The sequence below is a fragment of the Thalassophryne amazonica genome, chromosome 17 (genome assembly GCF_902500255.1).
Source record: "Thalassophryne amazonica chromosome 17, fThaAma1.1, whole genome shotgun sequence".
NCBI classification, from domain to species: Eukaryota; Metazoa; Chordata; class Actinopteri; order Batrachoidiformes; family Batrachoididae; genus Thalassophryne; species Thalassophryne amazonica.
Genome location: NC_047119.1, coordinates 41,382,377 through 41,454,465, shown reverse-complemented (window position 1 = coordinate 41,454,465; position 72,089 = coordinate 41,382,377). Strand labels below are relative to the sequence as shown.

The window sequence follows — 72,089 nt, the reverse complement described above, 5'->3', positions numbered from 1 at the left end:
TCTGGTTAGACACCATGTTTCTAAGATTTGTGGGGCCAAGTACAATAACTTCAGTTTTATCTGAGTTTAAAAGCAGGAAATTAGAGGTCATCCATGTCTTTATGTCTGTAAGACAATCCTGCAGTTTAGCTAATTGGTGTGTGTCCTCTGGCTTCATGGATAGATAAAGCTGGGTATCATCTGCGTAACAATGAAAATTTAAGCAATACCGTCTAATAATACTGCCTAAGGGAAGCATGTATAAAGTGAATAAAATTGGTCCTAGCACAGAACCTTGTGGAACTCCATAATTAACTTTAGTCTTGTTGTGTGGGCCGCTGAAGAGGAGGTACTGCTGGCCCACCACCACCAGAGGGCGCCCTGTCTGGAGTGCGGGCTCCAGGCACCAGAGGGCGCTGCCGCCTCACAGGAGCAGCCAGGGTGACAGCTGTCACCCACCACCTGAGACGAGACAGCTGATATCCATCAACAGGGAGGTATATCAGCAGGACGGCATCTCTACCTCATTGCCGAGATATCGCTCTACCAAGGAGGTAACGAACTCAGCCAGTTACTCTATTCTAAGAGTTAACACTTTTTGCTTGTGCTTAAGGTCAGCTGAAGACAGTGTTGGACGTGACTAGATAAGTACTCACCTTCCAATCCTTCAGTGTTGTTTTTGAGAAGAGGTAGAGGTGGTGTTTCCACCCTGTGTGTTGCTGGGTGCAGCCGCACCCACACCTGACTGTTTCTGTTCCTTGCCAGCAGTACCGGATCCGACGAGCGGAGGCAGTGGCCACCTGGGGTTCGGGACTTGGCGGCTCCAGTATTCCCGGGGTTCGGTGGCAGAGGAAATCGGGTGGTTCCGGTTCGACTCGGACAGACGTCTCCTATCGTCGAGCCTGCCCACACGACACCTTTGGAATTTGGTTACTGCTGTATTTGTAATCTGTTGTTTGTTGTGTGAGTTCACAACAGTAAAACTTTGTGATTTGACTTTCTCCATTGTCCGTTCATTTGCGCCCCCTGTTGTGGGTCCGTGTTCCTACACTTTCCCAACAAGTCTGTGAAGAAGATTCCCCATTTACATGAACAAATTGTAATCTATTAGACAAATATGATTCAAACCACCGCAGCGCAGTGCCTTTAATACCTATGGCATGCTCTAATCTCTGTAATAAAATTTTATGGTCAACAGTATCAAAAGCAGCACTGAGGTCTAACAGAACAAGCACAGAGATGAGTCCACTGTCCGAGGCCATAAGAAGATCATTTGTAACCTTCACTAATGCTGTTTCTGTACTATGATGAATTCAAAAACCTGACTGAAACGGTCAAATGGTCAAATAGATCATTCCTCTGCAGATGATCAGTTAGCTGTTTTATAACTACCCTTTCAAGAATTTTTGAGAGAAAAGGAAGGTTGGAGATTGGCCTATAATTAGCTAAGATAGCTGGGTCAAGTGATGGCTTTTTAAGTAATGGTTTAATTACTGCCACCTTAAAAGCCTGTGGTACATAGCCAACTAAAAAAGATAGATTGATCATGGTATGGTGGTTAGCACTGTTGCCTCACAGCAAGAAAGTCAAGGGATTGATTCCCGGCCTTTCTGAGTGGAGTTTGTATGTTCTCCCTGTGTATTTGTGGGTTTCCCCCGGGTGCTTCAGCGTCCTCCCACATCCAAAGACATGCAGGTTAGGTGAATTGGAAAGCTGAAAACTGATCGTGTGTTTTTCTGTCTATATGTGGCCCTGCGACAGACTGGCATCCTGTCCAGAGTGTACCTCACCTGATGACTGCTGGATGGGCTCCAGCCCCCCATGACCCATAAGTGGGTATGGAAAATGATAAGTTAATCATTTTTAATGACATTTGTTTAAAAGCAATTTATTACCTAATGAATTTGCTGGGATAAAGACACTTCTGTAGGCCGTGAGTGATTTTGAAGCAGTAATTTATCCCCAGTGTTCCCAGTCAAATAATCACTTTTTATATTTCTCCCACATCATCTTAAGATGATGAATCATGATCATCTTAAGAGAGAATCGTAAAAAAAGAAGACATTTCTTCCTTTTGTTTCAACTCTCTCTTTCTTTTGGATCATTTATGCCCAAATACACACAGTCGTGTATTTTTGTGTTTTCAGTTGAAGGTCTGGTTTGATTTCTGCAGGATGATCCATAAAGCACATTTACATATGTGATGGAGTGATTTGGTGCAGAGTGTGAGGTCTGTGTGTGAGCTCGTCTCTGTGTGTGATCCTCTTACAGTAATACCATTGTCTAATCTCAGAGGCGTATCGCAGCGAGCTTGCGGCACTCATCACTAATAGGTTCACATAAATGGGATCTGGTCAAAAGCCTGCGATCCTGGTAAATATGCTGCGCATTATCTGGATCCGCCTGCAGGCCTCTGATGTGGAACTGATGCAGATTAGACAGACAGCCAGATAGCAGCCAAGAAAAAAAAAAAAAGATTTAACATGTTAGAGGCCTGACAGCAAGACTTTTTACTGCCAACACAAGAATAAACTTTGACACCTGCAGTGATTCGTGAAGACTGTTTCAAGAATCACTGAAGGTTTTGAACACAAGCACATCCTCAGATGGATATGGTAAATACATATATATATATATATATGACAAGATATTTAATGTTCAAACTGATAGACTTTATTGTTTTGTGCAAATATTTGCTCATTTAGAATGGATGCCTGCAACGTGTTTCAAAAAAGCTGGGACAGGGGCAACAAAAGACTGGGAAAGTTGATGAATGCTCACAGAACACCTGTTTGGAACATTCCACAGCTGAACAGGTTAATTGGAAACAGGTGAGTGTCATGACTGGGTATAAAAGGAGCATCCCCAAAATGCTCAGCTGTTCACAAGCAAAGATGGGGCAAGGATCACCACTTTGTGAACAACTATTTGAAAAAATAGTCCAACAGTTTAAGAACAATGTTTCTCAACATTTAATTGCAAGGAATTTAGGGATTCCATCATCTACAGTCCATAATATAATCAGAAGATTCAGAGAATCCGGAGAACTTTCTACACATAAGCGGCAAGGCCGAAAACCAACATTGAATGCCCGTGACCTTCGATCCCCCAGGCAGCACTGCATTGTGTAAAGGATCTTACCGCATGGGCTGAGGAACACTTCAGAAAACCAATGTCAGTTAACACAGTTCGTCACTACATCTACAAGTGCAAGTTAAAACTCTACCATGCAAAGCGAAATCCATACATCAACAACATCCAGAAACACCGCCGCCTTCTCTGGGCCTGAGCTCATTTGAAATGATCAGACACAAAGTGGGAAAAGTGTGCTATGGTTTGATGAGTCCACATTTCAAATTGTTTTTGGAAATCATGGACGTTGTCTCCTCTGGACAAAAGAGGAAAAAGACCATTGAGATTGTTACCAGCACAAAGTTCAAAAGCCAGCATCTGTGATGGTATGGGGGTGTGTTAGTTAAACTGAAAACAAAATACGACAACGGAGACCCCGGCCTGTTGAACAACTGAAGTAGTACATCAAGCAAAAATGGGAAAGAATTCCACCTACAAAGCTTCAACAATTAGGTTCCTCAGTTCCCAGAAGCTTATTGAGTGTTGTTAGAAGGAAAGGTGATGTAACACAGTGGTAAACATACCACTGTCCCAGCATTTTTGAAACATGTTGCAGGCATCCATTTCAAAATGAGCAAATATTTGCACAAAAACAATAAAGTTTATCAGTTTGAACATTAAATATCTTGTCTTTGTGGTGTATTCAATTGAATATAGGTTGAAGAGGATTTGCAAATCATTGTATTCTGTTTTTATTTACATTTTACACAACGTCCCAACTTCATTGGAATTGGGGTTGTATACACACACACACACACACACACACACACACACACACACATATATATATATATATATATATATATATATATATATATATATATATATATATATATATATATATATATATATATATATATATATATAATGGATTACATTCAAAGATCAGAGAGTAAAATAACAGGTTTGATATTTAAGGAAATATTATGTGGCTTAAAATAAAAGCTTCAAATTCTTTTTGACTTGTCTTTGGTAAAATGTCACCCCGGACTGTGGCTGCACACTGCTCCTAGTGGTTGGATTGTGTCTAACTGTGATTAGGATGGGTTAAATGCAGAGGACAAATTTCATTGTATGTACAATGACAAATGGCTATTATTAGTATTATTATTATGTTTGGATGTTACAGCCGCACGTACTCTCGCGTCATGTGTATGATTCATTTATACAAGTGTGAAACTGCCTAAAACTTTTTGAAAACAAAATATTCCTCTTATCACAGTGATTCAGAAAAAGTACAAATTGCTCTAGCTGTAACATGTCATTCATGGATTATAAATTAAAATGTCAAAGGTCACCCTGGATGTAAAACTCTAAAAGTTGCTCCAATTCTCTGATTGTTTTTCTTGCAAATTCAGATTGAGAAGGACAGGCATTATTCAAGATACTGTGTTACATGTGAAACATGTCAAAATAAGCCTTGGTCAGTTTGGGGCAGTGGGTGTTGACCTCCTTCATCCTGTCGCCTGGGTAACAACAAGACATTCCAGGTGGGGCAAACCATTCTCACTGCTCATTGTCTCATTTTGTTACACAAGCTTAAACTTCACCATAAATCCATCACTTATGGACCTGATTCGCACAGACCAGGAAGTATCTGGTAATCGATAAATTTGAACCCCATGTGGGCGGGGCCAGTTTAACTTAAAGCGTAGTAATGATCACTGTGGTCAGTTTGTGACACAATGTTATTACAGTGCAAAAAGTGATGCAAAATAAGATGAGGCCAGAAAAAGTTGATTAAATGTCGTCATGTAAAACTGAAAATATTTGCTTTTTATTTTTTCTGTATCATTCTTGCTTTATGACATCATAAAGGTGTGTTAGGGGAAAAAAAAAGTCTCTTCTGAGGCTTCCATAGTGACAGAATGCCTTAACTGTTACTCTGTGTACCAGTAGACTTTGATGTCTCAAAGTTTTTTTACATCACACCCACAACCCTCTGCTAAATGGGCGGTACTCTTCTTGATTTATTACATCACAGATTCAACAGGCCAGTCACAGCGGTGGTGGGCGGGGCTATGTGCCGCAGATTTTTTCAGCATCTTAATGAGTAAATAAAGACAAAAAATAAATAAATAAGACAAAACATGAGTATAAATCTGTTTGTACATGGCTAAAATCTCACTGCAGAGTTTCAAAATTAATCTTTATGAGGCCAGACCGTTCATTAAAAGTGATGAGAACGCATTTTTAAACCTTTGAAGGGGAGAAAGGTTTATTGTCCTTAAACCAGGAGACTGTGACTTCATGAGGAACGTGACGCCAGCTCGTGTTTACACGTCATTTTGAAACAAACAAACAAACAAACAAACAAACAAAAAACAACCAGCACAAGCAGCAGTTAATAACATTTTAACTTTTTTTAAACAGTGAAAAGCTCAGATCCACCAACATATCATCAGCAGAGCCGTGGAAGAGCCAAGAACCCTCCACATCCACATCCAAATCCAGCTCAAGATCCAAATCATATCTAGATCAAAATCCAAATCATATCTAAATCCAGATCAAGAGCCAAATCCTAATCCATATCCAAATTTACATCAACATCCAAATCCAGATCAAGATCCAGGTCCATATCCACACCCACATCTAGATATATATCCAGATTGATGCTCATCCATGTGCAGATTATTAAGAGGCGACCCTAAAACTCCCCACCCCCTGCAAAAAATAAAAATAATGAAATGCATTAATTTTGAAGTGAATGAAAGCAATAATAAACATGTTCTGTGTGAGAGTGGAAAAAGAAGTGATGTATCATTAAATGGTAAATGGACTGCATTTATATCGCGCTTTTTCCATCTGCATCAGACGCTCTTTACAATTATGCCTCACATTCACCCATTCACACACACACACACACACACACACACACACACACACACACACACACACACACACAACACACACACACACACACACACACACACACACACACACACACACACACACACAGATGTCAGGATGCCGCCATGCAAGGGGCTCATTACACGTCACACCGGGAGCAACTGGGGGTAGGGTTAGGGTTAGGGTTAGGGTTAGGGGGCCCTTCCCCAAGGGCCCCGAGTGATTTTCCGGTATGGCTGGAGTTTGAACCGAGGATCCTCTGGTCTTAAGCCCAACGCTTAACCACCAGACCATCACCTCCCCCTTCATTAAGAGTCCTTTCACCTAAACTTCATTAAAAAACTTTCAAATCTTTGTCCGGGAGGTCATTAATTAACAAGTGAATAAAAATCCATGATTTAAACATAACAACTGTCTCATTACAAATAATTATAATGTGATCGGTGTCAAGCTGTCAATCATTTACCGTGTGAGCTGCTGCGGGAGGCGCGTCACAAAGTCAAGCGTAGTCCTGCCCTGACACCCAGCGGCCGCAGCCGGTACTGCATTATGATTAAACCACTGAACTCTGAATTCATTTGAAATTATTCTTGATCCATGTGAATGAAGATTTTCTTGGACTGCGATTAATTTATGTGGAATATTATCTGGACAGAAGTCATTAATTCATTTCAAGTCTTCATATTTTGAAGTTTCAGATCCATAAATGCAGACCTCTGAAAGTAAACTCATTTATGTTGTTGTTGTCCATTTGGATGGACCCGTTTTTTTTTTTTTCCGGGGCCGCCACAGCGGATACAGCCCAGATCCGCACTGGTATTTGGCACAAGTTTATGCCGGATGCCCTTCCTGACGCAACTCCAGTTTTACCTGGAGAAACACACACAGCCGCTGGTGTTCCAAAGAGGTCTCCCATCCAAGTACTAACCAGGCCCCGCACTGCTTAACACGATCAGGCTTACACAGAGCAGACCGGGTGCAAAAGTAAACTCAATTATATTCATCTGAAACATGAAAGTGTGCTTTGAAATACTGAAGATTCACAATACCTTACAATACAGTTTATTTAAATACATATTTCTATCCTTAAGATTTTCTGTCAGGATGTCATAAAATAGGATGAATTATAAATATTGAATTCTTCTTCATTGTGAAATTAAGACTATGCAGGAAATATTTTGATGAAATAAACTTTCTCTCCATCTGTTTAACATTCATCATGTTACACAGCTTTTGGGGTTTAGTGTCTTGATCAAGGACTCTTCCATCTTTGACAGCAGTTAGGGATTGAACACAGACCCTTTGTATGTTAGTTAATGAACAACCCGCAGTACACTAGTAAGTCCCTTCAGCTGGTCCCTTGTTTTCATTTGGGTCACCACAGCAGATCTAAGAGGATCTGCATGTTCATTTGCCACAAGTTTTATGCCGGATTCCCTTCCTGATGCAACTCCACATTACGTGAATAAATGTGGCAGGGATGGAGTTTGAACGGGAACCTTCCACCCAGAAACCAACAGCAATAACTACTTGGCCACCGCACCTACAACAACCTGCACTACACTATTATAGTAGTGTTCAGAATAATAGCAGTGCTGTGACTAAAAAGATTATCCAGGTTTTGAGTATATTTCTTATTGTTACATGGGAAACAAGGTACCAGTAGATTCTCACAAATCCAACAAGACCAAGCATTCATGATATGCACACTCTTAAGGCTATGAAATTGGGCTATTAGTAAAAAAAAAAAAAGTAGAAAATGGGGTGTTCACAGTAATAGTAGTGTGGCATTCAGTCAGTGAGTTTGTCAATTTTGTGGAACAAACAGGTGTGAATCAGGTGTCCCCTATTAAGGATGAAGCCAGCACCTGTTGAACATGCTTTTCCTCTTTGAAAACCTGAGGAAAATGGGACGTTCAAGACATTGTTCAGAAGAACAGCGTAGTTGATTAAAAATTTGATTGGTGAGGGTAGGGTTAGGGTTAGGGTTAAACTTATACGCAGATGCAAAAATTATAGGCTGTTCACTACAATGACCTCCAATGCTTTAAAATGGGAAAAAAAAAAACAGAGACATGTGGAAGAAAATGGAAAACAACCATCAAAATGGATAAAAGAATAACCAGAATGGCAAAGGCTTACCCATTGATCAGCTCCAGGATGAGTTTCCCTGTAAGTGCTGTGACAGTTAGAAGGCGCCTGTGTGAAGCTAATTTATTTGCAAGAATCCCCCGCAAAGTCCCTCTATTAAATAAAAGATGTGCAGAAGAGGTTACAATTAGCCAAAGACACAACTGGCCTAAGAGAAATGGAGGAATATTTTGTGGACTGATGAGAGTAAAAATTGGTTCTTTTTGGGTCCAAGGCTGCAGACAGTTTTGAGACAACCCCCAAACTCTGAATTCAAGCCACAGTTCAGAGTGAAGACAGTGAAGCATGGTGGTGCAAGCATCATGATATGGGCATGTTTCTCCTACTATGGTGTTGGGCCTATATATCGCATATCAGTATCATGGATCAGTTTGGATATATCAAAAATACTTGAAGAGGTTCATGTTGCCATTATGCTGAAGAGGACATGCCCTTGAAATGGGTGTTTCAACGAGACAATGACCCCAAGCACACTAGTAAATGAGCAAAATCTTGCTTCCAAACCAACCAAAATTAATGCCTCGCAAAACTGTGGTTATACACTAAATACTAGTTTAGTGATTCACAGGATTGCTAAAAAAGCAGTTTGAACATAATAGTTTTGAGTTTTATAACGTCAACAGCAAGATGCTACTATTATTGTGAAACACCCCCCTTTTCTACTTTTGTTTTTTTACCAACAGCCCAATTTCATAGCCTTAAGAGTGTGCGTATCATGAATGCTTGGAATCCTTGTTTCCCATGTAACAATAAGAATATACTCAAAACCTGGATTAATCTTTTTAGTCACATAGCACTACTATTATTCTAACACTACTGTGTCAATTGATTCATGACTTTTTAAATAGTTAAGATATCCTGCTGACAATTGAACCCAATCAGTGATCACACAAATCAGTTCCAACTGTACTTTATGATGTCACACTGTTTACTGTTGAGGTGTACAGTATAAATATATAAGCTCCGCCTGGCTGGCAGGCCACACCAATTAAGGGACCAATCACTTAAGATTACGAAATGAGCCCTTTGCTTTTATTATAACCACAAAATAAAACAAGTACAGCAGAAATCAGCAGCGATTCAGAACACCACCACATCATCTGCATACAGTAACAGTCGGAATGGGACGTTGTCACTTTGGCTTTGCAGCTTGCCTGGTAACAAAACTGAGTAGACAACCAAGAAAAGCAAACGAGGCCTCTTTGAATTGGGCGTAAACCACTACAGAAATGCATTCCAAAAATAAAAAAAAATTCTCATATTTAGACAACAAACATTGAAACGGAAATAAAATTATAACATAAATCAAGCACTCCCTGTTCCATTCATTAGGAAGCACTCATTTGTGTTCTGGAAAGGTTATGGAAAGACAACAGAAAAAAAAAAACAAACAAAAAAAACCTTTCAGATGTAAGCTTGGTTTAAGAAACATAAAACAAGTCAAAAAAAAAAAAAGTGAAGTAACAAAGATCAGGATCCAGCATGTAGAAGATCTTAAGGCTGAAATAAAAGTGACGTCCCCTTAAATTCTATGAATATTACACCCACCCTGTAAGCACGATTTAAGGAAAAATATTCTATTTTTATATAAAGAAAAATGCTATAACAGGTGACTCCCATACAACACATTGTAACATTATGCATATTACAAGGATAAAAGCATGCAACGCGACATGTTTACATTTAGCCTGAAAGGGAAAATGTTCAGACATAAAAACTTAAGATAACAGGCAGATTAAGCTAACCTGGCAAATATACTGAATGTCTTTAGTTTAATAAAATGGCAGCAAGTGCTAAACAAACATTGGGCTTAAAAGTTTGAAAGTCAAAAAGTGTGGCATTAAATAGTGTTACTGCTCCACCTACAGGCGGTGAGGTTAAATAAAGCTTCCCTTTAAAAATCCTGAGTTTAATTCATACAGTGTGACATTAAACCACAGAAGAACGGTCATGGTGAGCTTTTTCGTTTTCAGTTTAACTGTCTGTACATAGGGGACACTATGGAGGCCAGAGATGGCTCCACCAGCACTTCATTTGACTTTCTGCACAGATGGCATGCATATCTTCAGGCACATGGATTCCCCAGAAAACAGGGTTCAGTTTTTGTGCCATCGCTTTCTGCAGCTGCTCCATCAACCAAACCTCTTGCATTGTCTCCATCGCCATCAGATGTTTTCCGCTCATTTGGCTGGATTCTCTCAGCTGGTGTCCTGTACTCCACTACGGTTAGCCGGGCGTCGCCGGAGTACTCCGCCCAGACGCGATGAGATTGGCGTAGCCAGGTGAGTGAGAGAAAGCGTAGGCAGAGCGGCGGGAACGACGGCCACGTTCGAAGACTGGCTGCTTTTTCTTCTCCTCTTCCTCCTGCAGTTCCCGCTCATACTTCTTCCGGTTTCTCCTGCACCTGAGGGGATGATGGGAAACACGCAGTTAAAGGTCGGTGGGTGACTGAGGTTCAGGTGGTGCAGCAAGTTCTTTTTAAAACGACCTCACAAGAAGCTAGGTCAAGTCTGGGACCACCCCTGCGGGTCCTAAATGGCAAACGCCCAGGCAGACAACCAATCCATGGAGGAGGCGGAGCTAAAGAAGTTCCATTACAGGTGATGAAATTTAACTAATTTTCATAGTAGTGTAATTGTTCTTTTATAGAAATTCTCTGATCACACAGAGGGAATTTTACAGCACCGAGGGAATGTATCAAACCCGCCCGGCAATTTTTACATCATGTTTTGGTTTAATTAGTGGCGCGGACAAGCAGTTAGTGCGCACATTTCCACAGCAGAAAGGTTCCTGGTTCAAAACCACCCCTGCCTACTCTGTAATGTGAGTTGTGTCAGGAGGGCATAGGGTGTAAAATTTGTGCCAATCAACATACAGATCCATAACGAATCTGCAGCGTAGACCCAGAGTGGAAAAGGAAAAACCAATAAAACTATTTTTGTTTAATTTTAGTGTGTCTCGACTAAAATGTGATTTTGTTTTCGTCAACTGAAGTAATTCAGATGATTAAAATTAAACCAAAAATGTTGTCTAAATTAAAATGCCCTCATCCCCCAACTATCCACAAACAATCAATCAATCAATTTTTTATATAGCGCCAAATCACAACAGTTCCCCACTCACTGAATAAACTTAATAGAAAATAAAAAAAAACTTGTGTAGTTCATGCAGTTTCTCTTTATAAATACATCTGCTGAAGATCTAAGGATTTAACGCTCTGGGGCCGATGTTGTCGTATATGATGGCTGAGACCAAGCTTTACTAAATTAAAATAACTTTTTAATGATATGAGATACAAAGTTACTTTTTTGCTGAAATGTTAACTCCGCTGACTTTCAAGCCACCATCCACCATCTTTGTACTCCTCATATAAGCTGTGTGATGATATGAGCAATGTGAGTGTCCAATCGGAATTGGTTCACCGTCACGTGGTTTTCCAAAATCCAATTGTAGGGCAGATTCACCTCACATGACACACCAAAGATTGTTTTTAGGAGTGATGTGTTACTAGTTTATTATAGTTTGCTGCGTGTTTTGAATAAATGTGCATGGAAAATTATTTTTCGCTTTACTTTTTCCTTTCTTTTCTGATTGTAAACCTGTCTTACACTTATAAACAACACGATAGCATATATTTTGAAAGTACATGTTGTCCTGAAAAAAAGAGACATAAAACTTGATTGTGGGATGCAGGGAGAGCTGTTAACAGCAATAAAAACATTTATGCCAGGTGATTGAACTATCCAAAAAATGCCCTTGGACCCCAGAGGGTTAACCACTGAATCTGACATGACGGTAGATGCATGAAACGACGTGGATTAAGTCTCTTTGCCAAAGGGTATTCCATATGTCAGTGACCCTATGGCCTTGGCGGAGGTTTGCGCTCTCCGAGTGCTTCTAGTTTCTGTATGAAAACGTTGCTTTTCATCCCACACATGGACGAGTCATGCTCAGCTTGTCAGATCTTTAGTTAGATCCGTTCAGATATCGTGAATGTTCGTGCAAGACGTCAGATTTGGGAGGTTGGACGAAGTTGGACAACAATCAAACGGAACGCTGACAATACAGGAATTATGCAAATGATGAGGAACCGTCAAGAAGACAGAAAGCAAAACAATACAGACGAATTGAGGTTGTCATCAGGATTCGTTCACATTTTTCAAGTTTGAAAATTTTGACAAAGCGCCAGCTACAGAAACGAAGCCGGACAACGGATAAACGATGTCTCCGAAAGTCAACGTAAGTCCAGATTTCTTGTTTCGTTTTGGCTTTGGTGTCCTTCATTAGTGCCATGTGACCAGGGCTTTAGAATGATGCCTTCTGAATGATGATGTCATACAAATAATCTGACAAAGTTTAACATTTTTTTCTCCTTGCCGTTTGGTTTGGTGTGTTGGTGTGTATTCCATTGGTATGATGCTTTTTCTTGTTTTCCTTTACTGCTGCTCTTGTTTTTTCTATGGTAACCTTGACTAAAGTCCAAACAGCCAGTAGGTCCCTCTGAGCACTACATAGCAAAGATGAAAGATTTTCACCCGGCAGCTTCCAGGCAGCATACAAACATGATTTTTAAAGCTTACACTGTGCTGCACAAGCATGAACATCACCCCGTTCATGTGATTTGATCTGAAACCAGCTACAGCTGTTTACCATGTGACGGCTTCCATATCAATCCAAAATCCAAACAGTGACCATATTTAAATGAGAGCTTGTTGAAGTGTCATGTAATGGGCTCCAGTTGTCCAGAGATCATCACTGGTAATCTCATACAAGTCTGAAAGCAGAGGTTTGTTTGAGCTTGTTTTTAATAAAGTTACTACAGCCGCAAATTTTTCTAATTTCAAATGGAAACAAATGTTTTGATATGAGTATGCAGAGGGCTTTCCTGGTAAGATAGTTTTATGTTTTTTAAAAAAGTTTGTATTTCTCAAACTAAAGCATAATTGCTCAATAACGTCAGACACTTGAACTGCCTAAAGTACCAGCAACACTTTGTAGTATACCAGTGCATGTTGTCATACCTGTGTGTGTAAAACACAGTCATGTATTCAGGTCTGTGCACATGTGCTGGCGCTGTGCACCACCACATTCATCAGACTTCAGAACTGCCCTGGCCTTTAACCAACAAGCTGGAGACTGCAGAACCATGACCTGTTGACGTGGAGGCTGCAGCCTCGAAGGCCAGCGAGGTGGAGGCTGTGGCCTCGTGGGCCAACAAGCTGGAGGCTATGGCCTTGTGGGCCAATGAGGTGGAGGCTGTGGCCTAGTGTGCCAACAAGCTGAAGGCTGCTGCCTCTAGGACCAACAAGCTGGCGTTTATGGCCTTGTGAGCCAACAAGGTGGAAGCTGCAGCCTCGAAGGTCAATGAACTCCAGACTGCAGCAATGAGGGCGCCCAAGCTAGAGACTGCAGCAGTGAGGGCCAACAAGCTGGAGGCTGCGGCACAGCAGACTGATGACCTGGAGGCTGCGGCCTTAAGGACCTCCAAGCTGGAGGATGAAGCAGCAAAGGGCAGAAAGCTGGACACTGTGGCCTCAAGGCCAATGAGCTGGAGGCAGCAGCCTCGAGGACCAAAGAGGTGGAGGCTGCAACTTTGATGGCCAAAGAGGTCCAGGAGGGAGGGCCCCCAAGCTAGAAGCTGCAGCAGCAGCAGTCAGGGTCAGCAAGATGGAGGCTATGACAGGATGATCTGTGAGCTGGAGGCTGCAGCAGACTCTGAGAGGGGGGTGCAGCTGCAGTGGATTCTGGATGAGGTCCCTTGAGCAGTTGCATCTACTCCTGGATCTGGTGACCAGGGCAGGGCCTGCAGCATTGGACCCTATGACCGCACTGGGGTCCGAGGCTGCAGACAACAGAACTGTCTAGAGTGATGCAATGACAGACTGCAGTGAAGCGTGGACAGTCTGAGCTGAGGTGACAGAGAAACTGTAGTGGGAGTGGACATGGGAAAAGTATGAAAGTTCAGCGTTTTGGCGGACACTGATGGTATAGGACAAACATGAGAACAGGTTGTAATGTTGTGGATGCCAGGTCTGGTTTAAATATGGATGTGGAAGCAGTCTTTCCTTGAAGAAAGCTGTGACGTGGATTAGATCAGGGAGGACAGCTGCTAACTGAGTTTCAAAGTTGATTAACTCCTGTAAGGTTTATATAATCTTGTTACAGTGGATGGAATCCAAACTGTGGCTGAAATCCTGATCCTCAGTCTGATAAAACGTCATGAGTGTTACCTCAATCCAGGGCCTCATTGACAGCGGCAGAGTCGATAAGGAAAAATCTTCCTCAGTATTAGAAAGATGATCACACTCAGCGACAGAAAAAGAAAATTCGGTGTTCAGATTCAGGTGGGGAGGTTCTAAGGCCAAATCAGGGAGGAGTCACAGAAGAGTCACATTCAGATATGATGGAGGAAATGAGTTCATCCCACACTTTTCCATATAATCCAATATGGCAGAAAATGTGGTATGGTAGAAATTAAAAATTGACATCATAGGGTGCAGTGAACTTGGCTTGATCCAAGGAATCGGGCAAACAGTTCACAGGCTGCATGTCTAAACAACAACTAATTTGACCTGTTGATGGTGCTAAAGTGCTGGAGGTGCAGACACGAAACTTGGTGAAACAATGACAAGACTGTCCCCAGCAAGTGTACAAAAGTTCACGATGTTTTACCCTACGGCTATAGAGTTGAAATGAAACGGGAAAGGCAAAACCACAGATGGACGGGAACCCGGTTTTATATCCCCATCCTGGACTATCAGTCGGTGAGGATAATGTGTAAAACATAACCTCTTTAATACTATGAAAATAAATAAATAAAACAAAAACTCTTTTAAACCCATGTAAATCCCATAAACCAAACATATATTAAAATTTAAATCAATATATTTTCTTGAATTTTTACTACATTTGTCAGTGTCAAGGATTCCATAACCCTTTCAGGTCATTGGGTGCTTTTTGTTTATATATAATAGCTTATCTTATGAAATATATAAAAATATTTTTTGCATTTTTTAAACACTTTTATGAATTCTTGTTTTGCTGTTCATATGAATTATTGTCATAAACAAGTCGGTGGAGAAAACATTTATTTCTATTTTAGTCATCACTGTGTAATTCCCAGGAATCAGTTTGGCTGCAGAGTTTGAATCTCTGAGCATCAGTGTTTCTGTTTGTTCCCTGAAAGATTCATAGGTGTTGTATGAATCATTCACTAAGGAAATGATTGTCGTAAACATGAAGTGCCATCTCTGCCACCGTGTGCTGAAAAATTCATGCTTTTTAAGTCATAAATTATGACACGGCTGCAGGGCTGCAGTGGCATCCTCTTCATCGCCCTTCCTCTTCCTGACACAATATTGCATTATACAAAAAAAAAAATCATGTCAAACCTGTGTGTACAAACACACTGCTGCCTTTCACATTCGATGTCAACAACTTTTAGCAATAATTTTAGGAACACCACAGACTGTTCAAGAAATAGTATTTCTAAGTTTCATTTGATGTCAACCATGTGAAGCAACAAAAGCAAAATTTACAAAATTTAACAGTATGACCTCAGCACAGCTGTTCCAGAGTGAAATGATTATTTTTCAGTAAGAGGTGACGTACTAACCTCTTAGCATACAGTGCATCCATAAAGTATTCACAGTACTTCAATTTTTTTCCACATTTTGTTATTTTTCAACCTTATCCCAAAATGGATGAAATTCAGGAGAGATGGTTGCCTTCTGGAAGGTTCTCCTGTCTCCACAGAAGAAAGCTAGAGCTCTGATAGAGTGACCATTGGGCTCTTGGTCACCACCTTCATTGGACTGGAATCAAATTATTATTACTATGTCCACCAAGGACATAATAAATTAATCTGCCTTATTTATTATTTGTCTGTCTGTCTTTAAACAAGATTACATCAAAACTACTGCATGGATTTTGACAAAATTTTCACCACAGATAGATATTAGACCAATGAAGACACCACTAAATTTTGAAGGTGATCTGGATCCGGATCCAGATTCTAGATCAAGTTTCACTTTATACAGCCTCTGAACGATTACTATTAGCAGGATTACATCAAACTAGCATTTTCAACATAGACACATTTAGGCCATGGAACTCCATTAAATTTTGGAGGTGATCCGGATCCGGATTACGGACGTCAGAGATCTCTGACTGCTCTTGTTATTACTATTATTATTATCGGGGATCATAATATTACCCACTTTGGTGTGATGGTTCCAGAAGAGATTCTTGCCTGAAGTTGGAGGTCATGTCAGATTGTCACTTCATTAATTCACCCATAAATAAATCTGTCCCTGCCAACTAAAAAAAACAACTTAGCACACTTATATCTGACACACTAATGTAAATATTCTCGAGGTCGGCCCACGTCACTTACAGCAAAGTGGCCAATCCGAAGGCGACAACTTGGCCGCTCGGTGAAAAGACGCTCGGGCTGTATGCTGTTTGTTCTATAGAAGGAATCGCAATGAAGTCGCGCTGGGCGGGGCCCACACTGGTAGGCAGAAAACTCTTATGCAGTCCATCTGAAAGATTTTCAATTTGCAAGCATTTAGTCTCAAGGATCGGATGTGGTCTGACTCAGTTGTGTCCAGTACAGGTGGGAGAGATGGGATCACATGAGCTCACCCTGTGTTCAAACTCATCACATGAAAAACAACCTCCTCTTCTGTATTTTTTTTTTTTCTTTTTCCTTTGGTTTCTCTGTGCAGCTCCACATTTATGCAATAAGCTGTGACTGAATTATTATGAGGGCTGCAAACTACGATCTAATTTTCGGTTCATTCTTTTGAAATCAAACACAGTTTAACATGCGGAAAAAAGCGATTTTGCAGACAACAGACGAACACAAAGTGTGAAGTTGGACTTGATTTGTGGATCTTGTGGGGTTTTTTGGGAAGTTGTGTGATCCACACAGGTGTATATAATCAACGTGCGGTGTATATAATTAAAGCAGCCACCTCCTTGTGGTGGATTTTTTTTTTTTCGGTCAAGAAAAAGCTTGGCTTGTTGTTTTTCCTCCATCATTTTTTCAACCTTGCACGCACACGCAAACTACTGCATTTAATGACGCTGTAACGCAGGTGAACTGCAGTCTAACGCGGATGCGCATACCAGCCAGACTTGCCGAGTGTCTTTTTGGACCGCGTTTAAAAAGTTCCTCAACTTCAAAGCACGTCCTGCTGCTGCACTCACCCCACAGAGAGGGGACCAGACAACAAAAAAAGCACAGACAAACAACAACAGGCTGATAACGACATTCCCTCACATGACCACTGATAAAATAATTGTATGCCTCCAACAACTTGAAATCCTTCATGGTTGTTGTCTCCAACATTTAACTTCTCGCAATATCGTTTTTGATCTTCAGGATGAACAGTTGACATGTAATCTGAAGTCATCTTCCCATGCATCTGTTCACTACACCTGCTTGGAGTCTGGAGTTTTCCGTCTACCGTTCTGTGTGCGCATGCGCGGGAAAGGCGGAAGTAAAGAACAACAGTGATCCCTTCTATTCGGTTGTTAAGTGTGATGTAACGTGTCACGTAATTTTCAACTTCCGGGTCCAAACAAAAATGTGCGCTTTGGTAGCTGTTTGTGGTCGTTGTTCGTCTGCATCAGCTGAGCTTCTTTTGAAGCTAAGATCTCACAGGCAGAGTTCCCGGATGTGCGACCGAGTCAATAGGTCCTAAACATCACCGGAGCTGTTGTTTTATAGACTCCCAGCCGATGACAAACAGAAACAGAAGTGGCTACAACTGATCAGGTAGGCCCCCCTGGCCTTTTTCTTTTGATTGCTGACGCTGTAACGGCTGTACACCGATCATCTATGAAATAAATCTCGTCAATTTACATAACCACAAGTGCTTTGTTTGGACCCGGAAACAGATTTATCACGTGATGTGTTACATTACAGCTTGAACTGAATTAAACTGACGAAGATTTATTTTGAACACAAAAAAAGAAAAAATAATGTTGTGTGGGCCGCCAGAAGAGGAGGTACTGCTGGCCCACCACCAGAGGGCGCCCTGCCTGAAGTGCGGGCTTCAGGCACGAGAGGGCGCTGCCGCCCCACAAGAGCGGCCGGGGTGACAGCTGTCACTCTTCGGCTATGACAGCTGTCACCAATCATCTACTCCTCACCCCTGAAAAGCAGGACGACACCTCCACCACGTCGCTGAGATATCGTTCTTCCAAGGAGGACCGGCGTATGCTGCGACTGCTTCGCTCTGCATTCCGCCAGATAAATAATTAGACAGGAGCTGCACGAGCGTGTGATTAGAGGTGGAGGTGGATAACCACCATCCTTGTTACGGGGTGTACACACACCCACATCTGACTGTTTTTGCTCTTTGCCAGCAGTACCAGATCCGACACGCGGACACAGTGGCCACCTGGGGAACTCGGGACCTGGCGGCTCCAGTATCCTCCTGGTTCGGGGGGAGGAAATCGTGTGGTTCCGGTTCTTCTCCAGACGGACGTCTCCTATCGTCGAGCCTGCCCACACAACACCTTTATTAATTGACTTTGTACATTCTATAATCTGCTGTGTGTAGTTGTGGCATTCACACAGTAAAGTGTTCAAATTTAACTTCTCCTATTGTCCGTTCATTTGCGCCCCCTGTTGGGGTCCGTGTCACTACACTTTCACAACAAATAAAACAACAGAAAACGTAAAATTAAAGATTAACAGTCCCACTGAAATCATCTTGTTTGGTTTTGTCTCTGACTTGTTTCTAACAGCCAGCTATCATTGCCTGGAACAATTACATTTATAGACTGAGCTGACCTGAAATGAACCACTGTACAGTCTGACCCCTTTAAAAAAGTGACCTATTGATTTCGGTGGTTTAACCGACAAAATAATGGCCACTAGAGGGGGCTGGGATTAAGCCCAACCTCGAGAATATCTCAAAAAATTACAGCCAGTGTATATAAATAATTACAATTAAAATAATTCATTTATAAGAAACTTACATCAAAAATATTTAGGTTTATTTATACTTCGAAACATTTCGCATTAAAGCTTTAGACATGTACATTAGCAAAACACGGCTATGCTAACTTTAGCCAACCCACATTAGTCATTTAAAACAGCAGTAAGAAAGATGCAGCTAAAAGTACTTATTGTACCTCGAAAGACGAGTTCCTTTTTGTGTACTGTGGTAGAAAAAAACTTTTCATGGCCATTAAACCTCGTAGTGAAAAATTTTAAACTGTCTGTGCTGAAACCCGACACCAGGATAGCTTAGCTCGACACTAGTTCGATTTACGGCTTCACTGCGCCCTCTGGCGATGCAGGTAAATATTACACCTAATAAATAAATAAATACACAAATAATTAAAAATATATCTATATATCCTTAACTGCGCAAGTATGTTTAGCAAATAAAAGAATGAATAATTACAATATCTACAAGTTAGATATAAATGATGTATACAAATGATCTAACTTTTTTGTATGCCTGAAATTAAATTAAATTTTGTTTGCACAGTGATGTTTATGGAATCGAGTTTCCATCACAACAAACAAACAAAAAACTGGCAATTATGGAACATGTGGAGAAAATACACAAAAATGGAATTATTAGATTTAAAATGGTAAATGGTGGTATCAATCAATCAATTTTTTTATATAGCGCCAAATCACAACAAACAGTTGCCCCAAGGCGCTTTATATTGTAAGGCAAGGCCATACAATAATTATGTAAAACCCCAACGGTCAAAACGACCCCCTGTGAGCAAGCACTTGGCTACAGTGGGAAGGAAAAACTCCCTTTTAACAGGAAGAAACCTTCCAGCAGAACCAGGCTCAGGGAGGGGCAGTCTTCTGCTGGGACTGGTTGGGGCTGAGGGAGAGAACCAGGAAAAAGACATGCTGTGGAGGGGAGCAGAGATCGATCACTAATGATTAAATGCAGAGTGGTGCATACAGAGCAAAAAAGAGAAAGAAACAGTGCATCATGGGAACCCCCCAGCAGTCTACGTCTATAGCAGCATACTAAGGGATGGTTCAGGTCACCTGATCCAGCCCTAACTATAAGCTTTAGCAAAAAGGAAAGTTTTTAAGGCCTAATCTTAAAAAGTAGAGAGGGTGTCTGTCTCCCTGATCTGAATTGGGAGCTGGTTCCACAGGAGAGGAGCCTGAAAGCTGAAGGCTCTGCCTCCATCTACTCTTACAAACCCCTAGGAACTACAAGTAAGCCTGCAGTCTGAGAGCGAAGCGCTCTATTGGGGTGATATGGTACTACAAGGTCCCTAAGATAAGATGGGACCTGATTATTCAAAACCTTATAAGTAAGAAGAAGAATTTTAAATTCTATTCTAGAATTAACAGGAAGCCAATGAAGAGAGGCCAATATGGGTGAGATATGCTCTCTCCTTCTAGTCCCCGTCAGTACTCTAGCTGCAGCATTTTGAATTAACTGAAGGCTTTTTAGGGAACTTTTAGGACAACCTGATAATAATGAATTACAATAGTCCAGCCTAGAGGAAATAAATGCATGAATTAGTTTTTCAGCATCACTCTGAGACAAGACCTTTCTGATTTTAGAGATATTGCGTAAATGCAAAAAAGCAGTCCTACATATTTGTTAATATGCGCTTTGAATGACATATCCTGATCAAAAATGACTCCAAGATTTCTCACAGATTACTAGAGGTCAGGGTAATGCCATCCACAGTAAGGATCTGGTTAGACACCATGTTTCTAAGACGTGGGGCCAAGTACAATAACTTCAGTTTTATCTGAGTTTAAAAGCAGGAAATTAGAGGTCATCCATGTCTTATGTCTGTAAGACAATCCTGCAGTTTAGCTAATTGGTGTGTGTCCTCTGGCTTCATGGATAGATAAAGCTGGGTATCATCTGCGTAACAATGAAAATTAAGCAATACCGTCTAATAATACTGCTAAGGGAAGCATGTATAAAGTGAATAAAATTGGTCCTAGCACAGAACCTTGTGGAACTCCATAATTAACTTTAGTCTTGTTGTGTGGGCCGCTGAAGAGGAGGTACTGCTGGCCCACCACCACCAGAGGGCGCCCTGTCTGGAGTGCGGGCTCCAGGCACCAGAGGGCCGCCGCCTCACAGGAGCAGCCAGGTGACAGCTGTCACCCACCACCTGAGACGAGACAGCTGATATCCATCAACAGGGAGGTATATCAGCAGGACGGCATCTCTACCTCATTGCCGAGATATCGCTCTACCAAGGAGGTAACGAACTCAGCCAGTTACTCTATTCTAAGAGTTAACACTTTTTGCTTGTGCTTAAGGTCAGCTGAAGACATGTTGGACGTGACTAGATAAGTACTCACCTTCCAATCCTTCAGTGTTGTTTTTGAGAAGAGGTAGAGGTGGTGTTTCCACCCTGTGTGTTGCTGGGTGCAGCCGCACCCACACCTGACTGTTTCTGTTCCTTGCCAGCAGTACCGGATCCGACGAGCGGAGGCAGTGGCCACCTGGGGTTCGGGACTTGGCGGCTCCAGTATTCCCGGGGTTCGGTGGCAGAGGAAATCGGGTGGTTCCGGTTCGACTCGGACAGACGTCTCCTATCGTCGAGCCTGCCCACACGACACCTTTGGAATTTGGTTACTGCTGTATTTGTAATCTGTTGTTTGTTGTGTGAGTTCACAACAGTAAAACTTTGTGATTTGACTTTCTCCATTGTCCGTTCATTTGCGCCCCCTGTTGTGGGTCCGTGTTCCTACACTTTCCCAACAAGTCTGTGAAGAAGATTCCCCATTTACATGAACAAATTGTAATCTATTAGACAAATATGATTCAAACCACCGCAGCGCAGTGCCTTTAATACCTATGGCATGCTCTAATCTCTGTAATAAAATTTTATGGTCAACAGTATCAAAAGCAGCACTGAGGTCTAACAGAACAAGCACAGAGATGAGTCCACTGTCCGAGGCCATAAGAAGATCATTTGTAACCTTCACTAATGCTGTTTCTGTACTATGATGAATTCAAAAACCTGACTGAAACGGTCAAATGGTCAAATAGACCATTCCTCTGCAGATGATCAGTTAGCTGTTTTATAACTACCCTTTCAAGAATTTTTGAGAGAAAGGAAGGTTGGAGATTGGCCTATAATTAGCTAAGATAGCTGGGTCAAGTGATGGCTTTTTAAGTAATGGTTTAATTACTGCCACCTTAAAAGCCTGTGGTACATAGCCAACTAAAAAAGATAGATTGATCATGGTATGGTGGTTAGCACTGTTGCCTCACAGCAAGAAAGTCAAGGGATTGATTCCCGGCCTTTCTGAGTGGAGTTTGTATGTTCTCCCTGTGTATTTGTGGGTTTCCCCCGGGTGCTTCAGCGTCCTCCACATCCAAAGACATGCAGGTTAGGTGAATTGGAAAGCTGAAAACTGATCGTGTGTTTTTCTGTCTATATGTGGCCCTGCGACAGACTGGCATCCTGTCCAGAGTGTACCTCACCTGATGACTGCTGGATGGGCTCCAGCCCCCCATGACCCATAAGTGGGTATGGAAAATGATAAGTTAATCATTTTTAATGACATTTGTTTAAAAGCAATTTATTACCTAATGAATTTGCTGGGATAAAGACACTTCTGTAGGCCGTGAGTGATTTTGAAGCAGTAATTTATCCCCAGTGTTCCCAGTCAAATAATCACTTTTTTATTTCTCCCACATCATCTTAAGATGATGAATCATGATCATCTTAAGAGAGAATCGTAAAAAAGAAGACATTTCTTCCTTTTGTTTCAACTCTCTCTTTCTTTTGGATCATTTATGCCCAAATACACACAGTCGTGTATTTTTGTGTTTTCAGTTGAAGGTCTGGTTTGATTTCTGCAGGATGATCCATAAAGCACATTTACATATGTGATGGAGTGATTTGGTGCAGAGTGTGAGGTCTGTGTGTGAGCTCGTCTCTGTGTGTGATCCTCTTACAGTAATACCATTGTCTAATCTCAGAGGCGTATCGCAGCGAGCTTGCGGCACTCATCACTAATAGGTTCACATAAATGGGATCTGGTCAAAAGCCTGCGATCCTGGTAAATATGCTGCGCATTATCTGGATCCGCCTGCAGGCCTCTGATGTGGAACTGATGCAGATTAGACAGACAGCCAGATAGCAGCCAAGAAAAAAAAAAAAGATTTAACATGTTAGAGGCCTGACAGCAAGACTTTTTACTGCCAACACAAGAATAAACTTTGACACCTGCAGTGATTCGTGAAGACTGTTTCAAGAATCACTGAAGGTTTTGAACACAAGCACATCCTCAGATGGATATGGTAAATACATATATATATATATATATGACAAGATATTTAATGTTCAAACTGATAGACTTTATTGTTTTGTGCAAATATTTGCTCATTTAGAAATGGATGCCTGCAACGTGTTTCAAAAAAGCTGGGACAGGGGCAACAAAAGACTGGGAAAGTTGATGAATGCTCACAGAACACCTGTTTGGAACATTCCACAGCTGAACAGGTTAATTGGAAACAGGTGAGTGTCATGACTGGGTATAAAAGGAGCATCCCCAAATGCTCAGCTGTTCACAAGCAAAGAGGGGCAAGGATCACCACTTTGTGAACAACTATTTGAAAAAATAGTCCAACAGTTTAAGAACAATGTTTCTCAACATTTAATTGCAAGGAATTTAGGGATTCCATCATCTACAGTCCATAATATAATCAGAAGATTCAGAGAATCCGGAGAACTTTCTACACATAAGCGGCAAGGCCGAAAACCAACATTGAATGCCCGTGACCTTCGATCCCCCAGGCAGCACTGCATTGTGTAAAGGATCTTACGCATGGGGCTGAGGAACACTTCAGGAAACCAATGTCAGTTAACACAGTTCGTCACTACATCTACAAGTGCAAGTTAAAACTCTACCATGCAAAGCGAAATCCATACATCAACAACATCCAGAAACACCGCCGCCTTCTCTTGGGCCTGAGCTCATTTGAAATGATCAGACACAAAGTGGGAAAAGTGTGCTATGGTTTGATGAGTCCACATTTCAAATTGTTTTTGGAAATCATGGACGTTGTCTCCTCTGGACAAAAGAGGAAAAAGACCATTGAGATGTTACCAGCACAAAGTTCAAAAGCCAGCATCTGTGATGGTAGGGGGTGGTTGAGTTAAACTGAAAACAAAATACGACAACGGAGACCCCGGCCTGTTGAACAACTGAAGTAGTACATCAAGCAAAAATGGAAAGAATTCCACCTACAAAGCTTCAACAATTAGGTTCCTCAGTTCCCAGAAGCTTATTGAGTGTTGTTAGAAGGAAAGGTGATGTAACACAGTGGTAAACATACCACTGTCCCAGCATTTTTGAAACATGTTGCAGGCATCCATTTCAAAATGAGCAAATATTTGCACCAAAAACAATAAAGTGTATCAGTTTGAACATTAAAGATCTTGTCTTTGTGGTGTATTCAATTGAATATAGTTGAAGAGGATTTGCAAATCATTGTATTCTGTTTTTATTTACATTTTACACAACGTCCCAACTTCATTGGAATTGGGGTTGTATACACACACACACACACACACACACACACACACACACATTATATATAATATATATATATATATATATATATATATATATATATATATATATATATATATATATATATATATATAATATATATATATATAATGGATTACATTCAAAGATCAGAGAGTAAAATAACAGGTTTGATATTTAAGGAAATATTATGTGGCTTAAAATAAAAGCTTCAAATTCTTTTTGACTTGTCTTTGGTAAAATGTCACCCCGGACTGTGGCTGCACACTGCTCCTAGTGGTTGGATTGTGTCTAACTGTGATTAGGATGGGTTAAATGCAGAGGACAAATTTCATTGTATGTACAATGACAAATGGCTATTATTAGTATTATTATTATGTTTGGATGTTACAGCCGCACGTACTCTCGCGTCATGTGTATGATTCATTTATACAAGTGTGAACTGCCTAAAACTTTTTGAAAACAAAATATTCCTCTTATCACAGTGATTCAGAAAAAGTACAAATTGCTCTAGCTGTAACATGTCATTCATGGATTATAAATTAAAATTCAAAGGTCACCCTGGATGTAAAAACTCTAAAAGTTGCTCCAATTCTCTGATTGTTTTTCTTGCAAATTCAGATTGAGAAGGACAGGCATTATTCAAGATACTGTGTTAGCATGTGAAACATGTTCAAAATAAGCCTTGGTCAGTTTGGGGCAGTGGTGGTCGACCTCCTTCATCCTGTCGCCTGGGTAACAACAAGGACCGTCCAGGTGGGCAAACCATTCTCACTGCTCATTGTCTCATTTGTTACACAAGCTTAAACTTCACCATAAATCCATCACTTATGGGACCTGATTCGCAACAGACCAGGAAGTATCTGGTAATCGATAAATTTGAACCCCATGTGGGCGGGGCCAGTTTAACTTAAAGCGTAGTAATGATCACTGTGGTCAGTTTGTGACAACAATGTTATTACAGTGCAAAAAGTGATGCAAAATAAGATGAGGCCAGAAAAAGTTGATTAAATGTCGTCATGTAAACTGAAAATATTTGCTTTTTATTTTTCTGTATCATTCTTGCTTTATGACATCATAAAGGTGTGTTAGGGGAAAAAAAGTCTCTTCTGAGGCTTCCATAGTGACAGAATGCCTTAACTGTTACTCTGTGTACCAGTAGACTTTGATGTCTCAAAGTTTTTTTTACATCACACCCACAACCCTCTGCTAAATGGGCGGTACTCTTCTTGATTTTTATTACATCACAGATTCAACAGGCCAGTCACAGCGGTGGTGGGCGGGGCTATGTGCCGCAGATTTTTCAGCATCTTAATGAGTAAATAAAGACAAAAAAAAAATAATAAGACAAAACATGAGTATAAATCTGTTTGTACATGGCTAAATCTCACTGCAGAGTTTCAAATTAATCTTTATGAGGCCAGACCGTTCATTAAAAGTGATGAGAACGCATTTTAAACCTTTGAAGGGGAGAAAGGTTTATTGTCCTTAAACCAGGAGACTGTGACTTCATGAGGGAACGTGACGCCAGCTCGTGTTACACGTCATTTGAAACAAACAAACAAACAAACAAACAACAAAAACAACCAGCACAAGCAGCAGTTAATAACATTTTAACTTTTTTTAAACAGTGAAAAGCTCAGATCCACCAACATATCATCAGCAGAGCCGTGGAAGAGCCAAGAACCCTCCACATCCACATCCAAATCCAGCTCAAGATCCAATCATATCTAGATCAAATCCAAATCATATCTAAATCCAGATCAAGAGCCAAATCCTAATCCATATCCAAATTTACATCAACATCCAAATCCAGATCAAGATCCAGGTCCATATCCACACCCACATCTAGATATATATCCAGATTGATGCTCATCCATGTGCAGATTATTAAGAGGCGACCCTAAAACTCCCCACCCCCTGCAAAAAATAAAAATAATGAAATGCATTAATTTTGAAGTGAATGAAAGCAATAATAAACATGTTCTGTGTGAGAGTGGAAAAAGAAGTGATGTATCATTAAATGGTAAATGGACTGCATTTATATCGCGCTTTTTCCATCTGCATCAGACGCTCTTTACAATTATGCCTCACATTCACCCATTCACACACACACACACACACACACACACACACACACACACACACACACACAACACACACACACACACACACACACACACACACACACACACACACACACACACAGATGTCAGGATGCCGCCATGCAAGGGGCTCATTACACGTCACACCGGGAGCAACTGGGGGTAGGGTTAGGGTTAGGGTTAGGGTTAGGGGGCCCTTCCCCAAGGGCCCCGAGTGATTTTCCGGTATGGCTGGAGTTTGAACCGAGGATCCTCTGGTCTTAAGCCCAACGCTTAACCACCAGACCATCACCTCCCCCTTCATTAAGAGTCCTTTCACCTAAACTTCATTAAAAAACTTTCAAATCTTTGTCCGGGAGGTCATTAATTAACAAGTGAATAAAAATCCATGATTTAAACATAACAACTGTCTCATTACAAATAATTATAATGTGATCGGTGTCAAGCTGTCAATCATTTACCGTGTGAGCTGCTGCGGGAGGCGCGTCACAAAGTCAAGCGTAGTCCTGCCCTGACACCCAGCGGCCGCAGCCGGTACTGCATTATGATTAAACCACTGAACTCTGAATTCATTTGAAATTATTCTTGATCCATGTGAATGAAGATTTTCTTGGACTGCGATTAATTTATGTGGAATATTATCTGGACAGAAGTCATTAATTCATTTCAAGTCTTCATATTTTGAAGTTTCAGATCCATAAATGCAGACCTCTGAAAGTAAACTCATTTATGTTGTTGTTGTCCATTTGGATGGACCCGTTTTTTTTTTTTCCGGGGCCGCCACAGCGGATACAGCCCAGATCCGCACTGGTATTTGGCACAAGTTTTATGCCGGATGCCCTTCCTGACGCAACTCCAGTTTTACCTGGAGAAACACACACAGCCGCTGGTGTTCCAAAGAGGTCTCCCATCCAAGTACTAACCAGGCCCCGCACTGCTTAACACGATCAGGCTTACACAGAGCAGACCGGGTGCAAAAGTAAACTCAATTATATTCATCTGAAACATGAAAGTGTGCTTTGAAATACTGAAGATTCACAATACCTTACAATACAGTTTATTTAAATACATATTTCTATCCTTAAGATTTTCTGTCAGGATGTCATAAAATAGGATGAATTATAAATATTGAATTCTTCTTCATTGTGAAATTAAGACTATGCAGGAAATATTTTGATGAAATAAACTTTCTCTCCATCTGTTTAACATTCATCATGTTACACAGCTTTTGGGGTTTAGTGTCTTGATCAAGGACTCTTCCATCTTTGACAGCAGTTAGGGATTGAACACAGACCCTTTGTATGTTAGTTAATGAACAACCCGCAGTACACTAGTAAGTCCCTTCAGCTGGTCCCTTGTTTTCATTTGGGTCACCACAGCAGATCTAAAGAGGATCTGCATGTTCATTTGCCACAAGTTTTATGCCGGATTCCCTTCCTGATGCAACTCCACATTACGTGAATAAATGTGGCAGGGATGGAGTTTGAACGGGAACCTTCCACCCAGAAACCAACAGCAATAACTACTTGGCCACCGCACCTACAACAACCTGCACTACACTATTATAGTAGTGTTCAGAATAATAGCAGTGCTGTGACTAAAAAGATTAATCCAGGTTTTGAGTATATTTCTTATTGTTACATGGGAAACAAGGTACCAGTAGATTCTCACAAATCCAACAAGACCAAGCATTCATGATATGCACACTCTTAAGGCTATGAAATTGGGCTATTAGTAAAAAAAAAAAAAGTAGAAAATGGGGTGTTCACAGTAATAGTAGTGTGGCATTCAGTCAGTGAGTTTGTCAATTTTGTGGAACAAACAGGTGTGAATCAGGTGTCCCCTATTTAAGGATGAAGCCAGCACCTGTTGAACATGCTTTTCTCTTTGAAAACCTGAGGAAAATGGGACGTTCAAGACATTGTTCAGAAGAACAGCGTAGTTTGATTAAAAATTTGATTGGTGAGGGGAAGGGTTAGGGTTAGGGTTAAACTTATACGCAGATGCAAAAAATTATAGGCTGTTCATCTACAATGACCTCCAATGCTTTAAAATGGGGAAAAAAAAAAAACAGAGACATGTGGAAGAAAATGGAAAACAACCATCAAAATGGATAAAAGAATAACCAGAATGGCAAAGGCTTACCCATTGATCAGCTCCAGGATGAGTTACCTGTAAGTGCTGTGACAGTTAGAAGGCGCCTGTGTGAAGCTAATTTATTTGCAAGAATCCCCCGCAAAGTCCCTCTATTAAATAAAAGATGTGCAGAAGAGGTTACAATTAGCCAAAGAACACAACTGGCCTAAAGAGAAATGGAGGAATATTTTGTGGACTGATGAGAGTAAAATTGTTCTTTTTGGGTCCAAGGGCTGCAGACAGTTTGTGAGACAACCCCCAAACTCTGAATTCAAGCCACAGTTCAGAGTGAAGACAGTGAAGCATGGTGGTGCAAGCATCATGATATGGGCATGTTTCTCCTACTATGGTGTTGGGCCTATATATCGCATATCAGGTATCATGGATCAGTTTGGATATATCAAAAATACTTGAAGAGGTCATGTTGCCTTATGCTGAAGAGGACATGCCCTTGAAATGGGTGTTTCAACTAGACAATGACCCCAAGCACACTAGTAAATGAGCAAAATCTTGCTTCCAAACCAACAAAATTAATGCCTCGCAAAACTGTGGTTATACAACTAAATACTAGTTTAGTGATTCACAGGATTGCTAAAAAAGCAGTTTGAACATAATAGTTTTGAGTTTATAACGTCAACAGCAGATGCTACTATTATTGTGAACACCCCCTTTTCTACTTTTTTTTTTTTTTACCAACAGCCCAATTTCATAGCCTTAAGAGTGTGCGTATCATGAATGCTTGGAATCCTTGTTTCCCATGTAACAATAAGAAATATACTCAAAACCTGGATTAATCTTTTTAGTCACATAGCACTACTATTATTCTTAACACTACTGTGTCAATTGATTCATGACTTTTTAAATAGTTAAGATATCCTGCTGACAATTGAACCCAATCAGTGATCACACAAATCAGTTCCAACTGTACTTTATGATGTCACACTGTTTTACTGTTGAGGTGTACAGTATAAATATATAAGCTCCGCCTGGCTGGCAGGCCACACCAATTAAGGGACCAATCACTTAAGATTACGAAATGAGCCCTTTGCTTTTATTTATAACCACAAAATAAAACAAGTACAGCAGAAATCAGCAGCATTCAGAACACCACCACATCATCTGCATACAGTAACAGTCGGAATGGGACGTTGTCACTTTGGCTTTGCAGCTTGCCTGGTAACAAAACTGAGTAGACAACCAAGAAAAGCAAACGAGGCCTCTTTGGAATTGGCGTAAACCACTACAGAAATGCATTCCAAAAATAAAAAAAAATTCTCATATTTAGACAACAAACATTGAAACGGAAATAAAATTATAACATAAATCAAGCACTCCCTGTTCCATTCATTAGGAAGCACTCATTTGTGTTCTGGAAAGGTTATGGAAAGACAACAGAAAAAAAAAAACAAACAAAAACCTTTTCAGAATGTAAGCTTGGTTTAAGAAACATAAAACAAGTCAAAAAAAAAAAAAAGTGAAGTAACAAAGATCAGGATCCAGCATGTAGAAGATCTTAAGGCTGAAATAAAAGTGACGTCCCTTAATTCTATGAATATTACACCCACCTGTAAGCACGATTTAAGGAAAAAATATTCTATTTTTATATAAAGAAAAATGCTATAACAGGTGACTCCCATACAACACATTGTAACATTATGCATATTAAAAGGATAAAAGCATGCAACGCGACATGTTTACATTTAGCCTGAAAGGGAAAATGTTCAGACATAAAAACTTAAGATAACAGCAGATTAAAGCTAACCGGCAAATATACTGAATGTCTTTATTTTAATAAAATGGCAGCAAGTGCTAAACAAACATTGGGCTTAAAAGTTTGAAAGTCAAAAAGTGTGGCATTAAATAGTGTTACTGCTCCACCTACAGGCGGTGAGGTTAAATAAAGCTTCCCTTTAAAAATCCTGAGTTTAATTCATACAGTGTGACATTAAACCACAGAAGAACGGTCATGGTGAGCTTTTCGTTTTCAGTTTAACTGTCTGTACATAGGGGACACTATGGAGGCCAGAGATGGCTCCACCAGCACTTCATTTGACTTTCTGCACAGATGGCATGCATATCTTCAGGCACATGGATTCCCCAGAAAACAGGGTTCAGTTTTTGTGCCATCGCTTTCTGCAGCTGCTCCATCAACCAAACCTCTTGCATTGTCTCCATCGCCATCAGATGTTTTCCGCTCATTTGGCTGGATTCTCTCAGCTGGTGTCCTGTACTCCACTACGGTTAGCCGGGCGTCGCCGGATACTCCGCCCAGACGCGATGAGATTGGCGTAGCCAGGTGAGTGAGAGAAAGCGTAGGCAGAGCGGCGGGAACGGCGGCCACGTTCGAAGACTGGCTGCTTTTTCTTCTCCTCTTCCTCCTGCAGTTCCCGCTCATACTTCTTCCGGTTTCTCTGCACCTGAGGGATGATGGGAAACACGCAGTTAAAGGTCGGTGGGTGACTGAGGTTCAGGTGGTGCAGCAAGTTCTTTTTAAAACGACCTCACAAGAAGCTAAGGTCAAGTCTGGGACCACCCTGCGGGTCCTAAATGGCAAACGCCCAGGCAGACAACCAATCCATGGAGGAGGCGGAGCTAAAGAAGGCTTCCATTACAGGTGATGAAATTTAACTAATTTTCATAGTAGTGTAATTGTTCTTTTATAGAAATTCTCTGATCACACGAGGGCATTTTACAGCACCGAGGGAATGTATCAAAACCCGCCCGGCAATTTTTACATCATGTTTTGGTTTAAATTTAGTGCAGCGGACAAGCAGTTAGTGCGCACATTTCCACAGCAGAAGGTTCCTGGTTCAAAACCACCCCTGCCTACTCTGTAATGTGGAGTTGTGTCAGGAAGGGCATAGGGTGTAAAATTTGTGCCAAATCAACATACAGATCCATAACGAATCTGCAGCGTAGACCCAGAGTGGAAAAGGAAGAAACCAATAAAACTATTTTTGTTTAATTTTAGTGTGTCTCGACTAAAATGTGATTTTGTTTTCGTCAACTGAAGTAATTCAGATGATTAAAATTAAACCAAAAATGTTGTCTAAATTAAAATGCCCTCATCCCCCAACTATCCACAAACAATCAATCAATCAATTTTTTTATATAGCGCCAAATCACAACAGTTGCCCCAAGGCGCTTTATATTGTAAGGCAAGGCCAAACAATAATTATGTAAAACCCCAACGGTCAAAACGACCCCCTGTGAGCAAGCACTTGGCTACAGTGGGAAGGAAAAACTCCCTTTTAACAGGAAGAAACCTCCAGCAGAACCAGGCTCAGGGAGGGGCAGTCTTCTGCTGGGACTGGTTGGGGCTGAGGGAGAGAACCAGGAAAAAGACATGCTGTGGAGGGGAGCAGAGATCGATCACTAATGATTAAATGCAGAGTGGTGCATACAGAGCAAAAAGAGAAAGAAACAGTGCATCATGGGAACCCCCCAGCAGTCTACGTCTATAGCAGCATAACTAAGGGATGGTTCAGGGTCACCTGATCCAGCCCCAACTATAAGCTTTAGCAAAAAGGAAAGTTTTAAGCCTAATCTTAAAAGTAGAGAGGGTGTCTGTCTCCCTGATCTGAATTGGGAGCTGGTTCCACAGGAGAGGAGCCTGAAAGCTGAAGGCTCTGCCTCCCATTCTACTCTTACAAACCCTAGGAACTACAAGTAAGCCTGCAGTCTGAGAGCGAAGCGCTCTATTGGGGTGATATGGTACTACGAGGTCCCTAAGATAAGATGGGACCTGATTATTCAAAACCTTATAAGTAAGAAGAAGAATTTTAAATTCTATTCTAGAATTAACAGGAAGCCAACGAAGAGAGGCCAATATGGGTGAGATATGCTCTCTCCTTCTAGTCCCCGTCAGTACTCTAGCTGCAGCATTTTGAATTAACTGAAGGCTTTTTAGGGAACTTTTAGGACAACCTGATAATAATGAATTACAATAGTCCAGCCTAGAGGAAATAAATGCATGAATTAGTTTTTCAGCATCACTCTGAGACAAGACCTTTCTGATTTTAGAGATATTGCGTAAATGCAAAAAAGCAGTCCTACATATTGTTTAATATGCGCTTTGAATGACATATCCTGATCAAAAATGACTCCAAGATTTCTCACAGTATTACTAGAGGTCAGGGTAATGCCATCCAGAGTAAGGATCTGGTTAGACACCATGTTTCTAAGATTTGTGGGGCCAAGTACAATAACTTCAGTTTTATCTGAGTTTAAAAGCAGGAAATTAGAGGTCATCCATGTCTTTATGTCTGTAAGACAATCCTGCAGTTTAGCTAATTGGTGTGTGTCCTCTGGCTTCATGGATAGATAAAGCTGGGTATCATCTGCGTAACAATGAAAATTTAAGCAATACTGTCTAATAATACTGCCTAAGGGAAGCATGTATAAAGTGAATAAAATTGGTCCTAGCACAGAACCTTGTGGAACTCCATAATTAACTTTAGTCTGTGAAGAAGATTCCCCATTTACATGAACAAATTGTAATCTATTAGACAAATATGATTCAAACCACCGCAGCGCAGTGCCTTTAATACCTATGGCATGCTCTAATCTCTGTAATAAAATTTTATGGTCAACAGTATCAAAAGCAGCACTGAGGTCTAACAGAACAAGCACAGAGATGAGTCCACTGTCCGAGGCCATAAGAAGATCATTTGTAACCTTCACTAATGCTGTTTCTGTACTATGATGAATTCTAAAACCTGACTGAAACCCTTCAAATAGACCATTCCTCTGCAGATGATCAGTTAGCTGTTTACAACTACCCTTTCAAGAATTTTTGAGAGAAAAGGAAGGTTGGAGATTGGCCTATAATTAGCTAAGATAGCTGGGTCAAGTGATGGCTTTTTAAGTAATGGTTTAATTACTGCCACCTTAAAAGCCTGTGGTACATAGCCAACTAACAAAGATAGATTGATCATATTTAAGATCGAAGCATTAAATAATGGTAGGGCTTCCTTGAGCAGCCTGGTAGGAATGGGGTCTAATAAACATGTTGATGGTTTGGATGAAGTAACTAATGAAAATAACTCAGACAGAACAATCGGAGAGAAAGAGTCTAACCAAATACCGGCATCACTGAAAGCAGCCAAAGATAACGATACGTCTTTGGGATGGTTATGAGTAATTTTTTCTCTAATAGTTAAAATTTTGTTAGCAAAGAAAGTCATGAAGTCATTACTAGTTAAAGTTAATGGAATACTCAGCTCAATAGAGCTCTGACTCTTTGTCAGCCTGGCTACAGTGCTGAAAAGAAACCTGGGGTTGTTCTTATTTTCTTCAATTAGTGATGAGTAGAAAGATGTCCTAGCTTTACGGAGGGCTTTTTTATAGAGCAACAGACTCTTTTTCCAGGCTAAGTGAAGATCTTCTAAATTAGTGAGACGCCATTTCCTCTCCAACTTACGGGTTATCTGCTTTAAGCTACGAGTTTGTGAGTTATACCACGGAGTCAGACACTTCTGATTTAAAGCTCTCTTTTTCAGAGGAGCTACAGCATCCAAAGTTGTCTTCAATGAGGATGTAAAACTATTGACGAGATACTCTATCTCCCTTACAGAGTTTAGGTAGCTACTCTGCACTGTGTTGTTATATGGCATTAGAGAACATAAAGAAGGAATCATATCCTTAAACCTAGTTACAGCGCTTTCTGAAAGACTTCTAGTGTAATGAAACTTATTCCCTACTGCTGGGTAGTCCATCAGAGTAAATGTAAATGTTATTAAGAAATGATCAGACAGAAGGGAGTTTTCAGGGAATACTGTTAAGTCTTCTATTTCCATACCATAAGTCAGAACAAGATCTAAGATATGATTAAAGCGGTGGGTGGACTCATTTACTTTTTGAGCTAAGCCAATAGAGTCTAATAATAGATTAAATGCAGTGTTGAGGCTGTCATTCTCAGCATCTGTGTGGATGTTAAAATCGCCCACTATAATTATCTTATCTGAGCTAAGCACTAAGTCAGACAAAAGGTCTGAAAACTCACAGAGAAACTCACAGTAATGACCAGGTGGACGATAGATAATAACAAATAAAACTGGTTTTTGGGACTTCCAATTTGGATGGACAAGACTAAGAGACAAGCTTTCAAATGAATTAAAGCTCTGTCTGGGTTTTTGATTAATTAATAAGCTGGAATGGAAGATTGTTGCTAATCCTCCGCCCCGGCCCGTGCTACGAGCATTCTGACAGTTAGTGTGACTCGGGGGTGTTGACTCATTTAAACTAACATATTCATCCTGCTGTAACCAGGTTTCTGTTAGGCAGAATAAATCAATATGTTGATCAATTATTATATCATTTACCAACAGGGACTTAGAAGAGAGAGACCTAATGTTTAATAGACCACATTTAACTGTTTAGTCTGTGGTGCAGTTGAAGGTGCTATATTATTTTTTCTTTTTGAATTTTTATGCTTAAATAGATTTTTGCTGGTTATTGGTAGTCTGGGAGCAGGCACCGTCTCTACGGGGATGGGGTAATGAGGGGATGGCAGGGGGAGAGAAGCTGCAGAGAGGTGTGTAAGACTACAACTCTGCTTCCTGGTCCCAACCCTGGATAGTCACGGTTTGGAGGATTTAAGAAAATTGGCCAGATTTCTAGAAATGAGAGCTGCTCCATCCAAAGTGGGATGGATGCCGTCTCTCCTAACAAGACCAGGTTTTCCCCAGAAGCTTTGCCAATTATCTATGAAGCCCACCTCACAAAACAAATAGTTTTAATAATCAAAATGTATCTCATGTTTGACTAATTTACCATCATCATATCCAGAACACAGTAAAATTGTTGATGTTATTTTGAGATTTATTTTTCCATCAATGTTGCATTTTAAATTGTAATTATTTAGTAAAAATTTAATTCAGCATTTTATACATGTGACAATATCAAATAATCTAGGCTTCTTTATTTATCCTGAATAATTAAAGAGCTCTGTTTTGTTTTCCACACCCACGTCAGACTTTAGACACATTTACCTGAAAGCAGCTTTGGAGTTTTTCTTTTTTTTCCAAGGACTTGTAGAACAGACGGTGATATAACGCATGTGACAGCGTGGAGCAGTTTTGAGGTACTTTATCAAATTTAAATGGACTTTGCATGAAGGACTAAACTGTTGATCTGAATCATCTCAGGTTTTATTGTGTCCAACTACAGCAGCATGATTATGGACTCAGACCACGACCACAGGACCTCCACCTCAAACGTGAACCTTTATTTACCTACAGCAGCTCTGTGCGAGTCTTCTGCTCCCGTTTTGCTTGCGGTCCCCACAGCGGTTCCAGTTTACATCTAAATGTAAAGTTTTATGGAAGCCCTTCAGACATGCACTTGGACTGGGGGGTCAGGTGGACTTTGAACATCCAACCTTCTTGTCGGGAGACAACCACACGCCTGCAAGTTCTACTCGCTCTTCAATACACCATGCTGCAGCAAACGCACACAGCCACTGCGCTGCCACACCTGAGCAGCTATGAAGGACCAACAAACGTGGAAACAGTATGCAGATCATCCAGGTTGGTAGTTTGAGTCCTGCAGGTCTCACCTTGTCTCCGACAGAGGGCCAGATGGTGTGATGGAGGAACTGGATGCAGATGACTGGTAACAAACTGATGCCCACAGTCAGGATGATAGTCAACCACAGGTACGGCTGACGCAGGGCGTTAGACGCTGCACCTGTTTAAAAAATAAACAAAAATAATCTGAGATCAGCAACAAGGGCAGGGTTTGATGTGGCACCCACAGTAGTGGTGTTTTCCCAACACACACACAGGTGGCGGGTACTGACCTCATGATCTCACCAACCAGAGAATGTAAATACTTGCATTACAAATTTATCCTGTCTGCTAAAAGGCCTCACTAATCCCAGACATTAACCAATGAGATTTAATTACCTGAAATCAACCAGAAATGAAGATTTAAGTTGAAATTCTGAACACATGGAGCTATAGGTACGTTTAAACTTTTGCAACTAACCGGTAAAGGTGAACACTGAGGGGAAGAGCACGTGGATTCCGGCGCTGTGGAGGTCAAACATGATGCCAAAATAGATGGCGATGCTCCCCAAAACAGCAAAGCAGTTGACAAATGTCCAATAGGATGTATCCAGAGAGATCTGATGGACAACAAGTTTTACAAACCAACAGCAGTCAATTCACTGAACAATCTGAATTTCTGCGTCAGAAGAATCACATGGCTAACCTGCAAGTTGACGGTAAAAATGAGCGAGGATGCCGTCACGACCGCCAGTGACTGGTAGTCAGATGGAGCCTCGCCATCCTGTCCCATGGTCTGCAGAAAAGCTCCATAGGGGATGAAGAAGATGATGACTGACGTGAAGATGCCGTGGAACAGACTGAGGAAGAAGTTCCGGTAGTTGAAGTAAGACCCTGTCTGGCCCGGCAGGTAGAGTTTCGGGAATTTCAGGCTGAGTTTGTCATTAACATCCTGCGAGGACAGAAAGAATGAGTGTTAAGAGTTTAATTCCCAACATGAAGGAGAAGGTGGAAGTTAAGGTCAATTATCTAAAGAACTCCTAATGTCTCACCCTGTGGACATCTCCAGTGATCTCACTCCATCTTTGTGACAGAGATTTATTTCAGCATCCTTATCTAGACCACACCCAGACCTGCCCACTGAACCAAGTGGGGAGGTTTTCAATCCCAAAAACATTCATGGCTTGATGTTAATGTGATCAGCAAAATCTATTCTCAAAGGAGGGTTTTTTTATGGAAGGTTGGTCTTGACAGGTTGATCTGCTCACAATGGCCGTAATAAAGCACCTGTGACTTTATTACATGGTTACCTGGTCAAGAAGTCCAACGAGTAGAACAGGTAAGCTGCTGTAACACAGATTGTAGAGCGTAATGAACCAGTCTTCATAGGCGATCTGCAAACAGGAAAACAGTTGAATGTATTTCATTACTGTGGGTTCAATCCACAATTTCAGTTAATTCTGTGTCCTTGTACGAGACCCTGAATCCCAAAAGCGGTTCAAGCTCGGACCACTTTATCCCCTTAGAGGTAGATAAAGTTCCAAGTAAACAAAAACTATACTTGTATTTAAGACGATGGTTGTCAGAAATAATATTTTGAGTCATGTTCATGCTGCTGACCTGTCCAGAGTATCCACTGAAGAAGGCGTACCAGAAGTGCACCAATGTGAAGGCAAAGTTCTTATAGAAGAAGTATCGCAGAAATTTGCACATTCTGATGTAAGACCAGCGTCCATGCACCAGCAGGAGGCGCTGTAGGTAACGAAATTGGGCAAAAGCATAGTCACTGGACATAACTGCCTGCATCCCCTCTTGACCGCTGATACCGACACCAATATCTGCAGCTGAACAAAAGAAAGAAAAAAAAAACAGAACAGTGTGAACTCAAACATGGTGTCATAACAAATTATTCAGGAAAACGTCTGGAGCACAGCAGCAAACTGATATCTCGGGAAACAGCCATGAACTCGGAAATGGAACTGAAATACTGTGAACATTATAGTCTGTAATAACGCTGAGAAGCTTCAACTACCCATCAAAATAAGACTAATAAGGTGATCCAGATTTCACTGTTTTTTTTCTGAATCCAATTAAAAACTGATGACATTGTGCGACAGAGGCACAACCAAGGTTACAACAAAAAGTATTATTTATGAGATGGACAGCTTTTATACCATGCAGTGTCAAACAAACGCAAGAAATTGTTGTAATGAATTAATAATTATTTTAAAATATACATTTTATTGTAATTCTTAGTGTTGATCATTATTATTTATTTCAATATTATTTGTAAATATTTAAGTGACTTTATAGCTCAGAGTGAAGATCAGGTGTCTACAAACCACTAATTCCGGGCCCAATCCCCAGATGCAGGTGAGTGTCAAAGTGCCCTTCAGTCACTTCACAGCAAAACTGATAAATGTTCAGGAATAACCAATAAAAGTATAACAGCTATTTTATAAAATAACTTTATTCTCATGACACTAATATTTGAACTTATTTTACTAAACTTTTTTTTTTTGCTGAACAGTGTCCATCTTGCATTTATAAAAAGCTAAAATATTTGATCATGTCCCAGCATTAAAGTTTACATCACAGAACCTACCTGAAGCCGCACCAATTGGAGCTCACAAAGTCTTTTTAAAAGTCATAGCACGAATCACTTATCAATAATCAATTCCAAAGTTTAATGGTTTCTACTAAATATCAAAGCCTTTAATCAACTTCAATGAAAATTTGTTCTTTTGATTAAAGTCAATAACAAACCAGTGGCTGAAAACACAAACTCATTGGTGGAACCACGAATCAATGTTTGTGAACTTTGTTTACTTTTGATCATGTTGACATCATTGGCGCCGTCTCCGATGGACAGCGTCACGGCCTTTTTGTACTTCTTCACCAACGTGACAACATTAGCCTTCTGCTTGGGGGTGACGCGGCAGCAGATGACCGCCTCGCACTCGCATGCCATGTTCACAAAGTCAATCTGTGGGAGAAACAGAGCGCTGCCCGTTAACAGGCATTAAGGTGAAACAGCGCCACCCCTTAGCAAGCCTGACAGAGAAACAGCGCCGCCCCTTAGCAAGCCTAAAGGAGAAATGGTACCGCCCGTTCAATTTCATTCAATTTATTCATTTTATATAGTGCTAAGTCACCTTAAGGTGATTCACACAAAACAATTCCAAAAACAAAATAAAATGAATTTAAAGATTTTTTAAAAAAGCACAGTAAAAGAGTAAAAAAGCATAGTAACATAATATGCCAATATGCTAGCTAGCCATACGAAAGGGAAAATAAGTGCGTCTCAAGTCTGGACTTGAGTGTTTTATTGACGCGGGGAGATCATTCCACAGAACAGGAGCACGATAAGAGAAAGCTCTATGATCCACAAGTTGAAGTAGTGTCGCCCCCTAGCAAGCCTGAAGGAGAAACTGCACCGTCCGTTAGCACCTATTAACCACTCTTTTGTGTGTCTGAACACTGAATGTGCACCTGTCTCAACTCTTTCTCCAAGTCATTCATCGGCTGTCCATCCTGAGGGACGCTGGGAGCCGTTCGCTTTCCCAGGCGGCGGAGCTTCAGGCGGCGACGTTTCTTCTTCTTCTCATACAGAATCTCATTCTTCAGAAAAAAAAAAAAAAACATTCAAGATATATGACAGTGTAAAAAAAAAAAAAAAAAAAAAAAATAGGAATTAAGCTTCAATTTTGGGACTTTTACTCTGTAAACACCAAAAGATTTATTAAAAAAAAAAAAAGTTAACCATTTTCGCTCAGTTACCTGCTTGCAAACTACTTTTTTTTAAGCCAGACACATGCTAATTAGCCATGTTAGCCATTTGGCAGGCTACTGCACCCTGCTCAGAGTGCCGCTTTCATTGGACCGACATCTCTGCTATTTTGGCATTGTGGGATAGCTCGCGCCCACAGGTTGAGCTCACCGGACTACTTTCGCCGCCCTGCTCAGCGTGCCGCTCTCATTGGAGCGACAACACAGAATGTGTCTCTTCCCAGATAGATCTCTTTCAGTGCAGCTTCTTGTTCTGACTTTAACATGAAGTTAACACCCAAGTCTTTCATCGCCAAATGTAAATGGTAATCAAACCTTTCCAATCGTATCTTTCTGAACTCTTCCGCATTAAACTCCATTGTGTCAATGTTTACAACGTGCTTGAGCAATAACAGGTGAAGTTGCTCATAAACTTTAACTTTCTTAAATATTTATTACGGCCACTCTTAAAACTTCAGTTATCTTTATAATTATATTACTGGTAAATTTTAGAATTGATTTAGATGAGATATACTCATTATCTCACAGGAATATATCACAATTATCTGGGAACTACTTTTTGCGCAGGAATTCATAAAACACATCAGCCGCAGGCATGTACTAAGACAGAATACCCAGAAACTGGACAGTTGTTCGGCCATAACAAGAGCATCCACTTTTAGCTTGTCATAAGCTAAGCTAGTGGCACTCATGAGAGTGTGAGCCTACTGTAGCACTTGTACTAAGCTAGCTAGCTACAATATGTTGGTCACAAACTAGTTAATAGATAATGTGAGGTGAATGTTCATATAATCCTGACTCATCACAGTTAACGGCTCTCAGAACACTTTAGATGCTTCTGGAGTAGTTAGCTAATGTAACATTTTAGATTTATTGCAGCCATATGATGCTGGAAGGTAAATCGTTTACCAAATCTACACTGATTTTTAAATTGGCATAAATTAATCTATTTTACAGCAATTGCACAGAATTGTGTTATGATCAAACATTTTGTCTTAAAAAAGTAGTAGTGGAATCAGCTGCTCACAGTTTTTCCACCCCCCCACCCCCCCCCCCAAAAAAGACAAAAAGTTATCTTTATTTAAAACCATACTCTGCAACACCAAGAAAAAAATTCATTAAGTTAAAAATAATGTGACATGCTCAAAGTAGAACTCATGTTTAATCAAGAAATACCACCAAAATAGCCACGGAATGATTTTTAAACAGATCCAACTGGGAATAACTCACCAGCCAACCACCGGTGATGATGAGAGCGTTTTTTCCCGCTACAGGGAAAAACGGTTCTCCAGGTTTCTTTTTGGCTTGGCTCAGAGTTTGAGGTGCATTTCTCCTGTTGACTTGACGAAGCTTCAGCTTCTCGCTGCACACAAACATATAAACAAACAATGAGACCCTCTGCTTGTACTGTAATATCCATTTAGTTTGCATGAAAGGAAAATAATATGTCACGGTTTAACTCTCAGTGAAAGAGACAAAGTGATGGAGCTCAATACTGCCGGTCACACGGCATACAACGATTCCTGAACAAAGAGGAAAAAAGTAAAAAAAGTCACAAATCGTTGAGAAAAGGTGGACGAACGAGCTTTATCATAGAAACCGAAGCTAACATTGATCTCCACGCTTCAAATGAAACGCGCTTGGAGCCACTGCTGGAGCAGTGTGTGTGTCTGCATCTCTGAGTTGCATGACTTGGTGCTGGGATGGGGCTCTGTCACGCCCGGTTCCTGGAGAAGCTGCAAACAGATGAGCGTGATCCGACCTATTGTGGAGATCTGTGCACACGTTGGTGGATCCACCTGCTGTGGTTCCTCATACAGAACAAAAGAGGGATTATGTCCATCATCAGAATCCTCACTATCTGGTTCAGACTCTGATGACACACTGTGCGCTCCATCTTGCTCCAATTAAAAAAAAAAAAAAAAAAAAAAAAAAACCTGAAGCGCTTGCTCAACAGACACCTTATTTTTACAAAAACCAAAATCACAAATACTCCACCAAAATTATACACACTCAAACACACTAAATATTTCTAAAATCTTTCAAATAACAAAACTAATCACTATCTGTACACCGAAATGCACACGCATATATATATATATATATATATATATATATATATATATATATATATATATATATATATATATATATATATATATATATATATATATATATATATATATATATATATATATATATATATATATATGAGAGAGAGAGATGTCTGCAGTTTGTTTGTTGTGTTTGTTTTGTGCACACACAAAAGGACCGCCCCGTACATGATTTAGTGACTCAAACATTCAGAAAAGAATGTCAAATGACAAAATCTTATTGCTTATATTGACTTTTTTTTTAACTAAAACATATTTGATATATAATGATTGACATTTCAGACATGAACATATAGTAGAACTCTAAAAGTACAGTTTTAATTTCAGTGCAACTTTTACATACTTGACTTCTTCACCATAGTGGATCTGCATGTCATCTTTCAGAAGTGAACAAGAATATCCGATATTCTCTGCCGTTTCTGAGGAAGAGACAAAAATAATGTTCGGATTCGGTGCATAAAGACCTCCAGCGAAACACCAGAACGCTTCAATCTTTCAAGGTTCATTTAAAATAAATATACTCTTTTGGCTGATCTGATAGAAAACCCCCAAAACAAACAGCATTTTTAAGCTTGAAAGAATTTGCAGTTTAATGAAATCCATTTATTCAAGTTGATGTCATGATTTATCAATTTGCACAGTTTCTGCTGTGATCAGAAAAGGCAGTAACATTTGCTCACTTATCACCCATGTTTTCTTTCCTGTCCAAAAAAATCTGTCATTCTTGTACAGCAGATGTCATCAGTGGAAGAGATGCGGACACAAGTTACTTAACTGGACATTAACGACCTAAGAAGCCAACAGATGGCCAGAGCATGGATGGATCAACCTGGAGAAAGTCTGGTGATAAACTGAAGAAAAGTCTGAAAACACTGCAGGGAGACCAGCGGCTCATCGCAGACGTTACACTTAATGTCCGTTGATTTCATAAACTTTGTCATCTTTAAAAAAAATTCCATTTACATACCCCAAGTGAATTTCTTCACATCATCTAACATGCAGACAGGCTTAGGGTGTCAAAATCCATCTCCTTGTCCATGTCGTGACACCTAGGTGATGGATCAAGTAGGGGATTACCTGTTGGGGTAAAATAAAGTGGGGCTCTTGTGTGCCCTGTGGCAGCTACGGTAGCCATGAAGGCCCAACAGGAACCCTGAACACGTGACAGCTAATGGGGCTGTGGTGAAACAAGAAGTCCACAATGGCAGATCAATTGGAGGAGATATTTTGTCACCTAATGGCAATGAAGGCGGAACCAGATTCTCAGACCCTGATCACCTGGGTTTTCCCAGACAAGGAAAGTGTGCGTTTGTTGGCGTGCAACAACATTCCCATGTTAAACTAACCCACGCATCTCAAGATTGACCCATGATACAGAATTGACCATCCAATCCAGGAATCAATCAATAGACAATCTACCTCGCCACGACAACTTTGCATCATTAGAAACCTGCTGATTGTTGACTGGTCCCACATTTAGTTCCACTGGTGCCTAGACAGCCACGCCCCGTACTGCAGCCAGTACCTTTCTTATCTCCAGTCAGGACCCAGATCTTGATGTCAGCTTTGGCCAGTTTAGAAATAGTCTCTGGCACACCATCCTGCAGTTTGTCTTCGATAGCCGTCGCACCAATGAGCTGACGAGAGAGGCAGATACTCAGTTTTCAATGAGCCAATACTCACTTAAAGAAACAAACTATGGGATGACATCATGAACTAGACACTGAAGTCATGTTTTGCCTATAAGGCAATTTGGAGTCAGTGGTAGGTTCTGTACATTTGCCTTCCTTAAATTGATCTCTACGAGGTCTGTGAGAAAAGTAACGGACCTTTTTATTTTTTTCAAAAACTATATGGATTTGAATCACGTGCGATTACATCAGACAAGCTTGAACCCTCGTGGGCATGCGAGAGTTTTTTCAGGCCTGTAGGTTACGTCATTCGCCTGTGGGCAGGCTTTGAGTGAGGAGTGGTCCACCCCTCCCGTCGGAATCCCTTTGTCTGACAACTTCCTGAGAGACTGGCGCTTTGCTTTATCAAAATTTTTTCAGAACCTGTGAGGCACATCGAAGTGGACACCATTCGAGAAATTCAGCTGGTTTTCGGTGAAAATTTTAACAGCGATGAGAGATTATGGAGTGTTACTGTCGCTTTAAGGACTTCCCACGGAGCGGGACGTCGCGCCGCGCTCCGAGCCGCCGTCGCCAGCCTGTTTCAAGCTGAAAACCTCCAAATTTAAGCCTCTGTTGACCCAGGACGTCGTGAGAGAACAGAGAACTTTCAGAAGAGGTCGGGATCAGCAGATTATCCGGACATTCCACTGTTAAAGGAGATTTTGTAATGAAAGATGTGCGGACGGATTGGCGTGTCAGCAGGCAGCCGGCGCGGCGCGCTGCCACAGGAAAAACACCTCCGTTGGAAGCCTTAAGGACAAGTTGGAACATGTCTAGCTGTTAATTTCTCAGATACTCAACTGAAAGCCATCAAAAGCCGCCTGGTTTTTACAAATGTTATCAACACGGAGGTGTTTTTCCTGTGGCGGCGCGCCACGCCGGCTGCCTGCCAACGTGCGAATCCGTCCGCATGTCTTTCATTACAAAATCTCCTTTAACAGTGGAATATCCGGATAAACTGCTGATCCCGACCTCTTCTGAAAGTTCTCTGTTCTCTCACGACGTCCTGGGTCAGAGGCTTAAATTTGGAGGTTTTCAGCTCGAAACAGGCTGATGACAGAGCCTCGGAGCGCGGCGCGACGTCCGGCGCCGTGGGAAGTCCTTAAAGCGACAGTAACACTCCATAATCTCTCATCAGCCGTTAAAATTTTCACCGAAAACCAGCTGAATTTCTCGAATGGTGTCCACTTCGATGTGCCTCACAGGTTCTGAAAAAATTTTGATAGATCAAAGCACCAGTCTCTCAGGAAGTTCTCAGACAAAGGAATTCCGACGGGAGGGGTGGACCAGTGCTCACTCAAAGCCTGCCCACAGGTGAATGACGTAACCGACAGGCGTGAAAAAATTCACGCATGCGCACGAGGGTTCAAGGTTGGCTGATGTAATCGCACGTGATTCAAATCCATATAGTTTTTGAAAAAAAAATAAAAAGGTCTGCTTCTTTTCTCACAGACCTCGTATAAGAAAAAAAAAAAAATCTTGATTTTGCACTCATTGACCCATCACCTCATTAATATGCAAATTCAGAACTGTTGCTATGGTGATCATCCTCCATCGGAAATACTTATGTATCAAGTTTGGTTTGTTTAGTACCCAAGAGCCTTGGATTTACACAGTTGTGTTCAAAATAATAGCAGTGTTCAAAAAAAGTGAGTAAAGCTCAAAATGCTTATAGCTTTTATTTCCATTCATCGGGAACACTGCACATTCCATTACAAATCAAAACAAAGAAAAATTTATGGAACTTGTTACTACTTTACAGAAAGTGAAGGAAAAGGAATATTAGGCTGTTCAAAATAAATAAACAGTGCCTGGAGTTTTCTTTAAAAACTCAAACATTGACAGTAAACTGAAAAATGATTTAACTTTACTGTGAATCACTCAACTAATAGTTTCTGAGAACTGCTTCACATCTTGTGTTGCATGGAGTCGACCAAATTCTGGCAGGTATTCCAGCCCAGGACAACTGGACTACATTTAACAGTTCCTCTGCATTTCTTGGTTTTGCCTCAGAAACAGCCCCCCCAATCAACCCACAAGTTTTCGACTGGATTGAGGTCCCAGGATTGGGCTGGCCACTCCATAATGTTTGTCTTGTTGGTCTGGTACCAAGGTGCTGGTCACTTGTTGGTGTGTTTGGGGTCGTTGTCTTGTTGAAACACCTATTTTAAGGACATTTCCTCTTCAGCATAAGGCAACATGACCTCTTCAAGTATTCTGATGTATTCAAACTGAACCATGATCCCTGGTATGTGATAAATAGGCCCATATCCCCATATCATGATGCTTGCTCCAGCAGGCTTCACTGTCTTTCACTTCAGTTTTTTGGGGTCATCTGACAAATTGTGCGGCCCCTAGACCTAAAAAGAACAATCTTGCTTTCATCGGCCCACAAAATGTTACGCCATTCCTCTTTGGGCCAGTCAGTGTGTTATTTGGTGAATTGTAACCTCTTTAGCATGTTTTTTATTTCCCCAACAGTGGGACTTTGTGGGGGCTTCTTGTCCACAGTTTGGCTTCACATACTCATACACATCTTCTAATTTTTACAGCACTCATGGATAACTTTAGACATTTGATCATCCTGGAGCTGATTACTGGTTGAGTCTTTGACATTATGGCTATTCTTTGATCCATTTGAATGATGGTTTTCTGTTTTCTTCCACATCTTTCTGGTTTTGGAACCCATTTTAAAGCATCTGAGATCATTTTAGCTGAGCAGCCTGTAATTTCTGCACTTTTTTTTTTAATATGTTTTCCACTATCAAAACAACTTATTAAACAAAGTACGCTGTTCTTCTGAATAATGTCTGGAACAACCCATTTTACTCATATTTTCACAGAAAAATGCACAACCACCAGCAGGTACAACATTTGCTGCCTTCGTCCTTAACTAAGGGTAACCTGTCAGGATGTAACAAGGGTCACAAAAGAAAAATGCAAACACTGCTACATTTTTTTTTTTTTTTAAACAGCCTAAAGGCCTGGTCACACAGCACTAACGAAGGACAATGAAGCCCAAACAAAACAGGAAATCTGGACTTTTGTTGACATTATTTGCTTGCCTCTACTGGTGGTTGGCTCTCACTGCGGTATTGTATCACTTCCTGTTCCGGAGCACAGCGGTGTTTTGCTATATCTGTTAGCTGTTTAATCTGCGCAGTTAGATTGATCTAGATAACGATTTGTTTCACAGTGTAATCTTCACGTGCCTTAACTAAAGCACTCCCTCTGCTGAATCTAGGGTTGCCAACCGTCCCTTGAAAAACGGAATCGTCCCTTATTTGGAAATAAAAGTATGTGTTCCGTATTGACCTGAAACGGGACGCAGTTTGTCCCGTATTTCTGTGAGAATCAAAGTCTGTAAAATGTCAATGGAATTGACTGGCGCTTTATATGGAAACTTACAGTAAATTTGATCCCAGCCTCTCTCCTGCTTTTCACCAATGAGCTGACAGACACGAGTTGACAATACAGAATCACTCTTATGTCATTGGTCGAGGGACATCTGCTCGCAAGAAGATACCGACGTCATGAGCCGACGACGGTCGCTGGACGACATTAACAAAGCAGCATGGCTGATATCGATGCAGACACCGACACTGGCACTGCAGATATGCCTACGGACAGCAATGTCTGTAATGTCGTTACTCCTCCTCCTAAAAAAAAAACCCAAACAAAAAAGAATGCAAAAATACAGGGACGAATGAGAAAAGGAAAATGGCTGGGTGGAAAAGGTGCGCGACAACAGCTATAAGTATTGTAAGTATTGTTTACTTTTCAGACTATTTTTGCACTTTTTATCACACTAAATGTGTAAATGTGCACTGTTACATTGTTTTGCACTGTTACATTGTTTTGGATGATGAAAATTTTCAATTGTTTGTTAATTTATACAATTTTAAGTTAAACACTACAGAGATTTATTTTTAAAGATTTTTTTTTTTTTTTATGCTTTGAAGCAGGACACATTGCTCATATTGAAATTGTGAGTGAAAATTTATTTTGCACTAAAAATAAATTGCTAAATAATAATTTGTTTTCCATGTGTTCATATCAGAACAAATGCATGTATGCATCTACTTAAATTCAGGGTCAAGTCAACAGTCAAATGGTTAAAAATCGTTTCACACAGACGCTGGGAAGGGTAAAGGCAATGGTCGGTCGGCCCTGGCGGTGAGGTGTCCCTTATTTATTTTTCAGAGAGTTGGCAACCCTAGCTGAATCACCTCTAAATTATTTACACATTATTCACTGTGTTTTTAGGAATCCCCTAGCTTAGCGCAGCTACTAGCTCTTAGCCGGTTTAGCATGGCGGCTTCTCCTGTCTCTCCCGCACTGTTCTGCTCTGGGTGTGAAATGTTTAGTTATTCCTCAGCCTCCTTTAGCAGTAATGGTACTTGTAATAAGTGTAGCTTATTCGTAGCTTTGGAGGCCAGGCTGGGCGAATTGGAGACTCGGCTCTGCACTGTGGAAAATTCTACAGCTAGCCAGGCCCCTGTAGTCAGTGCGGACCAAGGTAGCTTAGCCGCCGTTAGTTCCCCTCCGGCAGATCCCGAGCAGCCGGGAAAGCAGGCCGACTGGGTGACTGTGAGGAAGAAGCGTAGTTCTAAACAGAAGCCCTCTGTACACCACCAACCTGTTCACACTTCTAACTGTTTTTCCCCACTCGGCGACACACCCGCCGAGGATCAAACTCTGGTTATTGGCGACACTGTTTTGAGAAATGTGAAGTTAGCGACACCAACAACCATAGTCAATTGTCTTCCGGGGGCCAGAGCAGGCGACATTGAAGGAAATTTGAAACTGCTGGCTAAGGCTAAGCGTAAATTTGGTAAGATTGTAACTCACATCGGCAGTAATGACACCCGGTTACGCCAATCAGAGGTCACTAAAATTAACACTGAATCGGTGTGTAACTTTGCAAAAACAATGTCGGACTCTGTAGTTTTCTCTGGGCCCCTCCCCAATCGGACCAGGAGTGACATGTTTAGCCGCATGTTCTCCTTGAATTGCTGGCTGTCTGAGTGGTGTCCAAAAAATGAGGTGGGCTTCATAGATAATTGGCAAAGCTTCTGAGGAAAACCTGGTCTTGTTAGGAGAGACGGCATCCATCCCACTTTGGATGGAGCAGCTCTCATTTCTAGAAATCTGGCCAATTTTCTTAAATCCTCCAAACCGTGACTATCCAGGGTTGGGACCAGGAAGCAGAGTTGTAGTCTTACACACCTCTCTGCAGCTTCTCTCCCCCTGCCATCCCCTCATTACCCCATCCCCGTAGAGTCGGTGCCTGCTCCCAGACCACCAACAACCAGTAAAAATCTATTTAAGCATAAAAATTCAAAAAGAAAAAATATAGCACCTTCAACTGCACCACAGACTAAAACAGTTAAATGTGGTCTATTAAACATTAGGTCTCTCTCTTCTAAGTCCCTGTTAGTAAATGATATAATAATTGATCAACATATTGATTTATTTTGCCTTACAGAAACCTGGTTACAGCAGGATGAATATGTTAGTTTAAATGAGTCAACACCCCTGAGTCACACTAACTGTCAGAACGCTCGTAGCACGGGCCGAGGCGGAGGATTAGCAGCAATCTTCCACTCCAGCTTATTAATCAAAAACCCAGACAGAGCTTAATTCATCTGAAAGCTCGACTCTTAGTCTTGTCCATCCAAATTGTAAGTCCCAAAAACCAGTTTTATTTGTTATTATCTATCGTCCACCTGGTCATTACTGTGAGTTTCTCTGTGAATTTTCAGACCTTTTGTCTGACTTAGTGCTTAGCTCAGATAAGATAATTATAGTGGGCGATTTTAACATCCACACAGATGCTGAGAATGACAGCCTCAACACTGCATTTAATCTATTATTAGACTCAATTGGCTTTGCTCAAAATGTAAATGAGTCCACCCACCACTTTAATCATATATTAGATCTTGTTCTGACTTATGGTATGGAAATAGAAGACTTAACAGTATTCCCTGAAAACTCCCTTCTGTCTGATCATTTCTTAATAACATTTACATTTACTCTGATGGACTACCCAGCAGTGGGGAATAAGTTTCATTACACTAGAAGTCTTTCAGAAAGCGCTGTAACTAGGTTTAAGGATATGATTCCTTCTTTATGTTCTCTAATGCCATATACCAACACAGTGCAGAGTAGCTACCTAAACTCTGTGAGTGAGATCGAGTATCTCGTCAATAGTTTTACATCCTCATTGAAGACAACTTTGGATGCTGTAGCTCCTCTGAAAAAGAGAGCCTTAAATCAGAAGTGCCTGACTCCGTGGTATAACTCACAAACTCGCAGCTTAAAGCAGATAACCCGTAAGTTGGAGAGGAAATGGCGTCTCACTAATTTAGAAGATCTTCATTTAGCCTGGAAAAAGAGCCTGTTGCTCTATAAAAAAGCCCTCCGTAAAGCTAGGGCATCTTACTACTCATCACTAATTGAAGAAAATAAGAACAACCCCAGGTTTCTTTTCAGCACTGTAGCCAGGCTGACAAAGAGTCAGAGCTCTATTGAGCCGAGTATTCCTTTAACTTTAACTAATAATGACTTCATGACTTTCTTTGCTAATAAAATTTTAACTATTAGAGAAAAAGTTACTCATAACCATCCCAAAGACATATCGTTATCTTTGGCTGCTTTCAGTGATGCCGGTATTTGGTTAGACTCTTTCTCTCCGATTGTTCTGTCTGAGTTATTTTCATTAGTTACTTCCTCCAAACCATCAACATGTCTATTAGACCCCATTCCTACCAGGCTGCTCAAGGAAGCCCTACCATTAATTAATGCTTCGATCTTAAATATGATCAATCTATCTTTATTAGTTGGCTATGTACCACAGGCTTTTAAGGTGGCAGTAATTAAACCATTACTTAAAAAGCCATCACTTGACCCAGCTATCTTAGCTAATTATAGGCCAATCTCCAACCTTCCTTTTCTCTCAAAAATTCTTGAAAGGGTAGTTGTAAAACTGCTAACTGATCATCTGAAGAGGAATGGTCTATTTGAAGAGTTTCAGTCCGGTTTTAGAATTCATCATAGTACAGAAACAGCATTAGTGAAGGTTACAAATGATCTTATGGCCTCAGACAGTGGACTCATCTCTGTGCTTGTTCTGTTAGACCTCAGTGCTGCTTTTGATACTGTTGACCATAAAATTTTATTACAGAGATTAGAGCATGCCATAGGTATTAAAGGCACTGCGCTGCGGTGGTTTGAATCATATTTATCTAATAGATTACAATTTGTTCATGTAAATGGGGAATCTTCTTCACAGACTAAGGTTAATTATGGAGTTCCACAAGGTTCTGTGCTAGGACCAATTTTATTCACTTTATACATGTTTCCCTTAGGTAGTATTATTAGACAGCACTGCTTAAATTTTCATTGTTACGCAGATGATACCCAGCTTTATCTATCCATGAAGCCAGAGGACACACACCAATTAGCTAAACTGCAAGATTGTCTTACAGACAAAGACATGGATGACCTCTAATTTCCTGCTTTTAAACTCAGATAAAACTGAAGTTATTGTACTTGGCCCCACAAATCTTAGAAACATGGTGTCTAACCAGATCCTTACTCTGGATGGCATTACCCTGACCTCTAGTAATACTGTGAGAAATCTTGGAGTCATTTTTGATCAGGATATGTCATTCAATGCGCATATTAAACAAATATGTAGGACTGCTTTTTTGAATTTGCTCAATATCTCTAAAATTAGAAAGGTCTTGTCTCAGAGTGATGCTGAAAAACTAATTCATGCATTTATTTCCTCTAGGCTGGACTACTGTAATTCATTACTATCAGGTTGTCCTAAAAGTTCCCTGAAAAGCCTTCAGTTAATTCAAAATGCTGCAGCTAGAGTACTGACAGGGACTGGAAGGAGAGAGCATATCTCACCCATATTGGCCTCTCTTCATTGGCTTCCTGTTAATTCTAGAATAGAATTTAAAATTCTTCTTCTTACTTATAAGGTTTTGAATAATCAGGTCCCATCTTATCTTAGGGACCTCGTAGTACCATATCACCCCAATAGAGCGCTTTGCTCTCAGACTGCAGGCTTACTTGTAGTTCCTAGGGTTTGTTAGAGTAGAATGGGAGGCAGAGCCTTCAGCTTTCAGGCTCCTCTCCTGTGGAACCAGCTCCCAATTCAGATCAGGGAGACAGACACCCTCTCTACTTTTAAGATTAGGCTTAAAACTTTCCTTTTTGCTAAAGCTTATAGTTAGGGATGGATCAGGTGAACCATCCCTTAGTTATGCTGCTATAGACTTAGACTGCTGGGGGGTTCCCATGATGCACTGAGTGTTTCTTTCTCTTTTTGCTCTGTATGCACCACTCTGCATTTAATCATTAGTGATTAATCTCTGCTCCCCTCCACAGCATGTCTTCTTCCTGGTTCTCTCCCTCAGCCCCAACCAGTCCCAGCAGAAGACTGCCCCTCCCTGAGCCTGGTTCTGCTGGAGGTTTCTTCCTGTTAAAAGGGAGTTTTTCCTTCCCACTGTCGCCAAGTGCTTGCTCACAGAGGGTTGTTTTGACTGTTGGGGTTTTTCCGTAATTATTGTATGGCCTTGCCTTACAATATAAAGCGCCTTGGGGCAGCTGTTTGTTGTGATTTGGCGCTATATAAATAATATTGATTTGATTATTTAACGTTGACAGTTTGTTATCGTTTGCTTAGTTTTTGTAACATTAGTGTTTAGTCTGACTTCGTTCGACCAACTGAATGTTTTCATACAGCACAGAAGCCAGTTTGTGAGCGCAGCTGTGGAGGAGAGATGCAGCTCCTCCACGGCGGTGCTGGTGTGTGCTGTGGGGCTTCTGCAGCTGTGTGTGATGGAGCGAGTGCAGCTGCTGTCATGCCTGGCCGGCCAGGAAGAATTTGTTGGCCTCCTCTGCCAGCGCACGGCAGTCCATGATCATGGTGTTGGCCAGCGCTGCGTGCACCTGAGGAGAGAGTTGCTGCACAAAAAGGTGATCCTTGATCGCTGCATATTTTTTCACAGTGGGGGGGGCTTTGCAGGAGAGCGATCAGCCTTGTTGCTGTAGAGCTGCTGAGGGCCGTCACGACGTAATAATATTTTGTGTCCTCTGCGGTGATCTCCCAGAGCGAACTGGGCCTTGGTTTGTGCAGACCAGGCGACAGTTTACAGAAGCGTGACTCTGAGTCTCAAGTGTGGAAAAAGGTCTAGCAGCAGCGGACATTCGCGTGTGAACAGCTTTGATCCACAGAGGTGTGATATATGAAAACAGAAAACCCAGTGTGATCGCAAATGGCTGGCTGAGTACGTGCACAGACAGTGATTAGAGTTTTGGAAATCGAGAGATTTGAGAAATATTTGGAGTCTGTATTATTTTGGTGGCGTATTTTGCGTGTGTGGTTAGTGTGGTGGTGGGTTTTTTTTTGCTGTTTTTGTTTCGTAAAAATGAGGCGTCTTATGAATGGAGCAAGCGCTGCAGGGTTTTTTTTTTTTTTTTTTTTTTTATATAAATTGGAGCAAGAGGGAGCACACAGCGCGTCATCAGTCTGACCCAGACAGTGAGGACTCTGATGATGAAGGAGATGATCCCTCTTTTGTTCTGGACACGCAACCAGAGCAGGTGGATCCACGTGTGCACAGATCTCCACAGTGGGTCAGATCACGCGCTTCTCTTTGCAGCTTCTCCAGGACTCAGGGACTACAGAGCTCTGTCCCAGCACCGAGTCCTGAAACACAGAGCAGGATGCAGACACACACTGCTCCAGCAGTGGCTCCAGGCACTTTTCGTTTAAAGCATCGAGATCAACGCTAGCTTATGTTTCGTTTTGTTCCTCTTTCATTCCTTTTGCACTCTTGATTCACAGACTATTCGGTGATGGGAAAAGTCAAAAGCTCATTCGTCCACCTTTTCTCAACAATTTGTGACTTTTTTTCCCCTCAATTCAGGAATTTTCGTATGCCATGTGATCGGGCCATATTATTCCTTTTCCTTCACTCTCTGTAAAGTAATAAATTTGATACATTTTTCTTCATGTTTTGATTTGGAATAGAATGTGCAGTTTTCACAATGTATGGAAATAAAAGCTATTATAAGGATTTTGAGCTTTACTCACTTTTTTTTTTAAACACACTGGTATTATTTTGAACACGACTGTAGCAGCAAATATTCAAATGTGCTATAATGTGTCCAAATAGGCAGGGTCATCAGAATGAGGTGTAAATAGTACAATTACAGACCTTTCAAATATGTGATGCTAGCTAGCTACTTCAACTATCACAGATGCTTCAATGATCCACCAGCCAATCTGAAATGAGGCATGATGTCGTAACTGCCTTGTTTGTCACAAATCAAACACTTTGTTGCTCCCCACTCACCATCAGGTTGTTCTCGATCTGCTCGTACACACTGTCAAGGGCGGCATCACGGTCAACCATGGCCACTTGGGCTTCTTTATGTTTACTGGACCAGACACTGTACTCCTGCGCGCTGATGTCTTTGTAACACAAACACAGCGTACGCAATGTCTCATTGGCGAAAACCTGCGACACAGATCAACTAGTCAGCAACCTGCAGGAACCTTTTGACCATGTGGATCATTTTAACAGAGTGATTCCATCAGGTGACTTGCTTTGAGCAAGGGGGGCAGAGTTTATCGGTGACATCACGTGTCACTGTGGGAGGCAGAAATGAAAATCTGCAAACTTTGTGGAAGCAGACTGACACCACCATCACTCAAGTTTTTTGTTTCAGCTTTTACTCTGTGATAAAACAATTATTTCAACATTTTAACAAATAAACTAAAAACTACAAGCAGCTCTACGTGATTTGAGTTTCAGTCATAATTCATGACTCACATCCAGAGCTGCCTGGGTCGTCTCCTTGTGTCGCGAGTTTGGTGAAAGCCGTTCGTAGATGACTGTGTCAGCTCCTTTACAGTACAGACGAATACGACCATCTGGAAACTTCACTGTAAGACGACAGGACAATGTTACATACAAACCAGAGGCCACACACATGTGTATGTGTGTCTTTGTGCTCGTACAGATGATGGACATGCGCTTGCGGTCAGAATTGAAGTCGAGCAGAGCCAACATCTCATAGGTTGATTCTTGGTCCATCTCCCAAATGGTGATGGTGTCTTGTGTGCGAGACTTAAACACGAAGCCGAAGTTCCTGGCCGCTGTCACCAGAGCGCCCTCATCAGGAGATGCCGCCTGGTACACCAACTCGCCTGGAAGATGGATAACATGTAAAAACACTAAGAGGACAGTGTGGTGTGCTGGAATGAATTCAAGATTACCTTCTTTGTCTTCCACCATGACGGTGTGGCAGAGGGAGAGCAGCTTGAAAAACTCCAGAGCGTTTTTGTCCTTCTTGGACCTGATGCAAGAAACCAGGGAGTGGTCCATGAACTGGAACTTCTTGTCAGCAAACCGGTTCCAGCTGAAGTCCACCGGCTAGTGAGACACAGAAACCGCTCTGTCAATAACAACGTCTGCTGATTTTCCTACATGTAAAATCTTAGTGAAATAAGGAGAGTAGAATCAAACTCAGGTTGATGTTTCAGAAGAATGTTCCTTCAAAAAAAAAAGAAAAAAAAAAGGGGGGGGGTGTGAGACAACAGCTTTCTGAGACCTTTGAGGCCAAACCAACCATTCTGAAATCAGATCGTCTAACCCATGACGCACGTGCGTAATTGTCTAATCCTAGCCATACCGCCATCACCTAACAATTCTGACACGTGCACTCAATGAGCTAGTGCAGTGGACACAACCTGGAGTTTAGCATTGTTCAGTATTAATTTCCTTTACATATAAACAAAATGTATTTCCAGTTGTACATATGGAGCCTGAAATTATCCCTTAAAAAAGTCTTGGAAATAAATCTCAAAATGACTCATGAGATTGCTGGGCCACGAAGGATATACACCTGTTGTTGAGAAAGAGTTTGAAGACCAAACAAGGATCTGTCTTAATTCGTAACAGATTCAACAGGCAAACAGTATTTGTGCTTTAAATTCTGCAAAATTAAAGTTGTATTTTTTAACCCATCATTATAGATTGAACAGCCAAAACTGAGTCTTTGGTGCCAAAACTGTGTAAAAGTTATCAACTTTGAGATCATCATCAAGGTGAAGCTTGAAGAAAATATTCTGAAAACTGCTTTCCTCTTCAGAAAACAACGCCTAGTTGTGATCTATGACCTCTAAAAATGTTACCCGTGAACCATAGCTAGTTTCCTCACCCTTTGTTTTCAACTCTTCAACTAAAATGCACAGTTTTCCATCTTTGGAAGCTTATAATCTGCCTCAAATATGAAAATAGCAATTGACCTTTAAGTACTAAATCTCCATTTCTTATACATTACCCAGCCTCTAATTGGGCTATGCACCCCACCCTACAGGAACAAAATGGCTCTACAGCTTTATTTATTCAGTTGTGTTTGTTTTTTAATCTTTTTTTTTTTTTTTTTACCCGTCCTCTGTCCAGGGACACTCCCTCAGCAGTGGTTGCATCACCTGTGGAGAATAGGAGAAAATACAGAGACAAAGCTGAGCTCAGAAATAGTCTAAAAGAAGAGATACACACAAAGTTTGGGGAAAATAAAGGAAAAGCACATTTGGTAATAATTCTGTGTTGAGTTTTAAAGACACTATGAATGATTTTCATTTTCCTGCCACTAAATGTTGCACCAACACCACATGTTAGGACCAAAACAAAGCTTCTCTCCTTGGTCACTCCTCAAACCAAACCTACCTCCTTGCTGTTGAGGTGAACAAATTGGCAGTTGCAGCCCTTTTTAACAGGTATAACATAGAGTGACCAAACGTTCTGTTTTCCCAGAACATGTCCTGTTTTCACATCCTGTCCTGGCTGTCCTGGGTTGTTTTTAGAAAGTGATGAAAATGTCCTGGTTTTCATTGTTTCTCATCTTTGAGCATCTTTGCATAAACTTCAAGTATCATTTGAGTATCTCATTGCCGGACCGAGTGTCCTGGCTTTCGGTAATCAAGATATGGTCACCCGGGTATAACAGCTCTTTATGTGGGAAAAGCCAGACATACTGTGTGTGGAGTCTGACCACATTTTTGGTCAGAGGTATTTTTATCCTCTAAATGTGCTTTTGGACAAATTGTTTTTTTTTTTTTTTTGCAAAGTCATCATTGTCCACCCACACCATTTTGACAAAAATGGGTTAGTCGTGAGTACTGCTGTCTCTTTAGAAACATAGGGACTGGAAACTGTTACACAGGGCGGTACACACGTGCACACTTGCCCAGACCGATGTCGCACACTGAACGGTCCGCCCCTAAAAATTGGTCTGCCATTTGCATTTGCGCATGCGTCATTTCATGCAGCACGTCTGAGATGGAGTCTCTTCACCCAAAGCAATCAAATGGATTAATGGGATTATTAACCATCAGATGATAAAGGTAAAACCTCTAAAATCATTCTAAAGTCAGTTTTAAACAGAAACGAGGCGAAATTCCGTGATGCTTTGAAATGTCCGACGCATAGTGAACACATCAGCTAGCAGCTCATTGAGCTGCTGCGCTCTGATCGCTTGTGTCGCCTTTTATGATGAATTTATGTGGAAATTATTGTTGTACAAAATCTTCAAATATCTGTTGCTGAGATAGATGACTGGTGTGCAGTTTGAAGCAGAAATGAGGTGTTAATCCATGAACCGCGTCATCAGGGGGACCGATTTTTTGGGGGACTGTTTGGTTGGTGACACCGGCAATGTAAATAAGACAGAAAAGCTCAGGGCTCAGAGGGTGTTTATTTGTTCTCTGCACAGGACAACATGAACACACTAAATCTTGGTTTAGAAAATAGTAGTCTGCTTGTATTAGAGTGTGAAATCTATGTAATGTGGTGTGCAGCCCACATAATGCAAAAACAAATAAATAAATAAGTTTTATTTAATCTGGATTAAAGTCTTTTCTGAAACCATGAAACTTGTTTCATTATAAGCTGTCTTTACAACCCATGGACAGCAGGGGTCCCTGTATCCATCATTAGATTCTTTCCTTCCATCTCTCTCAAAAGCTGGGTTGTTGCTGACTGATTTATAACATTTTAACAGCTCCAGTTCCTCTGAGCAAGGCACACGCAAGTGTTCAACTACTTTATACCAAGTATCTTCACTGTGATACAATCAGAGTTTGATTTTGGTACTTTTAAACACGTGAGCTGGTCTGGATTTTTTTTGAAGGTGAGGGTGAGAACAGGTTTGTGAGAATAGTCTGGTCTGTAGACCAACCAGGATGGGATAATGGGTTGGTTCCTGTGTAAGACCACCCAGGTTCAGACCAGGATTGTAGAATTTTTTTTTTTTTTAACTAAACCAGGATCTATTGCTTTTGAAACACCTCAGTCAAATGTGAAGATTTTGATATAAGGTAACTGTGGTCCTCAAAGATTAGCCAGATCTTGGGTATAAGATGTCCAACTCTGTATGAAATAACCCAGACTAAGTGAATCCTCTAGAGATAATGGGCAAAAAATGTCACAAAGACTGAAATGATTTTTTTAAGATGCAATTTTTGATAAATAATTAAACAAATGAAAAATGACACCATCCATATTGAAAAGTTCCAAAGCAAAACTAAAACAAAAAATAATAGTGTAAATAAACCTTTTTCCTTTTCAAATGCTTTCAAGTAAGAAACCCAGAAACATCTCAAACATTAGCACAGTGAGGTCTGGATCTGGTTGTACCATAGTTGCGTCCAGCGATGTTACACTTCTTGAACTGCATGATGTTCTGCGTCAGAGTTCCCGTCTTGTCTGAGAAAATGTACTCAATTTGACCAAGCTGCTCATTCAGGGTTGTGGTCCGAGCCTGCAGAACATAAATGACTTTTAAGGTTTCATTGGATAAGTGCAACAAAATTTTATAGATCCACATAATGTATCAGGGATGTTGGGCTTTGCTCTATAGTACGTTTTTTGTTTGTTTTGTTTTTTTTAACTGTTTGGTTTTCCACTTATTCATGTTTCATCCAATGTTGTTCTGCACTTTAGGTCCACCATACATCTACTATTAGTGAGTATGTAATGCTGCATGTAAACAGGAAATACAAATCTGAATTTAAGATTTTACAACACTTTACATCTGACTGCTGTGACACAGTCATATGTCTTCTTTGTACAGATGAAAATGATGAATGAAATTTCTGATGTCCACCAATCCGGATCACCTCAAAAATGCAGTGGAATCTTCAATGCCCTAATATCTATCTGTGGTGCAAATGTGGTGAGAATCCGTGAAGTAGTTTTGATGTATTCCTTCAAAGCCTATATAAAGTGTAATCTTGATCCAGAATCCGGATCCGAATCCAGATCACCTCCAAAATTCAGTGGAGTCTTCCATGGCCTAATATCTATCCATGGTGTAAAATTGTGAGAATCTATTAAGTAGTTTAGATGTAATCCTTCAAAGCCTATATAAAGTGAAATCATGATCCAGGATCCGGATCACCTCTAAAATTTACTGGAGTCTTCCATGGCCTAATATGTCCATGATGAAAATTTGGTGAGAATCTGTGAAGTAGTTTTGATGCAATCCTTCAAAGCCTATATAAAGTCAAACGTGATCCAGAATCCGGATCTGGATCACCTCCAAAATTTAACAGAGTCTTACTTAGTCTAATATCCACCTGTGGTGAAAATTTTGTCAAAATCCGGGCAGTAGTTTTGACGTAATATTGTTAAAAGACACAGACAAATAAATAAACAGATGATTTTATTACATCCTTGGCTAATGTAATAATAACTTAATGAGCAGTTGGAACCAACCTTGGCTGGAGTGTCTTTCTCTGGAAAGTACATCTGCAGATCCCAGTTGATGAACTTACTCTGACCCAGGCGGATCACCTCCACACTGAACAACAGGCAGAAAACCATCAGACTACTTCTACAAGACCATGAAGGCTGAACCAAATGGACTGGGAATCATACAGTTATTACTGAATTAATCACTGACATACAAACCACAGCTCCACAATGACACATCAGCAGATACTGCATGTGTGGTGTTTTAATATTAGCATAAAATCACAGTTTGGCCTTCTACAGACACCATAACACAAATGTGCTCTCAATTACAAAGTTAGAAGAACAGCACAACTTTAACCACTAACATACTTTACAGGATAAACTGGTTTCTGTGGTAGTTTAACAACCACCCCCCAACCAACAGGAAACGACATCTCAGGCTGGAACTGGATGCTAGCACCATTAGAAATTCAATGACAAACCCACCTGACGTATAGAGAAATGGGAACCATGGTATTGAGGACGATGATGTAGCCCCAGAAGCCGAGGAACCCCCTGTATGCCGCTGTCTGGTTTTTACCGTCATACAGGTACCAGGCCTTGGAACCGATTTCCTTGTACCAGAAGCTGTGACCGATGGCCAGACCAGCTGCAATCAGGATCAGTAGCGCAAAGATCTACAGGGAGACATTGATGAGGGAAGCAATTGTTGTAGTATATGGCCTCTGATCTTCATTGGTCACATCTGAAGCCGTCGCCTCCTTCAAGACAGACTTTGGCTGACTGATGGTGACTCCAGGAGAACACTAAACTCTGACAATTAAGACAACGGTGGACCTCATGACTAGGCTCAAACTGTAGTCACGCCAGCTTCCTGGACTATTACAGCAATAAAAGCAGAAATGTCGGACCCCTAACTCTTAAACTGGAGTGAATTTTTATTGTGACAGCCACAGTAGATGTGTCACACGAGATGGCCATTAACCACTGTTAACCAATTTTAACACTCATCCTCAAGTCAAAATTCACGACAGAAAGGGTGATAGCTTTAGCACAATGTTTTAATGTCTTGTTTGGCCATTTCTGGAGTATGTTTTGTGTACCATGGTACCACCAATCCAAAAAAAAAAAAAAAAAAAAAAAAAAAAAAAAAAAAAAAAAAAAGCCGTTTTGAACCTTTGACCCTTCTTGATGTGGACTGCAGATGCATTTTAGCTAACTCTTGCAATCCATTCATTATCCCCATCTTAATCAAAAAAACAAAGTCATTAATAAATTATGCTGTGGATAATCAAATAGCATCCACTGGCCTAATATTATGAGATGAACATATCTGCTTGTGAACAACCCATATACTAGCTACCAACGCTAACTAGCCTGCTAGCCACTGTAACGGCTGCACCAAGATAGGTAGTTAGCTAGCCTGACTGTGACCCATATAAGTTAAAAAACAAAACAAACAACAACAAAAACAAATATTTGAACTGAAAACTATATCCATTTGTTTTGGACCACTTTTACATTCTGGTAAAACAGAAGTGAATAAAACCTCAAGAATTTAATTCACAAATGTCAACACAAAAATGTCTTCCAATTTAATTAGGCATCAGCAAAAATTCATGAGTCACCAAAATCCAACTCAATTTGAAATATTTGTACAAATCACAAGCTAAAACATTTGTTCATTACTAGAATTTATTCTAGCTATAGGCTAGCTACCAAAGCTAACCCTCTAAGTCATTGCAGAGGCTAACCAGGCTAGTAAACTTTAAATTTTGTGGGCATTTTAATGTAAAATAAATAAAACAATAATAATCAATGCATCACCAAACACCCGAGGAACCCATATAATATTTACAAATGTTTTAGTGGGTAAGTGAAAACTTTGTGACCTGCAGGTGGCGATAAATTAAGATCAGAATCATACAAGTATGGCAGCAGTACCTCTGAATTCTTGTATGAAATTTCCTTACACAATAATTCCAAACAAAGAGACACAGACAGAATGAATTAAAAGACAATCTAAATTAGAAGTTAATTAAAAATTGTTCAAGTTAAATCTGTCTCAGACTTACAGTATAAACCATGTAGTTCATCAGCTCATCAATTTTGGTCCTTTTGAATCTAGTCTTTCCACCGTTCCTCATGATTTTAGTATCAGCCCCTACGACAAGGAGGGAGGAAAAAAAAACAATAATCATTTCTACAGCAGCTTTCTGTTTTACAACGCCACCTCACATTAACAAGTTCAGTCTCACGCTGATGTGATGAACTGCAAATCATGTTTCCAGATTAATATTTATGTGATGAATTTATAAACATATCGTTCACAACTATAAGTTATGCTTGTCAAGAGAAACAGCTGTCTTTCCATCTGACAAAACCTTCCACATCCTAAATCAACTTACAGATGTGTCCCTTGCCCTTATGGGCAATTTACTTGTTCCTAAATAAAGACTGTTCTTCTTAAAGCAGTTGGTAGAACATCCTGAAGATGAACAAGTGACAAGAGGTCTCAAACCTGCGAAGATGACCAGGCCACTGCACTCCTCCGTATTTCGGACTTTACAGCCTCGGAGAAGCATATTGTCCACATCCAGAGGGTAGCGTTCACTGTCCCACAACATTGTCCCTGTGAATTTATCCAGACGGTTGTTCGGCTCCTCGCATTCGATAAGAGCTGTGAAAGAAAAGAAGAGGCGGCCTTCACTAATGAGTGAATAATTAAAAAAACAAAACAGATGAAACGTTCCAACAAGAAGACCAACAAATTCCGACTTTCTCACAGCCATGCTCACCTCACGCACTGATTGGGTAGACTAGTTTACACACACACACACACACACACACACACAAATAATGGATGGTAAAGCCTGGGTCCCATCGAATAATGAAGGATGAAGAAGGAGCCACGCATGGGCATGTCAGCGATTATTCGAAGAATGACCCACGTTTTCATCTATCACGTATCCACTATGAAGGTGCCACTATGTGCCTCTCTGTACCCCGCATGTGCCACGTAGCAGCCTCTAGTGAGCCACAACCGACCTGTCATTAGAGCCTCGAATGGCTCGCATCAGCCACACTAAGCCACGTAGTGCCATGATAGCACCATGATAACACCATGTTGGCACACGTTTAGACATGAGTTTGGTCCAAACCTCCAGCCCTCCCACACCTGGTCCCTTTAAAATATGGGTTTTCAATTCACAGAAGCATTTAAAGATGTCACATTTTTGTAAATGCAGTCCAAAAATAGACGCTCCAGTACAGTCCCGCGATTGTGCGTTGTGCGCCAGGCTGCTGTCCACCTGTAATGCACCAGACCAGCTAGAACCGAACCACGGGTTTCTGGAGAGCCACCTCTGTGCTCTTCGCTGGCTCCGCGGCTCGCTGGCTTTATTTCTTCTGCGGCTTAAACACACACACACACCATAATCGCACTATAAACTTTGTGTTCTTCCGTTTATTTCTGCAAAATCGCTCTTTTGCGCACGCGCCGCTGTTGCCCATTCCTGGACAGCCGCCTCTATGCTCAGTCTCACTGGCTTAAAATCCATCCGTGGCTTGCTGGCTTTATTTTTTTCCCTGACTTTAAACAGTCATTTTTACACTGTGATAACGTTTAACTGTGTTCTTTCATTTATTTCTGCAAAATCGCTCTTTTTCGCGTGTGTCGCTGTTCCATTCCTGGACAGCTGCCTCTGTGCTCAGTCCAACATAGGAGTCCAACATAGAGAAATATTGGATGAAGAAAAGTTATATTGGACGAGGCGTAGCTGAGTCCAATATAACTTTTCAACTGTTCCTTCTAAAATGCTTCTAAAACATCAGTAGTGTGCTTGTCTACCTTCTTTGTGTTTCCGGCATCCTTGGAGTTCAATATTTCCACCAGTTCCTCCTCTGTGAACTCAGCAAACCTCACTGGCAGGCGATTTTCTGCTGTTGTTGACATGTTTGTTGCCATTTTGTCAACCAGCATCTGTCAGCTAGTTCCTGACCTACATATGCCGCGCTCTGATTGGCTAGCTGCTGGCAGTAAGCTCTAACGCTATTGATCAGTGGGAACCGATCCAATATAACTTTTGGTCCTAGCCTTTTTGGATCCTTTTGGATCCAACATAACTTTCTGGCGCCAAGCATGCCAAAATACAGGTAAATGATGGACAGAAAGGCTAATCTTTGATTAGCTATTGCAATCTGAGTGGAGAACATATACATACACAAAGGCACACCCATTTCTGAGTGTGAGTGTTCCTCTTCTGACCTGATTAGACAACAATTACACAAACTGCCTTCCACTGAATTAAATTTTGTTACAGTACTTTTAATCTCTTATATATGTTTAGAAAATGTATTTCCATCAATCAACTAATTATTATTTTTAACCTTTAACAATTTTTTTTTTGTATTTGAGATGATTCTTTGCTCATTTTCCCCCAAACAAACAGGACTTGCATTTTTGATAATAATGGAAACTTTTGTTCACCGTTAAAGTTGGCCAGTTGTTGTTCCTGCTGCAATCGCTCATGAGTAACTCGAAGTCCCATCTTAAACTTCAGATTGGTCTCCCTGCAAAAACAAACAACCAACAAACAAAAATGAATTACAAAACAGTAAAAACCTTTTACAGATGATCAGAGTTGGAATATTATTGATCGCTTTTGGCTTAAGAAGGAAACAGTTTAGAGATAAAGTTTAAACGTTATTCTGGATTAACTGGTCAGAGACCGGACAGAAAATTTATTTAATCACCACTTCACTCTAAATAAAGTTGCATTACACTAAGATTTTTTTTAAATAACAGCATGAAGGTTAGGGTTAAGTTTTATTTGTTTGCATCAGTGGCTGTGTTAGAGGCGTTTTTCACCAAACACATGGTGGAACTTGGCACATTTACATGCTAGTGTTCCTCTTATCAGAGAGAAATTTATTCAATAAACCACAGAACAAACAAAAACTTATCGCAGTAAAGAACACTTCTGCACATTTTTAATCCAATGCAGTACATAAAAATATTTCAAAGATCACAATATTTATGAGAAGGAAGAAGATGAATGAGAAGTTCTGTCTGACCCGTCAAGCTCGGCTGTTTCAACGTAAGACAGACTGTTGGGGTTGGTGCTGGAGAGCAGCAAGATGTCAGCCTAAAGACACAAAAATATTAAGAGATGCAAAATATTATACATGTTGGAAGAGTGAAAAATAATCAAAAAAATTTAACCATACATTTCTCCACATACACCCAAAACACAGGTCTGCACTCACATCTCGCCATAAGATTTCTGGGTAATTTTACAAACTGGTACCAGTGGAGAAATTGTTCAAAGACACAAAGTTTCAGCAAGCACGGTTATTAAAAGCTCATCTGCAGAGACTGTAGTGCAGGTTTTAAGAGCAATAAAAGGTTCATTTAACATGGATTCACATTCTTTAAACTAACCTAATATTTATAACTAGAAGCACTCAGAGTGCAAACCTCCGCCAAGGCCATGGGGTCACTGACGCCATAATATCTACACGCCGTGGAATTATTGAACCTAAAAAAGTCTAACAATGATGTTTGCTCAGTAGTAAAAAAAAGTTTCATCTGCTGTGACTGGATAGCATGTATCCTTAGCGCTTGGCATCACAGTTTATTGCAACTTGCACCTTTCCCAGAAGCTACTGTCATCTGAGCACTGATACTGATATTGCTTGTGCTTATAGACAAAAACAAATAAGAGACAAAATTCAATGTATTATTCAACTAAACTGCAAATATATGAATTTTTTAACATTTATGAAACACTTCTCTAACAAGGCCATAGGGTCACTGACCCTAAAAAGATTCCCTCCCTTCTTTTTGTCTCTTTCTCTAAAATTGTATATAATAATCATTAGATTATTAATATATAAACAAAAATAAATTTAAGAAGTATTACAATTTGAAAACAAATGCACCCGAACGTGATGACAGCTGCAACTGCTTAATGCTAACTTTTAACATTGAAAATGCCATAGACATGCTAATTCTTTAGCATCGGTATCCGGATCACCACTAAAATTTAATCACTTGTTCCTCTTATCATTTCCAACCACTCCACAAAATTTCATCAAAATCCGTTCAAAACTTTTTGAGTTATCCTGCTGACAGACAGACAGACAAACAAACACGACCGACAACATAACCTCCTTGGTGGAGGTAATAAAACGCACCCTTTGTTTTTTGATATGCTAATAGAAGTAGTAGTGTTTCTCAGGGTTCAGTTTTTGGTCTCAAACTTTTGAGTTGAAGTTTGGACTCAGACCGTAAAATCATTAAATTTCTATGCAGATGATACACAGTGGTGCTGCCGCCGCTGCGCGCTGTTTACACTGAAAAAAAAAAACTAAACCAATAACTGATTGTTTGCTCAAATGGTACAAAAATATGGCAGCAATATGTCCAAATAATTATTGTTTCAACTTCTGACTAAAACTCATTTACAGACCTTGACACTTGTCACATTCATGGTTTCACTTAATTTCACCCCCCAATCCCCCCCACTCCTCCAAGTCTGAGATATTTTGATTTTTCACTTCGGGTAGATGGGAACAGGAAGTGCCCATCTTACCGGCACAAAGTCATTTTTCTTCAGACGAACCACGTCGCCAACCTGGATGTGTCTCCACTTGGACTCTTGAAACCTGAAGCACAGATATAACAAAGAAAGAAAATGACATTATGACCTTTACAATGACGACAACAACACTGTTCATGCAGCCCTGGTTTAAATTACGCTGTACATCAAATCAAATCAATTTTATTTATATAGCACCAAATCACAACAAACAGTTGCCCCAAGGTGCTTTATATTGTAAGGCAAAAGCCATACATCTAACTTTCTCTCTGTTTATACATTTTCCTGTAAACCTGTTAATAAACGCACCCATAATTTTCTGAAAGCTGCGTGTACTGACCTGCCGTCCAGCAGAACCTCACACTTTCTGTTGTTGATCTCTTTATCCATCCGGTGACGAGCCTAACACACACACACACACACACACACACAAACGTCACACAGACTGTTCAGGCAACTCTCAGATTATTTGGAGCTCTCCAAATAGTTATGGTAAGAAATATTATCAGAAAGTGTTGGCCTCGGGAGAGGTCTCCACTCTCAGGGTGCCTTTCTACTTATAACTAGTATAGGAATAAACAACTAATGAGTGAATAATTTGTTGCTGACAGAAACAGGCACACAGACAAAACTTCTTACCAGATCATCCACCAGATCTTTGATGGCAGTGATTGACAGCACGACCACCAGTGGAATCAGTGTGGTGTACCACGGCAGCGTGGTAATTTCTGGAATAATCTGAAGAGAGGTATGGAGTCAGCATGACACAGCTGTTAGTGGAAAACTGTTTCCCAAGTCATTATGTCTTTAAATATTAGCAGTGATTTTTCCTGATATTTACTTTAGATTAATAGGTTAAAAAAATAAATAAATGAGCGGGCCAACTGTTGCATAAAAGTTTGACATTAGTCATAAAGACATTTTGTCGCAGTGCCAAATAGAGACCACATTACTGCTCCAGCACCCTGCAGGTTATTGCACAGACCTGCACATCAAATGTCTATTTGTGTGGATTTTCTCAGACACACCTGTAAAATGAGGAGGGCCAGGAAGTAGAGATTGGCAGCTCTCTTGAACTGCTCGTACAGGTTCAGAGGCAGGAAGGTAAAGAAGTTGTACTTGTATGTTTTGATGGCATTTCCCTGCAGAGTAAACAAGCAAACAATTAGCAACACGATTCTTCAGAAAAATCCAACCTGAAGGTTTTGGTCTGACATCACCACCATGTGTCAAGGTTGAGCAATAAAGTCTTATTTCAGTCAATATAAATAATTACCGATCATTCTTAATTAACTGCTTTCTTTTGTTTTCTCCTATATTTGCTGCAGAGCTAGAACACACAGTGCATCTGTTAAGATTCAGAGGGCTTTACTTCCCGCCCCCATTTTGTTACATTACAGCGTTATTCCAACATGGATGAAAGTCCTTTTTTTTTTGCCCCTCAAAGTTCTACTCACAATATCCCATACTGACAATTGTGAAAAGGTTTTTTTGTTTTTTGATTTTTGCAAATTTATATATAAAAAAGAAAAGTAAGAAATCACGTGTACATAAGTATTCACAGCCTTTGCCATGAAGCTCAAAACAGCTCAGGTGCATTCTGTTTCCACTGATCATCCTTTAGGTGTTTCTACAGATTCATTGGAGTCCACCTGGGGTAAATTTAGTTGATTGGTCATGATTTGAAAAGGCACACACCTGTCTACATATAAGGTCCCACAGTTGACAGTGCATGTTAGAACACAAACCAAGCATGAAGTCAAAGGAATTGTCTGTAGACCTCTGAGACAGGATTGTCTTTTGGCACAAATCTGGGGAGGGGTAAAGAAACATTTCTACTGCTTTGAAGGTTCCAATGAGCACAGTGGCCTCCATCATCTATAAATGGAAGAAATTCGGATCCACCAGGACTCTTCCTAGAGTTGACCACCCGTCTAAACTGAGCAATCAGGGAGAAGGGCCTTAGTCAGGGAGGTGACCAAGAACCTGAATGTCACTCTGTCAGAGCTCCAACATTCCTCTGTGGAGAGAGGAGAACCTTCCAAAAGGACAACCATCTCTGCACCAATCCACCAATCAGGCCTGTATGGTAAAGTGCCCAGTTGGAAGCCACTACTTAGCAGAAGGCACATGGAAGCCCGCCCGAAGTTTGACAAAAGGCGCATGAAGGACTCTCAGATCATGAGAAACAAAATTCTCTGGTCTGATGAGACAAAGTTTGAACTCTATGGCATCATGTTTGGAGGAAGCCAGGCACCATCCCTACTGTGAAGCATGGTTGTGGCAGCATCATGCTGTGGGATGTTTTTCAGTGGCAGGAACTGTGAGACTAATCAGGGTTGAGGGAAAGATAAATGCAGCAATGTACAGAGACATCCTGGATGAAAACCTGCTCCAGAGCGCTCTTGACTCCAGACTGGGGCGACAGTTCATCTTTCAGCAGGACCATGACCCTAAACACACAGCCAACATATCAAAGGAGTGACTTCAGGACAACTCTGTGAATGTCCTTGAGTGGCCCTGCCAGAGCCCAGACCTGAATCCGATTGAACATCTCTGGAGAGATCTGCAAATGGCTGTGCACCGACATTCGCCATCCAACCTGATCAAGCTTGAGAAGTGCTACAAAGAGGAATGGGCAAAACTACCCAAGGATAGGTGCACCAAGCTTGTGGCATCATATTCAGGAAGACTTGAGACTGTAATTGCTGCCAAAGGTGCATCAACAAAGTATTGAACAAAGGTTGTGAATACTTATGTACATGTGATTTCTTAGTTTTTGTTTATATATATAAAAATTTGCAAACATAAAAAAAAAAAAAAAAAAAAAAAATTCATGGTATCATTATGGGGTGTTGTGAGTAGAATTTTGAAGGGAAAAATGAGTTTACTCCATTTTGGAATAAAGACGTAACATAAGTGTAGAAAAAGTGAAATGCTGTGAATACTTTCCAGATACACATATGGCATGCTAGTTTGGCACATGTTTTATGCCACATGCAATTCCAGATGTACCCAGAGAACACTACCTAGGTGGCCATGAACCAGTGACTTTCTGTTTATAAAGCAAGAACAGGAACAGTGCACTAATTCATTTTAATATCCTATTTTAAATAAACCAACAGTGTTCTGATATCAGTCAGACTAAATAAGTAAGTTTCCCCACATTTGCATTCATACATCTTCTCACACCATTTCTGTTATGTCACACGTCAAGGATGTAATCAAATGACGCGTGATGTGAGACTCAGATAGCGGCCTGTTGCTTTATTTCTAAATTATTGCTTCATCATGATGATGAACAATGTTTTACCGTAATCTCCTGAATATCCCCACACACACTGTTTTTAGTTCATACAAGAAGCATTCAAAGAAGGATTCCTGCCATGTCTGTTATGTGGTTGCATTATTTTTTTTAAAGGACTAAGTTAAAAACATTTTATTTATCCAACCTCATTTTGGAATTAATAATTAATGTTTGAAGCCAAAATAGAGAAATATCACACACATTGCTGATAGGCATCAAAGTGAGAAATACACATCAAAAAACATGTCTGCTGCCTTTTTATTGGCTCCAGTTCATTCTAGGACAACATTAAAATTAATTTACTGATATTTCACTCAGGATTTATTTGCATTGGGAATAAAGTGGCTGAGTTACAATGTGAACTTACAGAATATCGATTCTTCTTGATGCACAGAAAAACTTTTTTCTCAAACTCTGGCAGCTGATGATACGCTCTGTCGTTGGCCTTCACCTTCCAGTTCATCTCTGCAAAAACAACAAAAAGACAGTCAACAGGAGGCCCTGAAGTGCACAACACTCCAGGCTCAATTAATCTTGTGTCTGTATTGTGCAAAACATTTAGGCATCCATTAAAAGTAAATAAATAAAATTTGAATGACCTCATCCTCATTGATATATTTATGCTGGAATACATAAAGACTGAAAACTCACCACTGGGTCTAGCCTCCACCGGCTGCTGTGGCACACTTGTTGGTGCTTCTGCTTCCGGTTCGGAACTCTCGTCCAAGTCGTCATCAGTCTCATCATCACTGTATGGCACGACCTCATCATCAGGCTCCAGGGAATCCTGAGAATCTGCACGGTGCCGACTCATTGTAACTGCTCAGGTATCTCAGTCCAAAAAAACAAAACAAAAACACAAAAACAAAAGATGTCATCGTTTTAAAACTTGCCAAATTAAAAACGGTACATAATGAGGATGAACTGATTAATGTTTGGTGACATTTGATGCACCACGTCAACGGAAAAACCAACTTTGTTTTGCGCGTCCACCAACCTACAGACCCGCCTGCCACCTACTGGATGACTGATGGATGTACTGACCACGTGTGGTTGAAAACACATGAAGCTTGAAATGAACTCCATGAATTTCTTTAACAATAAGCCAAAATGTGTTTGACCAGAAAAATGAGAAGTGATTTATTTAAACAAGTGGTTCTCAATCTTCTTACAATAAGTACTATGTTAAAAAAAATATTTGGCTTTCCAAGGACCACCATTACAACTGGAATTAAAACAATTCAACTCAATTTATTTATATTGTGCCAAATCACAAGATAGTTGCCCCAAGGCACTTCAAAAGGCTAAGGTCTATCCTCACCCACCCACTGAGCGTGCACATTGAGGAAAAACTCTCTGGAAGAATTGAAATGTATGAAGAAACCAGGCTACCACAGAGTGATTTGCATATCTTGACTCGCCCGATCCATTGTGGGATCTTGGTTACAACACAACAGCTCAAAATAGCAGAAAATATTATGATGATTATCAGTTTAAACTGAAGTTGACAGCTTAAAGCATTTTTAAATTCGTCGTGGGCCGTCTGTGACATCCAGGACTGTGTCTGGCAAAACCAATCTCACTCCATTTGATGATGGCATCAAGAAACTAAATTATTCTACTGTATTAGTTCTTGATGCCGTCATGAAAATGTGGCACTTTTCATGATGGGGGCACGAATTCATTTCGTGACGATATCACGAAATGCGGGGGTGACGCAGGGGGAGAGTACTTCCTGACACTTCACAGAAAGTACAAACTGTCAGAGTGACAGATGGTGTCCTTCTATAAATGCTCCATCGAGTCCATCCCTGTGCTATGGAATTATGCTCAGGTTTGCCAGCTGACTCCAGAGTGTCAGCAACAACATCTTCCAAAAGCTTACTAGTTGTATCTCCCCTCTCTTATGACCATCTGCAGAACCCACAGAGACTCAACCCACCCTGGTCATCACATGTTTGAACTGTTACCCCCAGGGAGACACTTCAGAACCATCATGTCCAAATCCAACAGACTGAAGAACAGTTTTTACCCCAGAGCTGCCACTGCACTGAACAGTGGTAATACTTGAACACTCAATACAGATGTGCAATACTTTTTAGTGGTTATTATGTAGTTTTTGTCTGTTATCTATTTGTTTTTTCATCTCTAGTGTCTCTTAAACAGCACTGAAATGAGAGGCTCTACCTCAGTTTCATTGCACTTTTGTGCAATGACAATTAAAAGATATTCTAGTTTACATGCATGTGGGAGATTTTTGTCAATTTATAATAACTCTCCTCACATTTGTCTGTTACAGAGGAAACTGATTTGCAGCTCGGTATCCGAAGCGTGTATTAGGAGAGTCCATCACTCACTTATAAAGCATTGCTTCATTTCGCTTTGCTTACAGAGCCGAGCCCATAATTCTATATGGCT

The 72,089-nt window shown here is 40.7% G+C and overlaps 1 protein-coding gene across 1 annotated transcript; it reads right to left on the bottom strand.

Moving 5' to 3' along the window:
- Positions 1–29,916: 29,916 nt before the first annotated feature.
- Positions 29,917–71,171, bottom strand: atp8b1 (ATPase phospholipid transporting 8B1). Its single transcript, XM_034192296.1, has 29 exons — positions 70,323–71,171; positions 70,039–70,136; positions 67,393–67,506; positions 67,004–67,102; positions 66,705–66,766; positions 66,359–66,431; positions 64,839–64,909; positions 64,252–64,334; positions 62,284–62,442; positions 61,838–61,926; positions 60,249–60,439; positions 59,784–59,868; positions 58,704–58,827; positions 56,454–56,497; positions 55,280–55,436; positions 55,022–55,210; positions 54,834–54,946; positions 54,354–54,518; positions 43,830–43,941; positions 42,648–42,723; positions 41,421–41,553; positions 39,894–40,022; positions 39,231–39,387; positions 38,022–38,245; positions 37,712–37,795; positions 37,108–37,353; positions 36,883–37,021; positions 36,452–36,582; positions 29,917–31,310 (listed from the first exon to the last, which is right to left on the bottom strand). Exons 1-29 carry the CDS (start codon positions 70,483–70,485, stop codon positions 31,107–31,109), a joined length of 3,714 nt encoding a protein of 1,237 aa, XP_034048187.1. The 5' UTR covers positions 70,486–71,171; the 3' UTR covers positions 29,917–31,106.
- Between the last annotated feature and the right edge of the window lie 918 nt (positions 71,172–72,089).

What these genes read in the sequence shown, in the direction of transcription:
- atp8b1 (XM_034192296.1), bottom strand. Translation starts at nt 70,485, where the DNA reads ATGAGTCGGCACCGTGCAGATTCTCAGGATTCCCTGGAGCCTGATGAT. An exon ending in TGGCCTGGTCATCTTCGCAG is followed by an intron (nt 61,927 to 62,283) that starts GTTTGAGACCTC and finishes TCCTTGTCGTAG; the next exon opens with GGGCTGATACTAAAATCATG. An exon ending in AGAAAGACACTCCAGCCAAG is followed by an intron (nt 58,828 to 59,783) that starts GTTGGTTCCAAC and finishes TATGTTCTGCAG; the next exon opens with GCTCGGACCACAACCCTGAA.